General features: G+C 42.9%; 1 protein-coding gene and 1 long non-coding RNA gene across 4 annotated transcripts; one reads left to right on the top strand and one right to left on the bottom strand.

The window, feature by feature from the left end:
• Nucleotides 1-34,843: 34,843 nt before the first annotated feature.
• LOC149975600 (uncharacterized) lies at nucleotides 34,844-69,682 on the bottom strand. 3 transcript variants are annotated; one of them, XR_016488205.1, is made up of 3 exons: nucleotides 67,985-68,830; nucleotides 39,056-39,187; nucleotides 34,844-38,253 (listed from the first exon to the last, which is right to left on the bottom strand). It is a non-coding gene; the product is annotated as an uncharacterized LOC149975600 (long non-coding RNA). The 3 variants fall into 3 exon arrangements; XR_016488206.1 differs by lacking the exons at nucleotides 34,844-38,253; nucleotides 39,056-39,187 and adding exons at nucleotides 42,353-46,146; nucleotides 68,858-69,682 and having other exon boundaries at nucleotides 67,985-68,066; XR_016488204.1 differs by lacking the exons at nucleotides 34,844-38,253; nucleotides 39,056-39,187 and adding an exon at nucleotides 42,353-46,146 and having other exon boundaries at nucleotides 67,985-68,837.
• On the top strand, nucleotides 47,594-58,253 carry LOC110496398 (terminal nucleotidyltransferase 5A). The gene is made up of 2 exons (XM_021572276.3): nucleotides 47,594-47,902; nucleotides 56,387-58,253. Exons 1-2 carry the CDS (start codon nucleotides 47,747-47,749, stop codon nucleotides 57,416-57,418), a joined length of 1,188 nt encoding a protein of 395 aa, XP_021427951.1. The 5' UTR covers nucleotides 47,594-47,746; the 3' UTR covers nucleotides 57,419-58,253.
• Nucleotides 69,683-72,089: the final 2,407 nt, after the last annotated feature.

The raw sequence follows: 72,089 nt of genomic DNA, 5'->3' as shown, positions 1-72,089 counted from the left end.
AGCTCTATAGGAGAAAGCCCTGAAACATAATTTTTTTTTGATAGTAAACACTTGAATAAGGCATACATGTTGCTATAAAACTCAGTGCACACCAGAGCAGTTTCCCCTGCTAACACACAGCTAGAAACGCATGCCATTGGCACTGTTTAAACCAACCGCCTGTCACGGTTTTCTAGGTGTGAAGGAGAGTCGGACCAAAATGCGGCGTGTCTATTGCAATCCATGTTTAATGAAGAAACACACTAAACACAAACACTACCAAAACAATAAACTTAACGAAAACCGAAACAGCCTATACTTGTGTATCCTAACACAGAAACAATGACATCAGGACACTAAGGACAATCACCCACGACAAACTCAAAGAATATGGCTGCCTAAATATGGTTCCCAATCAGAGACAACGATAAACACCTGCCTCTGATTGAGAACCACTTCAGACAGCCATAGACTTAGCTAGAACACCCCACTAGCTACAATCCCCATACATACCACCTACAAAAACCCATGCCACACCCTGGCCTGACCAAATAAATAAAGATAAACACAAAATACTTCGACCAGGGTGTGACACCGCCACCTCTCAGTAAGCCATTTGTATTAACTTGTAATTTTTAAGTTAATTACATTTTTGCCCTTGTCAGCAGAGCTGGATCAGAATAAGTCAGAATTTGAATTGCAGTGTTTAATTATTTGTATTAACACAGTCCTTTCATCAGTGGAAACATAACTCCAAAAAACACTAAATAGGCCAATGTAGTTTTGGCAATTCCAATCTCACTTTTAATCAGCTAGAGCTTAAAAACTTCACGTGTTCATGTCATGTGCACAAATACAGAGACATGCCATTGTTGCAAACTTTTTATTAGAGTGACTGTTTTTGTTAGATGAGCTAGAGGTTTTCATCTCCCGCCATACAATGTTGAGATCATGTGAATGGACCTTATCTATTTCTATTCTCAAACAGGTTTTGTTCTGCTTATCTCAACTCCTCTCACAGTTTCCCCTGTAGGTTGTGTGTGTGTAGGTGGGTGGGTGGATGGGTGGGTGGGTGGATGGGTGGGTGGATGGGTGTGTGGGTGGATGGGTGGGTGGGTGGGTTTTCACACATACAGACAGTGAAAGTAGATTGCTGCAGCTGTTGCTTCTCACCTCTGGGGAAGGCCATTCTGAGCACTATGATTGTGTCCCAAATAGTACCCTATTCCCTAAAGTGCACTGCATTTGACCACTGCTTGTGCACTACTTCTTGTCAAAAGTAATGTAATATGTAGGGAATAAAGCCTGGAATGATGAAATTAGACTGCTATGAGAATGCTGCAGGAAACACTAATGTTATATTGTTATTGTACAGTGTGTGATTGTGAGTCACACCTGCTTCTGGCGTTCGCAAAGGTTTTTATTATATATGACAAACTTCTTGGTTTAGTTTGCTACACTTTGCCATCTGTCTGTGCGTTCTGTGCAATATCAGATCATCTACATTTAAATTCCCGTGAATTTCTGACAGCTTTTTTGGAGGTGTATAAAAAATCCATCCTGTGAAGCTTCATGCAATGTCTGCATCCCAAGTGGCACCCTATTCCCTATATAGTGCACTAATTTTAACCAGGGCCCATAGGTTTGTGGACAAAGTTGAATATTTTTTTTTTGTGGTGTTGCCAGGGTCCATATATTGATTGGTTTGTGTGCCGGTGTTGCAGGGTGTTGATTACCCAGACATGGTATTAGCTGGTGCTATCTGGACAGCTAGCCGACTGGACCAATCTGGCCGACCGACTGGTCCTTTCAGGCCGGTCGATAGAACCAGTCGGCCAGACCAATCTGGCCTGCTCACCGTCACTCCCAAGTGATGGAATGCTCCATTTAAGATTACCTGCTTGGACGTTTCAGAAGGCAGCACAATGTCTGGCCTCAGTGTCGTTGCTGTGATGATGTCTGGGAACTTGCTTTCCCAGGTCAATTTTCAGCTCCCAATCTTCAGCTGCTTTCCCAGGTCGACTGTCAGATCCAGAGAATCCGCTTGCGTCCCACTTGGCCAAAAGCCAGGGAAAATGCACCGTGTCAAATTCAAATAAAATGATATAAAAATCAAACTTTCAGTAAATCACACATGTAAGATACTAAATTAAAGCTACACTCGTTGTAAATCCAGCCAAACTGTCAGATTTTAAAAAGGCTTATTATCTGATGATAGCACAACAGTAAACAAAGAGTAGCATATTATATAATTATATTATTATTATATAACCCTGCAGGCACTACACAAAACGCAGAAATAAAATATAAAAACTGCCTTACCTTTGACAAGCTTCTTTTGTTGACACTCAATATGTCCCATAAACATCACAATTGGTCCTTTTGTTCGATTAATTACGTCCATATATATCCAAAATGTCCATTTATTTGGCGCATTTGATCCAGAAAAAAACAGCTTACTACAAAATATCTCAAATGTTACCTGTAAACTTTGCCAAAACATTTCAAACTACTTTTGTAATACAACTTTAGGTATTTTTAAACGTTAATAATCAATCAAATTGAAGACAGGTCTATCTGTGTTCAATACAGGAAGACAACAAACCAACGCTACTTTTCAAGTCTTGCGCAACTCTCAACAGTGTTACCCAGTTCCTAGATGGCCGTACTACTTCATTGCACAAAGGAATAACCTCAAACAAATTCCAAAGACTGGTGACATCCAGTGGAAGCGGAAGGAACTGCAAACAAGTGCATAAGAAATATTGTTTCCCAATGAGAAATCACTGAACAGACAGAGACCTCAAGAAAAATGAAATCTGAATGGTTAGTCCTCGGGATTTTGCCTGCTACATAAATTCTGTTATAACTCACCACAGACATAATTCGAACAGTTTTAGAAACTTCTGTGTGTTTTCTATCCAAATCTACTAATAATATGCATTTATTATATTCTTGGCATGAGTAGCAGGAAGTTGAAATTGGGCACACTATTTATCCCAAAGTGAAAATGAGCATAGATTTATAGATGACCTGGAGCATGTGGGTCTGGCGAGGAATATGTAGCGAGGGCCAGCCGACTAGAGCATACATTACGCAGTGGTGGGTGGTATAAGGGGCTTTGGTGACAAAACGGATGGCACTGTGATAGACTGCATCCAGTTTGTTGAGTAGGGAATAGGAAGCTATTTTGTAAATGACAACCGAAGTCGAAGATCGGCAGGTTTGTCAGTTTTACAAGGGTATGTTTGCGGCATGAGTGAAGGAGGCTTTGTTGCGAAATAGGAAGCCGATTCTACATTTAATTTTGGATTGGAGATGTTTAATATGAGTCTGGAAGGAAAGTTTACAGTCTAGCCAGACAACTAGGTATTTGTAGTTGTCCACATATTCTAAGTCAGAATACTAGTCGGGCGGGCGGGTGCGGGCAGCGAATGGTTGAAAAGCATGCATTGGATTTTACTAGCGTTTAAGAGCAGTTGGAGGCCACGGAAGGAGTGTTGTATGGCATTGAAGCTCGTTTGGAGGTTAGTTAACACAGTGTCCAAAGAAGGGCCAGAGGTATACAGAATGGTGTTGTCTGCTTATCTACTGGCAAATCCTTTTCAATCCTTGTTATATGAAGATAAATTATAGATAAAACGTATCGGTGCTCATCGGCCATTGGACATAAAGATTACACAACAAGTTGGAAATTGAAAATTCAAGAATTTGTGGTTTGAAAGGAATCAGTGGCTAACTGCAAGCGTTGCGAGGCAATCATTAGCCTGCTATTCAGTGGAGTGGGTGTGTGGTCCAAGTATGAGTTTTAAGGGTATCTTTTTTCCAAGCTTAAAAGGATAAACATTCACATGCAATGGGTCAGAAAAGGTTGAAAACATTGGCTATGCTGTCAAACCAGCATGACTTCTGCCGCGTTCAAAAAAACTGGAAACTGGGAAATCCCAGAAAAATACGAGCTCCAACTGGGAAATCCCAGAAAAATACGAGCTCCAACTGGGAAAATATGTTTGAACAGTTCCAAGTGGGAAACTTTGGCCTCTTTCTAGAGCTCCAACCTTATTTACAAATAAATAGATGCAATTTAAAAAAAATAATATGGGTCAACTATCGCTTTAAAACAGGACTTCCCAAGTGCAAGGGTTTTGAAAATGTTTGTACTATAACAACAAATTTCAAGAAAAATGTAAAGGTGGTTGAGTCTGACTGGTAGTAGACACATCATCGTACAGTAGGCCTACATAGGCAAGATCTTTTGTGTTCATGAGCTATTGAGTGTCCTTACCATCTCTGTTTGTGCACACTACTAAAATGACAAAGTAATTGCAGAGGAAGCATTTCAATATAGCTTATTCTCATTTTACAATCAACATGTCCATGACATAGACTACCTACATTAATGCCTACAAAAACACATAGCCTCTTGTGATTTCCCATGAGTGACGGAACACTGAGCCAATCACAGTGCAACTATTTATGTTTATTTATTTTATTTTTTGTTGAAATGTCTTTATTGTTTTGGAACTTCTGTGAGTGTAATGTTTACTGTTCATTTTTTATTGTTCATCTATTTCACGAGAGAGAGAGAGAGAGAGAGAGAGAGAGAGAGAGAGAGAGAGAGAGAGAGAGAGAGAGAGAGAGTATCCTTGGTATGTACAGTAGCAGATGAAATAAGGGTTAGAATTATGTCTGCCAGTCAGGCCACAGTTCACATCCTAAAAGCTATTTATCTGAAAGCACTTAAAATTCTTGAGGGAATCATTCTCCATGCCTAAATAACCCTAGCTATGACATTCATTTGTTGAAGCATTCCCTGGTTGATTGTCGACCCCCATCGTCGCTTATTCCACCACAATTCTCCAGCTGCTTCTTATTAAACCTCTCTTCCTCATCTTTCTTTTTCTCTCTCTCTCTCTCTCTCTCTCTCTCTCTCTCTCTCTCTCTCTCTCTCTCTCTCTCTCTCTCTCTCTCTCTCTCTCTCTCTCTCTCTCTCTCTCTCTCTCTCTCTCTCTCTCTCTCTATCCCCAGCCACAGATCTAAATCCCACACATGCTGATGAAGTCGCTCTCTGCAAGGCCATGCATGTCGACTGTAGGCTAATTGCTAAAAGCCTTTCAGAGACAGCAGAGCTTAATGGCTGTTTCCCTGAACTATTGAGCTTCTGTAAAGAGCACCAGGCAAGCAGGGGCTGGTAATGGTGTCACTCCCGTCTCATCACATCAGACAAATAGTGGGTTCAAATAGTATTTGTTTTGTTTTTCAAATATTTTAGCTGCGCTTGATTGAGCATGCCAGCCTGGCACAATGGAATGAATATAATAGTGCCAAACATTACCCAAAATGCTCAAGGTATTTAAAAGATGTTAAACACTATTTGACCCCAAGTTTTCTTCACAGCAGATGCCCTGTAAAGGAGGTCCTGGGAAGTTACATTGACCCTGTAAAATCCCAGACATTAAACAAGGACAAGAGCTAAGTTCTGCTTCACAGGGGGAGCAGTGAAAAAAGAGGGTCGCCCTGCCGCCTGGACCCTTGTGTCATGTGGAGCATAAAGCTTCATGCTAATTCATTTAGACCTCAATCACATCAATCAATCAATCAATCTCTCAATCCAGTTCAAAGGGCTTTATTGGCATAGGAAACATGTGATTACATTGCCAAAGCAAGTGAAATAGATTATTTCACTTTTGTTTATTATCAATCCCAAAAAATGAACAGTAAACATTGCACACACAAGTTTCAAAGGAATAGACATGTTTTAAATGTCGCTGTTGCTATGTACAGTGTTATAATGATGTGCAAATAGTTGAAGTACAAAATGGAAAATCGGTTGTATTTACAATTTACATTGGTGTTTGTTCTTCACTGGTTGCCCGTTTGTTGTGGCAACAGGTCACAAGTCTTGCTGCTGTGATGACACACTGTGGTTTGTCAAAATTGGATTTGTTTTGGAATTATTTGTGCATCTGTGGAATCTGAGGGAAATATGTTTCTCTAATATGGTCATACATTTGGCAGGAGGATAGGAAGTGCAGCTCAGTTTCCAACTCATTTTGTAGGCAGTGTGCACATAGCCTGTTATCTCTTGAGAGCCAGTTCTGCTTACTGCGGCCTCTCTCAATAGCAAGGCCATACTCACTGAGTCTGTACATAGTCAAAGCTTTCCTTAATTTTGGGTCAGTCACAGTGGTCAGGTATTATGCCACTGTGTACCCTCTGTTTAGGGCACAAGAGCATTCCAGTTTTCTGTATTTTGGTAAATTATTTCCGTGTCAAGTTACCTTTTTGTTTTCTCATGATTTTGTAATTGTGTTGCTGTTGCTGTCCTATGGTTCTGTGGGGTCTGTGTGTACTTGTGAACAGAGACCAAGGACCAGCTTGCTTAGGGGACTCTTCTCTAGGTTAATCTCTCTGTAGGTGATGCCTTTGTTATGGAAGGTTTGGGAATTGCTTCCTAATAGGTGGTAGTAGAATTTAACGACTCTTTTCGGGATTTTGATAATTAGCGGGTATCAGCCTATTTCTGCTCTGCATGCATTATTTGGTGATTTACATTGAATGCAGAGGAGGTTTTTGCAGAATTCTGCATGCAGTCTGAATTTGATGTTTGTCCCATTTTGTGAATTGTTGGTTGGTGAACGGACCCCAGACCTCACAACCATAAAGGGCTATAGGTTATATAACTGATTCAAGTGTTTTTTTGCCAGATCCTATTTGGGATGTCACATTTATGTTCCTTTTGATGTTGTAGAAGGCCCTTCTTGCCTTGTCCCTCAGATCATTTACAGCTTTGTGGAAGTAACCTGTGGTGCTGTTGTGTGGGCCGAGGTAGGTATAGTTTTTTATGTGCTCTAGGGCAACTGTGTCTAGATATAATTTGTATTTGTGGTCCTGGCAATGGGCCTTTTTTGGAACACCATTATTGTCTCTCTCTCTCGGCCAGTTGAAACAGGTCTCAGGCTCTGTGGCTTTAAGCACTGGATACCTGCACACCAGCAATCACCGGCCTTACATTATCTGTTTGGCAGGGCATGCAGCAATAGAGCAATCTTTATAAATCTCTCCATTGTCGGACTGGATTAATCATGTAGCGTTGGTGTTAGTGCCCATATCTTGTAGAGCTACAGATGGTGTAGAAACGTGTAGCCGGAGCCCTGAATCATCATGGGAGTACTTTAATTCAGCATGTCCATGTTGGTTTAAAGAGATTGGTTTCTGAGCCTCCATTTGACCTCCTAAAGTGTCCTGTTGTCCCCCGTCTCAAATGGTCTACTGGTGTCCTGGAGTCAGGACCAGCTGTGACGCTCCCCCGCAGCTCCTCACCCCTCAGCGATTGGCACTCCCCAATAGAACTGTGTTCCCATGGTGGGGGGCACCGCGCCCCGAGGAGGAGGATGGCTGCAGTACAGTTCACATGAGGGGCATTGAAACAGCACAATAGCCTAGGCTTGTTAAACCAGACTGAATGTTGTGCTCAGGACCAAAGCTTCAGCTATTGGCCTCAGGACTGGGCGGTAGGCTATTCTGCTCACTGGTCTCTGACGCATGGAGCCTTACTCAGCCAAACCAGATCAGTTTATTAATCTGCTATAAGCATTACTCAGGCGTACAGTTTGTTGGAGAGCTGCCCAGTGCCCTTAGATTCAAACAACTAAAAAAAGTGATATGACATGCTATTCTATAAAATAATTTCTCCATAATTAATATTACCTGATTGAGCTAATCATGTACATGTAATTAACTAGAGAGTCGGGGCACCACAAAATAATATTTATAGAGCTGTTAACTCTTAAAGACCTAGTAATATTTTACATCAATAGCAGTCCATATTAATCGTCAACTTAATTCAGTCTCATCTCAAAGTTGTAAATTCTTGGTTATCTTCACGAACCCTGGCTAACAAGTTGAATAGCAATACAAAATTGGGTTTAATTATTTGGGTTTAACTAACTAATCACACAGAATTACACATACACATAATTAATCATAACTTGATTACATATTACGTCATAAAGGAAAACGTCCCTCGTGGGTGGAACAGATATGACAGCTTGTTACACAAAAGAAAAATGGCTGGGTTTGAGTGAAAGAGTGGGAAGACTGAGTAACAAAAGAAGAAGCTGTGCTATCGCAAATACAGTATCTTATGCATTCTTGTCACGAGTACGACCGAGGGTGGCTCCCCTTCCCGGTCGGGTGGCGCCCGGCCCGGCGGTCGTCGTCGCCGGCCTATTAGCTGCCACTGATTGTCTTTCCTCCCCCTACTTGTATGTTTATTGTTAGCACCTGTTAGTGAGTCATTAGTTGGGCTTTATTAGACAGCCAGTCCGCCTGTTTCTTTGTGCGGGATTAATCATTGTGACCTTCGTGTAGGTAGTAGAGGAACGTGTTTGTTCCTGGTCGTGTATTTTCTGCTGTACTCTTTTCGTCCCCCGTGTTTGGGGCATTTGATTTTGAGCACCCCGTGTTGCGTGAGTGCATTAAAAGAGCACAGTATTGCACTCTCTGTTTCCTGCGTCTGACTCCACACCCACGACACCTGGAGTGTTACAATTCTAAATTACCGCCCATTTAGAAAAGGAAAATGCAATAAATATTTACTCTGAGCTGCTCTTCGGTAGGTTGGTGGTAGATGGAAGGGCAAGTTGCCCAACCGAGTCCTTCGTCCTTTGAAGGATGTCTCTGCTGGTAAATTGAATATGTTGTAGAGACTTCGTTGCGTGGTAGAATTGATACTCTGTCTGTTCCTTCCAAACCCTTGTTTGCAGCGGCTGTTGCTAACTCAACAGCTAGGAGGTGTCACTTCTGTAGTGAATAAGAGTTCAAAGTTCATACCATTCGCAACCAAAGCTCACGCTGATGTTGTCTTCATTCTGTAGTTATTATCTGAACCATTCTGACATCGGACCGTCGTCCTCACGTCCCCGGAACAGGAGGTTATATTGTTGTCAAGGGCTTATATAGGAAGGGAGAGGAGGGTGTGTTTGAAAAGTTTTATAGCCCATGTCCCTTCACAGGGGCGGGCCACTGATTGAGCAGAGCCCTAACCTTATGAAAACCCAATTCTCACATTTTAGAAGGTAAAATCACATTTCATCCCATCAAGAATAATTTCATATTCAAACATTTAAATTGAACACTAATTCCATGTGAATCCGATAACTCTGATGTGTAGACTTTCCACTGTAGAGTTTATGTCATCTTATCATTGATGAGAATGTCTCAGATGACAACCGAACTGACATCATATTCATTAAGTACCACCGCATATGTTTAATTGATCGGATTACCAGAATATAGTTAATTTCCCCCCAACTTCTGATGTTGCCAGAATCTCTATGTTAACCAAGGGTTTTGCAAATGTAACATCAGTAGGGTAGAGAGAGGAAAAAGGGGAGAAGAGGTATTTATGACTGTCATAAACCTACCCCCAGGCCAACATCATGACAATACCTAAGATGCATGGACACCTGCCTCCCACAGACCAGTGTCCATGTATCTCATTTAGCTCCAACACTTCAGTCAGAGCCAGAGACTTCTACTGGTCGATTGTTTTGTCACTGTCTATGGGCCTGTGGTGACCAGATATGGGCACTGTCTAGGCCCAGATAAATAAAGTATTTGTATTTCTTTCAAATTCTTTAGCTGCGCTTGATTGAGCTTGCCTGGGCGGCACAATGGAACTAATGGAGCTATCCACAGCCCATCTGACAGACGGGTTCAATCCAATGAACGGTCTGGTCGGTTGTGGTGGTCCTCCCTTCTCAGTGCTACAGGGGGAGGCAGGATCTGAAGGCTGAGTCTCTGAGAGGAGAGAAGTGCGGCTGAACCATCAGGCGTAGTAATGAGAATGAGATTACTTTTAGTTGGTCCTCATTAGACAGCCAGTGTTCTGAAGGACCCTCCAGGGGTCAATGCCAAGACGCACGCACACACACACACACACACACACACACACACACACACACACACACACACACACACACACACATACACATACTAGAGAACTACTGTTCTAAGGGGCCTCCAGAGCCTCATTGCCAGCAGCCTGCTCCAAGACTCTTAGACCTCCTAGACACAGGCCATCCCGTTCTTGCGGGTCCCCCAGTGGAGTGGTTTGCCCTGTTCAGACACCCCCACACCCTGCCTGGGGCGCTGTGCCTCCCCGTCATCGGATTAGGGACCTGGGCTGGCCTGCTGAGGCAGCAGGGTTAGAGAAGTTACTCTCCTTTAGTTGCTGGGAAGAGAGAAACTTTTTTTGCTGCCGTTTTCTCTCTCTCTTCTGTCCTTTTACATTGTATAATTCACATATTTTGGGAGTGGAGCTCAGTATCAGAGTTAGTTCTAGTGGTAGTGGTGCCCACTCTGAACTTCACATGGCCCCTTGTGACAGGGTTTCAAACCCTGGACCAGCCAAATCCCTATCTGTACTCCCCCAGCTCTGTCTCCCGCCTCTAATTTCAACCTGTCTGTCAATAAAATAAAGAACAAAAAGGAGAGTTAAAAAAAACTCAGCTCCTTCAGTACATTTAGATTTTTCCCCCCAGAGACGACCAGCCCCGAAGGCCCCTAGAATAACATGCGGCTAAACTCCTTCCCTTTCACTCTGTTAGTCAGAAGGTAAACAAACCCCAAGGCCTACACACAGTAATGTTCTCCTCAGTGAGTTGGCAATCAAAACCTCCCCTTATCAACCTCCGCTTTGCTACCGTATAACTGAAATGCACGGCCTATTTCCCTGTCCATATCTGTAATATTTTTTTCATTAGACTCAATTGCTTTTTGATGAGGAGAAGCAATTATATCATATGGAGAAGTCTTCCCATGTGAAATATCTGATGAAAGGTAGAGGAGATGAGATGAGACGAAGGAAGGAAGCAATCATAATGAATAAATCGTTTCATGCAATAACTTAAAAAGATGAAGGTTATTTGGAGAACCTCTTCACATGCAGTAATATGGGATGACTGGTGAGTCCATAAGTTCATTAAGTCTGCCCATTTCTGTTAGATATGAGTATAGTCCAATTAATATGATTCATATTCTCTTTTTGTTCAAAGGAATATGATATCCCACTGGGGAAAGATTGACATCTAGTTTTGATTTACATTTGGTTGAGTTGTCAACAAATGTGAATTCAACGTGAAATAAACAAAAACATTTACCATGTCATTGGATTTAGGTAAAAGGTTTGGTGAATAAAATATGATGACTTTCTGAAAATCCAATCAGTTTCCAATGTTGATTCAACGCCATCACATTAACTAGTTGAAATGACATGGAAACAATGTTGATTAAACCGTTTTTTGCACTTTGGGATGTTTCAGAGGAATGATATGGTTAATTTCTTCTGTTTATACAATGAACAAAAATATAAACGTGTCATGCAACAATTTCAAAGATTTTACTGAGTTACAGTTCATATAGGGAAATCAGTCAATTGAAATAAATTCATTTGCCACTAATTTACGGATTTCACATGACGTTGAATAGAGATATGCCTCTGTTGGTCACAGTTTTTTTTAAAGGTAGGGGTGTGGATCAGAAAACCAGTCAGTATCTGGTGTGACCAACATTGGCTTCATGTAGCACGTCACATCTCCTTCACATAGAGTTGATCAGGCTGTTGATTGTGGTCTGTGGAATGTTGTCCCATTCCTCTTCAATGGCTGTGCAAAGTTGCTGGATGTTGGCAGGAACTGGAACAGGCTGTCATACACGTCGATCCAGAGCACCCCAAACATGCTCAAATGGTGACATGTCTGGTGACTATTCAGGCCGTTGAAGAACTGCAACATTTTCAGCTTCCAGGAAATGTGTACAGATCCTTGCGACATAGGGCTGTGCACATTGTTGTTAGCACCGGCCTGCTAACTGTGTGAATCGCCGTGTCCCCAGCCATTCCAACCACTCACTGGACCCATATGTTCACTTGGCTGTGCATGCCTCTCTCTAATATCAATATGCCCCTTCCATTACTGTCCTGGTTAGTGACTACTGTCTTATTTCACTGTAGAGCCTCTAGCCCTGCTCAACATGCCTTAACCAACCATGTTTTTCCACCTCCTACATATGCGATGACATCACCTGGTTTAAACGTCTCTAGAGACTATATCTCTCTCATTATTAATCAATGCCTAGGTTTACCTCCAATGTACTCACATCCTACCTTACCTTTGTCTGTACACTATGCCTAGTCTATGCTATCTTTCCCAGAAACCTGCTCCTTTTGCTCTCTGTTCCGAACGTGCTAGACGGCCAGTTCGTATAGCCTTTAGCCTTAACCTTACCCTGCCTCTCCTATGTTCCTCTGGTGATGTAGAGGTTAATCCAAGTCCTGCAGTGCTTGCGCCACTCCCACTCCCCAGGTGCTCTCATTTGTTGACTTCTGCAACCGTAAATGCCTTGTTTTCATGCATGTTAACATTAGAAGCCTACTCCCTAAGTTTGTTTTACTTACTGCTTTAGCACACTCTGCCAACACAGATGTCTTAGCCATGTCTGAATCCTGGCTTAGGAAATCCAACAAAAACCCTGAAATCTCCATCCCTAACTATAACATTTTCCGCCAAGATAGAACTGCCAAAGGGGCGGTGTTGCAATCTACTGTAGAGATTGCCTGCAGAGTTCTGTCTTACTATCCAGGTCTGTACCCAAACAATTCGAGCTTCTACTTCTAAAAATCCACCTTTCCAGAAACAAGTCTCTCACTGTTGCCGCTTGCTATAGACCACCTTCTTCCCCCAGCTGTGCCCTCGACACTATATGTGAATTGATTGCCCCCCATCTATCTTCTGAGCTCGTGCTAGTGGTGACCTAAACTGGGACATGCGTAACACCCCGTCCATCCTACAATCTAAGGTTGATGCCCTCAATCTCACACAAATTATCAATGAACCTACCAGGTACAACCCCAAATTCGTAAACACGGGCACCGTCATAGATATCATCCAAACTAACTCGCCCTCCAAATACACCTCTGCAGTTTTCAATCAAGATCTCAGCAATCACTGCCTCATTGCCTGCATCTGTAATGGGTCTGTGACCAAACGACCACCCCTCATCACTGTCAAACGCTCCCTAAAACACTTCTGCGAGCAGGCCTTTCTAATAGACCTGGCCGGGGTATCCTGGAATGACATTGACCTCATCCCGTCAGTAGAGGATGTCTGGTTATTCTTTAAAAGTGCCTTGCTCACCATCTTAAATAAGCATGCCCCATTCAAAAATTGTAGAACTAGGAATAGATATAGTCCTTGGTTCACTCCAGACCTGTCTGCCCTTGACGAGCACAAAAACATCCTTTTGCGTTCTGCATTAGCATCGAATAGCCCCCGTGATATGTAACTTTTCAGGGAAGTTAGGATCAAATATACACAGGCAGTGAGGAAAGCTAAGGCTCGCTTTTTCAAACAGAAATTTGCATCCTGTAGCACAAACTCAAAAAAGTTTGAGGACACTGTAAAGTCCATGGAGAATAAGAGCACCCCCTCCCAGCTGGCCGCTGCTCTGAGTCTAGGAAACACTGTCACCACCGATAAATCCACTATAATTTAGAATTTCAATAAGCATTTCTCTACGGCTGGCCATGCTTTCCACCTGGCTACCCCTACCACGGTCAACTGCCAGGCACCCCTCACAGCAACCCGCAAAATCCCCCACCATTTCTCCTTCACCCAAATCCAGATAGCTGATGTTCTGAAAGGACTGCAAAATCTGGACCCCTACAAATCAGCCGGGCTAGACATTCTGGACCGCCTCATTCTAAAATGATCTGCCAAAATTGTTGCAACCCCTAGCCTGTTCAACCTCTCTTTCGTATCGTCTGAGATTCCAAAAGATTGGAAAGCTGCAGCGGTCATCCCCCTCATGAAAGGGGGTGACTTCGAAAGCCAAGTTAACAAACAGATTACCGACCATTTCGAATCCCACCGTACCTTCTCCAATATGCAATCTGGTTTCAGAGCTGGTCATGGGTGCACCTCAGCCACGCTCAAGGTCCTAAACGACATCATAACCTCCATCGATAAGAGACAATACTGTGCAGCCGTATTCATCGACCTGGCAAAGGCTTTCGACTCTGTCAATCACCACATTCTTATTGGCAGACTCGACAGCCTTGGTTTCTCAAATGACTGCCTCGCCTGGTTTACCAACTGCTTCTCTGATGGAATTCAGGGTGTCAAATCGAAGGGCCTGTTGTCCGGACCTCTGGCAGTCTCTATGGGGGTGCCACAGGGTTCAATTCTCGGGCCGACTCTCATCTCTGTATACATCAAATATGTCGCTCTTGCTGCTGGTGATTCTCTGATCCACCTCTACGCAGACGACGCCATTCTGTATACTTCTGGCCCCTCTTTGGACACTGTTTTAACTAACCTCCAGATTAGCTTCAATGCCATACAACTCTCCATGCTATTCAATCGATCACTGCCCACACCTGCCCGCCCGTACAGCATCACTACTCTGGACGGCTCTGACTTAGAATTTGTGGACAACTACAAATACCTAGGTGTCTGGAAAGACTGGAAACTCTCCTTCCAGACTCACATTAAGCATCTCCAATCCAAAATTATATCTAGAATCGGCTTCCTATACCGCAACAAAGCATCCTTCACTCATGCTGCCAAACATATCCTCGTAAAACTGACCGTCCTACCGATCCTTGACTTCGGCGATGTCATCTATAAAATAGCCTCCAACACTCTACTCAACAAATTGGATGCAGTCTATCACAGTGCCATCTGTTTTGTCACCAAAGCCCCTTGTACCACCCACCACTGCGACCTGTATCCTCTAGTTGGCTGGCCCTCGCTACATATTCGTCGCCAGACCCACTGGCTCCAGGTCATCTACAAGTCTATGCTAGGTAAAGCCCCGCCTTATCTCAACTCACTGGTAACCATAACAGCACCCACTCGTAGCACTTATATCTCACTGGTCACCCCCAAAGCCAATTCCTCGTTTGGTCGCCTTTCCTTCCAGTTCTCTGCTGCAAATGACTGGAATGAACTGCAAAAATCACTGAAGCTGGAGACTCATATCTCCCTCACTAGCTTTAAGCACCAGCTGTCTGAGCAGCTCACGGATCACTGCACCTGTACATAGCCCATCTGTAAACAGCCCATCTTTCTACCTCATCCCCATACTGTATTTATTTATTTACCTTGCTCCTTTGCACCCCAGTATCTCTACTTGCACATTCATCTTCTGCACATCTACCATTTCAGTGTTTAATTGCTATATTTGTCACGCCCTGACCTTAGAGAGTCTTTTTATTTCTCTATTTGGTTAGGTCAGGGTGTGATTTGGGTGGGCATTCTAGTTTTCTATTTCTTTGTTGGCCGGGTATTGTTGGCCGAGTATGGTCCCCAATCGTTGTCTCTGATTGGGGTCATACTTAGGCAGCCTTTTTTCCACCTTTAGTTGTGGGAGCTTGTTTGTGTGTAGTTGCGTTCTGCACTGCATGTAGCTTCACGTTCGGATGTAGTTTGTTATTTTTGTTTCGTGTTCATCTAATAAAATGATGTACGCTTACCACGCTGAACCTTGGCCTAATTCTTGCATCAACGAACGTAGCAACATTGTATTTACTTCGCCACCATGGCCTATTTAATGCCTTAACTCCCTTATCTTACCTCATTTGCACTCACTGTATATAGACTTTGTTCTCAACTAGCCTAGCTGATTAAATAAAGGTGAACTAAAATAAATAATAATAAAATAAACAGCTCATCTGTAAATAGCCCACCCAATGTACCTACCTCATCCCCATATTGTTTTTATTTACTTTTCTGCTCTTTTGCATGCCAGTATTTCTACTTGCACATCACCATCTGCTCATCTATCACTCCAGTGTTAATATGCTAAACTGTAATTACTTCGTTACTATGGCCTATTTATTACTTTACCTCCTCACGCCATTTGCACACACTGTATATCAACTTTCTTTTTTTCTATTGTGTTATTGACTGTACACTTGTTTATTCCATGTGAAACTCTGTGTTGTTGTTTGTGTCGCACTGCTTTGCTTTATCTTGGCCAGGTCGCAGTTGTAAATGAGAACTTGTTCTCAACCTGCCTACCTGGTTAAATAAAGGATAAATAAAAATAAAAATGATCATTCTGAAGCATGAGGTGATGGCGGCAGATGAATGGCACGATAATGGGACTCAGGATCTCGTCATGGTTTCTCTGTGCACTCAAATTGCCATCGATAAAATTGTGTTCTTTGTCCGTAGCTTGTGCCTGCTCATACCATAACCCCACCACGGGGCACTCTGTTCACAATATTGAAATCAGCAAACCGCTTGCCGCTACCCGGTACAGTTCTGAGGTGGTTACACGTGGTCTGTGGTTGTGAGGCCGCTTGGACGTACAAATTCTCTAAAATAACGTTAGAGGTGGCTTATGATAGAGAAATTAACATTCAATTACCTGGCAACAGCGCTGTTGGACATTCCTGCAGTCATCATGCCAATTGCACTCTCCCTCAAAAGTTGAGACATCTGTGGCATTGTGTGACAAAACTGCACATTTTAGAGTGGCCTTTTATTGTCCCCAGCACAAGGTGCACCTGTGTAATGATTATGCTGTTTAAGCAGCTTTTTGATATGCCACACTTTTTCGGTGGATGGATTATCTTTGCGAAGGAGAAATGCTAACTGAAAAGGATGTAGACAAATTTGTTTACAAAATTTGAGAGAAATAGTTTTTTGTGTGTATGGAACATTCCTGGGATCTATTATTTAAGTTCATGAAATATGGGACCAACACTTTAAATGTTCCAATTAAATATTTGCTTAGTATAGTCACCTGGACTGTCACACCCTGATCTGGTTCACCTGTCTTTGTGATTGTCCCCTTTCCAGGTGTCGCCCGTCTTCCCCATTATCCCCTGTGTATTTATACCTGTGTTGTCTGTTGCCAGTTCGTTTCGCTTTGTCAAGCCTACCAATGGTTTTCCCTTTGTTCCTGTCTCTCGATTTGTTCCTGTTTTCTAGTATTTCCGGTGTTGACCATTCTGCCTGCCCTGACCCTGTGCCTGCCTGCCATCCTGTACCTTTCCCCCACCTATCTGGATTACTGACCCCTGCCTGCCCTGGACCTGCCTTTTGCCTGCCCCTGTTGGATTAATAAACTGTTGTTAATTCGACGTTGTCTGCATCGTGGTCTTATCTTGAAATGTGATATGGACATTTGGCACGTCCTTACACATTTAGTTGGACATCAGGTGATGTTGAATGTGATTGCTACCTCTCATACTCTAAACCCATTGTTGAGATTGTCCAGAGATCCTTAAACTGCCATGAAATAGTGGACAGCATCTATCTTTTCATTTGGGTAATTATCCAGACTAGACCAGAGGTGAATGCCATCACAATGACCATACAGGAGGATAGGATAGGGATAGCTAGGTTTAGCATTGCCGTCACATCTGTCAGTGTTGAATTACAAGGTAGAGTGTCTGTCCCAGGGTTGTGTACATATTTAGCACACTTGAGAATAGAGAATGAGTGATTAGTAGTAAGATGCCAGCACTTTTACATAATGTATAGGGGGGGGGGGTAAATGGCAATGTTTAAAAAAACATTTGGATGAAGGTCATGCTTAAGCAAATAAACTTTAAAAGGCAAAGAAATGGCTACAGTTTACACTTTTTTAGGTATTTCATGAAATGTTGTTTTTAGAAAACGGATGTTTTTTAAGTACCCCTGGGTACCTGTTACCCGGTAGAAGATTATGACATAGGGTTTTACACAAGTGTGTTAAAAATGTATTTAATCTGTTTACTAACCCATTTGTAAGTAATACTTATGTTTGAATTTTCTAATGTAACCTTTATTTAGCTAGGCAAGTCAGTTAAGAACAAATTCTTATTTACAATGACAGCCGACCCCAGCCAAGCCCTAACCCGGAAGACGCTGGGCCAATTGTGCACCACCCCATGGGACTCCAAATCACAACCGGTTGTGATACAGCCTGGAATTTAACCAGGTCTGTAGTGATGCTACTCGGGAGCCCAACTGCTAAGTCCAGTTGTCTTATTTTTATTATTTTATTTTTCTTGTTTAATCATTTTCAAGTATTTAATTAAAATATGGGGGGAAATGGTGTTGCACATGTCACCATTAATATCCGCACTATGGGGAGATTTTATATAAATTCCCTATTTTTTACAACTTGCACATACACTTTCTTTGTTCTTTCTTTGTTGTTCCTTTTTCATACAATGCATTAGGTACAATTACACTAAATATCATTTGAATACCAGGGGGCTAGTTACCCCCTAGTACCCTATATATTTTTTTGTCAATCAGATCCATGTTTGAAATGGTAGGCTACAGTAATAGCGTCATCTTGTGGCTTGGGTACTTGCTGTGCTGTGCTGGCTCTATGACATTTAGAGCAACAGCAGAGACCATCCATCAAATACATTTATGATTTAAATAAATGTATAAATACTTTACATGATTGAGATTCAAGTTCTAGTTCTGCCCCTAAAGATGGAGATGGGGTGTACCTCAATAGACTAAAGTGGCTTCTTCTCCTCGGCTTCTCTTCAGATGCTGTCCGTCCTGTCAGGAGTGAAAGGGAAGGCGAGGGAGAGGTTTTACACACAACACATTCCCCCCCAGGAGCAGTAGGGGACGCTAATGTTTCATCATGGAATATCTGGCTGAAATAAAGCATGGGAGTGCTAGTAGAGGATGGAAAAATCATAGATTTCTTTACAGCTCGAAAAAATGGGTAAAACTCTCAATGAAATTGTTTTACTCTTTAGCATTTCTTGGAAGTATGTAAAGAAATAATCCTACACGACGGAATACTCAAATAAATCAAGGCAATGATTTTCACGCCCTATTGTGTGGTTTGGTAAGTTAGGGTAGGTAGGTATACTAGTATATATTATATCTCAGAAGTCTTTCACAACAGTAGTATCTTTTTTTCCCATTGTTTACCATTTTATTTGAATAAGATCCTTTTAATGTATGACTTCAACATAGATTTTAATTTGCTATCTTTTTTTAAATGTCTCCTTGTTTTTATTTGTTTGTTAGTACTTTTATTTTATTATGTGAAGAACTTTGTTACTTGTATTGAAAAGCGCTGTACAAATGCAGTTCTTCTTATTATTTTGCAATCCTCTCAAACAGACATATGGTAAATGATTGAATCTTCAGGAATCAGGAACGTTTTCTCTGCTCAGGGATCCAACTGAATTATTGACATGAACCTATTCCAAGTTCCAAGCCATTTTCATGCCACAGACCCTATATCATCGTTCCTATGCTTCTCTTTGTACCCTATTGGATAGGATGTGGTTAAATTCAAATATGCCCTACTAGACACTGGAGTGACATGCATTTGGATGGAAGAAGAATGCTTTGTCCCATGTGGCTCAGTTGGTAGAGCATGGTGCTTGCAATGCCAGGGTTGTGGGTTTGATTCCCACAGGGGACCAGTATGAAAAATGTATCCACTCAGTATTTACTTTAAGTCGCTCTGCTAAATGACTAAAATGTCAAATGCTTTAGGGATGTTTTTTACCTTGTAGCTTCTGGGTAGCAGGAAAGCTGGCTGACTGACTGCTTTTTCCTCAGCTGGCTAACACAACAGGTATTTGAGTCCATGTGACAGTTGACATGGAGAGGCATGACAGGGACGGACCAAGGGTCAGCTGTAGGCCATGGTCGACCATTGTGTTTTGTCTAGAGCCGGTTCTGACCATTCCTGACCTCACCTGGCCCCTTATGTCTTTCTCCTTTAGCAGAAAAAGCTTGGAAAGGAGTTAAATAAGCCTAGTCCTGGACTAAAATGATATTTCAATGCAATTCTAACGGTTTTTAGTCATGCAGCTTCATAGTAGCTGCATCAGCTCATTGAGAAATTATGACGCACTGGTTTGGTGAGTGGTGCCCATACAGTATATCTCACACACCACTGTGACACTCTCTTCCTCCTGCCTGTCTGGTCCTTCAAGGCTGTCAGTCTGTCTGAGAGGAACAGAGTGAGGGACTCTTAGGATCGGACACAATGGCCATGCTGTGCACTCTCTCTATCTATCTCTCTGTCTCGCCTCTCTGTCACTCCTCTCGGCTCACCTAACGGTCTCTCCTCTCGGTCTGTCTCTCTCAATTCAATTCAATTCAGTAGACTTTATTGACATGGCAAGTTAAATTACTTACATTGTCAAAGTGTACACGTATCAAAAATGGTTGGACCAACAGCAATAATAATAGTAGTAGTTAAAATGGGATTCCCATTAACAGCAACCACAACAACAAAATTAATGAGAATAATGATACATTAAAGCAATAGTAGTAGACCAGTCTCAATCTGACTGAGAAGACAAATGACATGGTATGAAAGCCAAACAAAACCAAATGGGAAATATTTCATTGTCCTTTTCATTGGCCGGAGGACACATATTTGGCTGCCAAAACTGCACATTTTGGCTTTTCATCATTATATATTTGATTATTTTTTTCATCTTTTATCGTTTCAAATTCTTCGTAGTGAATGATAATCTTGGGAAATAAATAGTCTCTTAGGTCTGAGTATTTGTCACAGTGTAATAGGAAATGCATCTGTCTCTACTTCTCCCCTGGAACAGAGTGAGCACAGCCTGTCCTCTCTGGGCAGTCAGGTTTGCCTGTGGTGACCGGTCTCTCGCCAGACTGTGCTCACTGAGTCTGTACTTAGTCAGTGTTTTCCTCAATCTGCCACCATGTAATGTCTGTTTAGAGCCAAATAGCATTGAAGTTTACTTAGATTTGTTGTGGTGTCTTTCCAATAGGTGATATATTTTTTATTTTTGCTTTGTGGTGATTTGGTTGGGCCAGATTTTCTGAGTGCTGTCCTGAGGCTCTATGGGGTTGGTTTGGGTTAGTGAACTGAGCCTCAGAACCAGCTGGCTGAGGGGACTCTTCTCTTGTTTAATCTCTTGACATTGTAGGGCTGTGTGATGGGATGTTTTAAGGTCACTTGTTTTCAGATGGTTGTAATTTGATGGCTCTTTTTTCGATATGAAAAAGGAGGGGGTATTGGCCCAATTCTGCTCTACATGCGTTATTTGGAGTTTTTCTTTGCACTTGCAATACAGTCTTGCAAAACTCTGCAAGCAGTATTTCGATTGGAATTCTTTTGCCATTTGGTAAATTCATTATTAGAGAGCAGACCTCATACTTCGCTGCCATTTAGAGCAATTGGTTCTATAATTGATTGCAACATTTCCATTTTAATGTTGCTTTTAATGGCATAGAATGCTCTTCTTGCTTTGTCTCTCAGCTCATTCACAGCCATGTGAAAGCTACCTGTGTTGCTGATATTTAGTCCCGGAAACGTGTAGTGTTTGGTGTGTTCTAATAGAACTGTGTCTAAATTTCGGACCTTTTTTGGGATATCATTATATATATATCTTCTTTTTTTTTAGATGAACCTGTGCAGATGATCTAGGTGCTGCTGTAACTCCTCCTTAGTGGGAGTCAGCAGCACCAGGTCATCTGCGTACAGCAGACACTTGATTTCAGTGTTGTGTAGGGTGAGACCAGGTGCTACAAATTCTTCTAATGTTTTTGCCAATTCACTCCACGTCCCTGAGAGAAGAAGTCTTTTTGCTTGTTGCCAATTTTTAGTGTACATTGATTTAATAACGTATGTTTTCTCTCCAATACCACTTACTATTAGTTTATAAAAAATATATTTTTGCCAAATTGAATCAAATGCTTTCTTGAAGTCTACAAAACAAGAGTAGATGTTGCCTTCGTTTTGGTTTACTTGTTGGTCAATTAGAGTGTGGAGGGTGTAAATGTGGTCTGTTGTACGATATACAATCAAATCCAATCTGGCTTCTCCTCAGGACGTTGTGTTCTTCAATGAAATTACATAGTTTGCTAATTTATGACACTGCAGAGCATTTTCCCCAAGTTGCTGTTAATACAAATTCCTCTGTAATTACTTGGGTCAAATTTGTCTCAAATTCTATAGATTGGTGTGATCAATCCTTGGTTCCAAATAACAGAGAAAATACCTGCAGTGGGGATAATGTTGAATAGTTTGTATAAGCCTATTTGGATTTGTAGTTTGTATATTTGATCATTTAATTTAAAATACGATCAGCACCACAGGCCTTTTTGGGTTGGAGAGTGCATCGTTTTTCCAATAATTATTCTTCTGTAAGTGGGGTATCCACAGGATTCTTTGTAATTTGACTTTTGTTCTTTGTCTTTGACTGCTGATTCAAGGATGTGTAATTTTTCTTGTATATATTTTGGATCTGGGCTCTTTGTTATATTGCTGTAGAGGTTTTGCATAGCCAATTATTCATGAGGTTTGTTTAATTTATTAAAATTCTCCCAGAAGTGGTTTGATTCTATGGATTCCTCAATTCCATCCAGTTGATTTCTAATGTGCTGTTCCTTTTTTGTTCTTAGGGTGTGTTTGTATTGCTTCAGTGTTTCACCATGCTGACTGTGTATATTTTTTGTTGTCTGGTTCTCTGTGTTTTTGATTAAATATATTTCTCAATGACTTTCTTAGATTTTGCAATCATCATCAAACGATTTTTCATGAGTTCATATTTTTGGTTTGCTCTTGTTTCTTTAGATGAGCCAAGGAGGCTTATTTACACCTTCCCTGCTGTAGGAGAATGTTAACCCTTGTGTTGTCTTAAGGGTCAAAAATGACCCGCCACTACGTTTAACAGCAGAGAAAAACGCCTAAATTACATTTTTTCATCTTGAAATTTGGTTACTTTTCCTAGAGTGACCCCAACATTAGAAAAAATGGAAACTTGCCTTTGTTCATATTTCCATGAACGCTGTACACCACCAGGGTACAACGATTGTCTTAGGGTCATTTTTGACCCGGTAGTTATAAAACACAAAAACCACAAAGACACACACACACAATGAGAAATTGAGATTGTGTACTACCGAATGAATTGATCGAACAAAGCTCAAACTTTCTTGTACATGTGCAGCATCTCCCCTCCACGACCCCAGACTTGACTCAAGTTCACAAACAAAATAAACAACATTTCAGACAAAATAAACATGTCCTGAAAGCATTGTTTACTAATGGGGAATGCAGTCAGGGGCTATGAAGGTGCTGCAGATGACAGTCCCCGCAGTTCTCTCTTTGCTGAAGCCATGAGTGCACGTTTCAGTGCCCAACAGGACGTAGATCAGATTTTTTGCTGATGTCCAGGAGGAACAAGAGAACAATGATTTAGAAGGGGAGGAGGTATCTGAAGAAGAAGATGGGGAAGAATACAACCCAGAGCACGATGCATCATCTTCAGATAAATCCCCTAAACTGAAAGAGAGAAATTTTTATCAAACAGCAAAATAACATGGTCCTTGTCGCCATGTGACAACCAGGGCAGAACGGCAGCACAACATATCGTAAGGATGACCCCAGGGCCCACAAGACATGCAGTTGCCCAGGACACCGCCTCAACATTCTACATGTTCATCACACCAGCCATCGAAAGAATTATCCTGGAGATCACAAATTTGGAGGGTTTACGTAAATATGGAGACAACTGGAAAAGGATGGATGACATTGACCTGCGTGCCTACATAGGGCTGCTAATCTTAGCAGGTGTGTTGGTCCCAAGGCGAGGCTACATGTAGTCTCTGGGATGCAGACAGTGGAAGGGCGATTTTCCATGCCACAGTGCCACTGAAAGTCTTTCACACTTTCTCAAGAATGCTACAATTTAATAACCATGAGTCAAGACCTGAAAGATGTGTGAGAGTTAAACTGGTGGCCATAAGAGAGGTCTGGGAGGAGTGGGTGGAGCGTCTGCCGTACCTCTACAACCCTGGGCCTGAAGTAACAGTGGATGAGCAACTGGTTCCATTCAGAGGTACATTTGTATTTTCATATCTGTAATGTAAGTGATTTTCACTGTTAATTTTATTATATATTGTTGTTATATATTGTTGTAACATCATTGATTTATGTGATTGTTTTCTGTCTACACAGGGAAGCCAACCAGTGGAGGCCCAGAGAAAAACCAGGGGATGCGGGTTGTGCTTAATGTGACAGATGTGACTGAGGGGGTACAATGTCACATGTGACAATTTCTTCACCTCTTATGAACTCAGCCAGCAGCTCATGAAGAGGAAGATCACCATAGTTAGAAAGAACAGGCCTGAGATCCTCCCAACAAGGCCTTCTCAGCCTTCACCCCCACCACCACTCTAGTTTCTTACCTCCCAAAGAGAAACAAGAAGGTGGTCCTCCTGAGGACACTGCACAAAATTGCTGAGATCAGTGATTGTGAGGACAGGAAGCCATCAACCTGTTCTAAAACCACAGCTGCAGGAGGATGACTGCCCGCTGGCCCCTGGTCATCTTCCATAATATCATTGATGTGTCCTAATACAATACCTTTGTGATGTGGAACAAGATCAACTCTACCTGGATGCCTGATAAGTGGAACAAGCGGAGGGTGTTCCTGGAGCAGCTGGGAAAGGCACTTGTAACCCCACACATTCAAAGAAGGGAGCGCCTCCCCCACTCAGCAGCCTCTGCAGCGCTTGTGAAAGCTGTTCAGTGGGTTGAATCGTGTCCTGATCCACCTGAGGCTGCAGCTGGGGCAGGCAAGAGGAGGAGATGCCAAATCTGCCCCTCAAAGAAGGACTTTAAAACAAATACTAACTGCACATGTGAGAAATACATCTGCACAGGCCATGCACACTTGCATACGGTCCTACATGTGCTAATTAGAATTGATTGATTTATGTTGTTCACGTTTTTGTTTTGTATCTATCTTATTTTATTCGTGTTTATTGTTGTTGTTTGTACACCTTGTGGGTGGGGGCAATGCTTAAAAAAATGGGAGAAGACTAGTATTTTGTAGTTGAAATCCTCATTGTACAGTATACATGAGTATATCACTATATTGCCAAAAATGTTCAAGACTGTTATTGTTTCCCTTCAATAAAATGCATTCAATACTTTCTGCACATTTCTGCTAGTTTCTTATGCTTTACAAGTGCTAAAAATGTATATTTACACCTATGCAGTACAAAAAATGTATGTTTACACCTATGCAGTACTTTCAGCAAAAATACTAATAATAATTAATAAACCTCTACTTTAGTGAAGAAAACAATTATGACAGATGTGTTGTAATAAAAATGAGTGGTGTCCACTGATTAAATGCAGTCTTTCTGCATTGTGAAGAGGGAAAACCCAGATATTCACAAAGTTTCAATGACAAGTTGTTTCTTCATGCAAATATATTTGAGGTTCAAAATGAAATTAAGCTGCTTTATTTTAGGGGTTTAGTGAAGATGGGTCACTTTTTACCCTTACATGGAACCCAAACCGACTATGCGTGTGCGCCATCGTGCATAAATGTATTTTGTCCCCCCACACCAAACGCAATCACGACACGCAGGTTAAAATATCAAAACTAACTCTGAACCAATTATATTAATTTTGGGACAGGTCAAAAAGCATTAAACATTTCTGGCAATTTAGCTAGCTTGCACTTGCTGGCTAATTTGTCCTATTTAGCTAGCTTGCTGTTGCTAGCTAATTTGTCCTTGTATATAAACATTGAGTTGTTATTTTACCTGAAATGCACAAGGTCCTCTACTCTGCCAATGAATCCACACATAAAACGGTCAACCGAATCGTTTCTAGTCATCTCTCCTCCTTCCAGGCTTTTTCATCTCTTGACTTTATATTGCGATTGGCAACTTTCATAAAATAGGTGCATTTCCGCCACTGACCTCGTTCGTCTTTCAGTCACCCACGTGGGTATAACCAATGAGGAGATGGCACGCGGGTATCTGCTTCTATAAACCAATGAGGAGGTGGGAGAGGCAGGACTTGCAGCGTGATCTGCGTCACAAATAGAACTGACTTCTATTTTAGCCCTTGGCAACGCAGACGCTCGTTGGCGTGCGCGAGCAGTGTGGGTGCAATAATTGAATAATATAGATTTCTAAATGTATTTTGCAATGCGATGCGCATGCGATGCGAACGTGTAGTCAGCCTGTTAGGACAAGGGGTGTATACAAAATGTTAAGACTACTGGCTTTTTTATTGGCTGTTTAGAACCATGTAATTTATTGGGCCTGACTGTGAAAGCTCTCAGAGAGTCTGGGTTGAGGTCGGTGATAAAGGAGTCTACAGTACTGCTACCAAGGGATGAGCTGTAGGTGTACCTACCTAAAGACTCTCCTCTTAGCCTACCATTGACTATGTACAGAACCAGTGTTCGACAGAGCTCCAGGAGCTGTGCTCCATTTTTGTTTTCCACTTTGTCATAGTTGTTTCTGGGGAGGTATGTGGGGAGGGAAAGGTTGTTGCTTCCTAGTAGGTGTTTGGCCCCATGACTGTTAATAGTGTCTAGTTCTTCTGGTGTTCTACCATTCAGGTCTCCACAGACCAGTACGTTGCCTTGGGCCTGAAAGTGGAGAAACTCTCTTCATTGAAGTAGGGTGACTCTGAGGGGGGAATGTGTGGCACAGATAAATAAAATAAAAATATTTTAAGATAACCTTGTTGATCTTTAACCAGATAAATAATTATCCTGTTTTGATCAATTCGATTGAATGAGTTCAGATTTAGTTCAGATTTATAACATATTAGCATTCCCCCTGAGTCTCTGCCATTTGTGATTCCTTTTAATTTGGTGTATGGTACGATTATCTCCCTATAACCTAGCGGACAGCCAGTGGAAACATAACCTCTCCACCATGTTTCCTGTAGTACTACAATATCAACATCAACCATTTCTTTCAGGAAGTCTGGGTTTCTGCTCTTTAGGCCAAAAGCAGAGGACTTCATTCCTTGCAAAATTCCAACATGCAACGTAAAAATATTTCATAACTGTTTGTTCTTTACTTTCAAAATGAGAAACACTCACAATCCAACAATAACTATTCAAATATGATTTTTCTATTAACATAAACTTGTATTATGCAAATGTGATGCGTTCACAATTTACTCTCAGCAGCCAGGTGGACCCACCAACAGCCTATTTCACTTTGCAGATGGTGTAATTGTTTGCTTTGAGCCATGTCTATGAATTCATTTGTGTCAATGTTCCAGGGGGCTGAGAGCATGAGAAACATACTTTACTTTACACCTTTTTCCATTCATGTTCTGAGGTTGGACTTCAGCACATATAGCTTGTTAACATGTAGGGCGCACCGATTGGTGTCACCTCGTTAGTCACTTTGTCTTACACCTGTGCTGGTTACCGTCTCGTTAGTGAGAAGGTGTTTCACCTGTCCTGGCCCAGGTGATATTTAAGAGTGGCTGGCCCAGTGCTCCAGTTGTTTTGATAGATGCGAAGGGTTAATGCCTTTAGTTTTTGATTTCTCGACGAACAATCTTTTATCTGATTTTTGCTCCACCTTTTTGGTTTGCTTCTGGTCTGCAAGTTTAGTGTGGGTTTTTCTGTTGTTTCCCTCCAGGGCAAATTTAGTGGGTGCTCATGGTGAGTGTCTTTTAGGTTCCAGCTTTTTTTGCTAGTCAACTTTCAGTGGGCACCCCATGAGTGTCTTTCAGAATCCCTCCTAAAACCCCACCTGTTTCGTTTTGGTGGTTGGTCAGTGACTATTTGTTTCCTGTCACATCTGCTCCGGCGCTTGACATCACCGGTCTACTAACCACCGGTCCTGGCAACCCATCTATGTGCACACCTGGCAACCATCATTACACACACCTGCGTCTCATCAGTCACACCTGGACTTCATTACTCCCTTGATTACCAACCCTTTAAGTAGCACTCTTTTGTGATCAGTCAGCAGGTAGTATTGTTCGTTTCAATGTCAGATGCTTCTCTTCTTTTGCATCGTTCCACGTTTTTTGTGAAATGTTTGACATTTCTGGTTTCGGAACGTGATAAGTCACAGACTCAAAGCCACGAGGGTAGAACATATTTCAAACGTTGCTTGTTAGGGGGAGGTAGTTGCAGAAACATTTGCTGTTTTTTCACTATTTCGCTCTAACTTGTTTGGAGTGTTAACAGTACAAGTGAACAGTCAATTGAGGGTCCAATGTGAGAGAAGCCACAGCTGTTCATTGTCTCCTACACATTTCTCACTGTGGAAGAGTGTCCATGCTTGTGTGTTCATCGAAGACAGAACTGTGTTTGTCCAGAGGGAACTTCATTTAAAAATGTGTAGGATGCGTTTGTGTGGCTTCTTCCCTGTCTTTATGTCCCTCTGCATTTCTCTAGTGGTAGAGGACTTCCTCATCTAAGTGCTTCCAGGTCAGTGTCATGTTACTTAGTGCAGTGAGTGACTTAGAGGATAAAACACACACACGCACACGCACACACACGCACGCGCTAACAAACCCCTTTAGTCAGCTATATCAGTCTGTGGGAGATAGTTGTACTAGCATGTGTCCGCTGGTGTCCAGACACACACAGATGTGGTCAGTGGAGAGTGTGTATCCCCAACCACCTCACACACTCTGCAATGAATTATACCAAATCACATCTCCTCTCATTCCCTCTGTAATTCTCCCTCCCCCCTGCTTCACTGAATTTAAAACCGATAAGTGGTTGGTTTTCCTGTCACTTCTTTTCCTGAAAAATATTCAGCAGCAGCCTCAGTCGGACAGTTTGCAGATGGAAATAATGATTCTTGGAGACTGTGTGTGGTTTTGAGTTGGGGGAGTCATTTACTGGTAGCGCTGCAAAAGTAGGCCTATGAAGTGAATGTGCAGTAGTGAGCACAGAGTGAGTGATTCTCCTCTTGGATGAAGAGATTCATTAAAGTGATGCATACAAAGGGAGATTGTTTTATAAAAAGAGACACAAGATACAGATTCTCCCTAGTCTGAAATTTTCAGCCCCCCTCCACACACACACACACACACACACACACACACACACACACACAGCCCCCCAACCCTCCCCAATACCTTGTCCCAATCTGTGTGTCAGGTTTTCTGTGGTGTAATTAGCCTTTATAACCTGAACCTGCACATTTACGTTGTGCTGCTCAGGGGGTCCGGGCTGGCACAGCTCTCGACACCCCCTCACACACACACCGCTACCAATGCCCTCTCTCACCCCACAACCACATGGCTTCCGAAGCTGTGTGGGGCCTGCCAGCATGGGGTAGCTGGAGCACAGGACTGCATGTCGTTAATGAAGGTGTAATAGAGGTGGTCCAGGCTGGGGTCTAATCCAGTCGGTTACAGGGGCTAGGTAAATGCAGTTAATATCTCTCTTGAGGCGATGCATTGTATGCTGAACTTGGCCTTCGTAAAGATCTTTTCTATTTTGGGGCCATATTCTGACTTGAACTTCAACTCCAAGCTAAGTCAGGCTGTGACCCTGGGTTTCAAATGTATTCACAAAGCATTTTTTTTAACTCAGACATCACAGCTCATTGAGAGCACTGCAGTCTCTAACTAAATGTTTGCCACATTCTCTTTGTTGCGCAAGGCACCGCAAGCATGAACAAAATTCAGCTCCGTGGTGCCGGAGTGGAAACTATCCAAGACACATTTTTCCCAACAACTCCTCAGAGCTAGAACCAAATGGCTCCATGTGCCAGCTGGCTTTCAGACCCTGACCCCAGCTCTGTGGTGCTCTCGCTGGGGAATCCCACCTACCCACTCCCCTGGCTCTGTGGACCCGCCAGGCCTCTGCTCCCTGACAGGCAGTTCTGGGAAAACACTCTGTTTAATCTGTTCCCTGTAGTCCTCTTCTGTTAGATCAATTTAGGAGAGCCAATAGGGCTTTGCTGTATTTCCACTAAAATTGAATAATAGTGTAGTGTACTTAAACATACAGTTCAAAGATGAATTAGCCTTAAATGAATTAATAATCACTTTATCTCTATTTTATCCCTTGTTCTACATACTTGTCTACAATCAACCAATTCCATGTATTTATTTGTACAATAACAGCTGTAGGGGAGATCGAGAGCTAATTTTGGAGCCATTGTTGCCTCTCTGTCCCTATATTATGTGCTGCTGCAGCGGGAACAATAACGGTAGCCTTCATGTGGTTGTGTGATCCTCATTAAGAGGGTAGCTAAGTGCGTGGGCTATGTAGCCTGATGGTTTCTTAGAATTGACTGCAGAACAAGTGAGTCACCCTGCAGTATCAGATAGAAGTGCTTCCCTGCCTGAACCTGAGGAGTTAAGCAGTGTGCTGCCCATTACTCTACAGAGGATACATGTACAGAACACCCACATGTGTTTTCTTCCAGTGTATGGTGTTGTTTATGTATGTCTGACTGTGTGTGTGTGTGTGTGTGTGTGTGTGTGTGTGTGTGTGTGTGTGTGTGTGTGTGTGTGTGTGTGTGTGTGTGTGTTTTACCAACTGGGGTCATTTTGTTAGTCCCCACAAGATCAAATGCTATTTCTTGGGGGTTTAGAGTTAAGGTTAGAATTAAGTTTAGGGTTAGGGTTAAGGTTAGGGTTGTGTTTAGGTAAAATATAATTTTGAATGAGATTGAATTGTGTGCCTCACAAGGTTAGTTATCCTCTACAGGATTGGTGCTCCCCCCTGCACGGGACGGTTGGGTTGAGCTAATGTGATTAGCATGAGGTTGTAAGTAACAAGAACATTTCCCAGGACATAGACATATCTGATATGGGTAAAAAGCTTAAATTCTTGTTAATCTAACTGTACTGTTCAATTTACAGTAGCATTTACAGTGAAATATCATGCTACTGTTTAAGGAGAGTGCACAGTTATGAACTTGAGAATGTATCAATAAACCAATTTGGTACATTTGGGCAGACTTGATACACCATTTTGAACAGAAATGCAATGGTTCATTGGACCAGTCTAAAACGTTGCTGCCATCTAGTGGCCAAAATCGAATTTGCACCTAACCTGGAATAATACATTGACCTTTCTCTTGCATTTTAGATGGAAAATGCATGTTATTTTCTTTGTGTTATCTTTTACCAGATCTAATGTGTCATTCTCCTACATTCATTACACATTTCCACAAACTTCAAAGTGTTTCCTTTCAAATGGTATCAAGAATATGCTTATCCTTGCTTCAGGTCCTGAGCTACAGGCAGTTAGATGTGGATATGTCATTTTAGGCAAAAATTTAAAAATAGGGTCCGATCCATAAGAGGATTTATATAAGACTGTGTGTGTGTGTGTGTGTGAGTGAGTGCATGTGTGTGCGTGTGAGTGCGTGCGTGTGTGCGTGCGTGTGAGTGCGTGCATGCGTGCGTGTGTGCTTGTGGGCGTCTGAGAGTATATGTGTGTACTGAGCCTTCTCAAACCCATCAACCACACCACAGGATCTGTTGGCAGCATGGTCCTATAGAAGACCTGCTGAGCATAGACCACCCCTGGAAGAACGTATGACAGTAGGCTACAGTTTCAATAGGCAATAAAACACACAAAGGTGTATTGTGTTGCCAAGCACTGGTTACAAAAGAGATTATGATCTAGCACATTATGTACCTTTGCTTGCTAATAATACAGATTGCCCTATTTCATGCTAATATTGGTGTGTTTGGATTTTTCCACACATGGTAATATGCATTTTGAATGTTTACACCTGTCAACGTATAGTGTTGTTTTGATGCCAATGCATTGCCTACATTTTGGGGGAATAATGGAATATTTTAGATAAAGGGGCTCTTCCTTTAGTATTGTTTGGTCTAGCCATTCATTTTGGAGAACATTTATAAGAAATGGCAAGTGAAATGACAAGGTATTTAGCCTAAGTAGTCTAAAGTCAATGTTAATGAGAATAATATGTATATTTCAGAAACATGTCCTCTATCAAAACATCGACAGAAGACTCAACAGACGAGACATACATCAAAAGGATACCGGGATGACTTTATCATCCTACATATCCCCTTATAGATATCAGGATCCCTAACTTCAAAGGCTTCTCTAACCAGACCATCCCATGATGCATGCTTCTCTCCCCTACATCATACACTCCAGCTGCAATAAATTTGTGGCTATAAAAGTTGATTTCTGAGCCAAGTCCAAACTGTTTGACATCTGTGCTCAATCTTTACCATGGCGTGTAATGGATTCTCACAGAACCTTTGTTCTCTCTTAAGAGAAGAGGGAAGGTAGGAGGAGAGGGGGAGCTAGGTAGGGGGCCTCACGAAGGAACGCGGGGCTCCTGGAAAACATCAGGGTAAGACTAGGTGAGACCGGGGGTCAGTTACTGTTAAACCAGGATCAGAGGAAAAAGCTTAGATCATAGTAGAATGTATGGAATGGGATACTGCGCACACAGAGGCTACCCCTTGAAGAAACAGGGCATCCACAAACATATTGAGTTATACACAGAACACAAATACGTTTTGGGCCAGAGAGTACATCTTAGATGTTGGTACAGAGCATCAATATCAACAAGCTCAGGGTTAGCTGGTAAACCTTTGGCCCTAAGTTTAAAAATGGCTAGAACATAGAACCTGGTACCGAAACGTATAGGTACATTCAGGATTCAAATTAGAGATTTGATCACAAGTTTCACATGTGAGCTCACGATCCACCTTGGCTCACTCAGATGCAGTTTTACACATAAACTTGGGGTCTCCTGGCAACACTTCTCACCAAAGGGCACTGGTCACTTGGGTCAGCAAAACAGCCTCTGAACTACACTGCCCTCTGTAGTTTGAAATACCCTGCCCTCAGTCAGGCCTCAGCTGGTTCTGTGTGTGTGCAATGTCATCTGTTATGTAGCCTGAACCTTTCTGACCTCATTGATGAGATAAGTCACCCATGTTCCCATAGAAAGGTTTGTCATGAAGCAGCTGAGAACCTGATCACTGAACTGTCCCTCGCATGTACCCTTCCAACCCAGAAATGTAGGAGTGAAGTTGTCTTTAAGTATGTTGTGACTGCGTGTCACTGGTCTTCCCTACATGGCAGATAGATGATACAGGAGCTATCTTTATGTGCCACATGGGGCCTAAATGTCAGAGGTTTCCCTCTTTGATCCGTTTTGACACAAAATCCTGTGATGGTTAGTAAACAGAGCTAGATAATACACTGTATTGTCTCATTGCTGGGCAAGTTGATTACAGCTGTATGAGAAGCTAACTTACAGATAATTAAACAGATGGACAGCACATCAATACGCATAAGATTATATGGCACACCTTCACAGCTGGTAGTGAGAAGAGTCCTCCCCTTGAGGCCGTGTACAGTACCTTCCCCAACAGATGTGTGATCCAGGTTGGATCAAAGACCGCAGCAGGTGTGGACGTGTGTCAGCCTCTGGGATCTTCAACTTCCCCTGGGCTGGTCCCTGTTATGGAGCTTACAGCTGGAGGGGCTTCAGGTCTGGCTGAGCCTGAGTGTATAGGACCTACATCAGAGAGATGTTACGTAGTGGAATATAGCGTCTTGGATGGAGAATCGTCCCTCTGACTTTACAACCACCACTATATCTTCTAAAACGTGTTTGGAGCTGCAGTGTTCGTGGAGTGAATTCCAATTAGAAGCAATAATGTTATTCTGAATTGCACTTTAGACAATTGCAGCCTGCTGTGTGTGGTTCAGATTAGAGGAAAGCACTTGTGTTAATGTCATGATCCATTTTAAACGTCAGTGACTCAGTGGCGGTGTGAAGGTTTGCAATGTTCATCGCGTCACTTATATACTCATGCACTTTTGAACCAGGATAGTCACAATGTACCTCTCACATACAGATGTAGGCTCTTAGTTTGAGCTAGGTTTCTACATCAGTGAGGAAAAATCAAGTCGAAAATGTCTAAGTAGAAGTAAAAAAACTTCAGAGGCCTTTTTTAACCTCAAATACATTGCATGTTTTTCCATTCCTACATGGCAGGAAAGTTCTCCTGCAGCAGGGTGATCAAAATAAGATTCTACATCTGTATAGGCTCCTCACTAATTACTATTTAGCATTTCCCACAGTTGTGGATGGGATGTCAGGTCCTCTAGGTGGTTGTGACAGTGAGGGCTGTATCTGCTACAGTTCGGGGTGTTATTGTGGTGCGATTCACTTTTCCTTGGCTGAGCTCCAGCTAGCACTGACCAATGCAATTCACAATGGCTCAACTTCTTCAAGCACTGACTCACCATTGGCTACATGTTGATGTACAACACACACATCGAGGTTGATAGCTGTAGACAGGGTATTGATTCATTTAGGTTTGGTCATTGTTGTTGTCTTTTCTTATCCAGTCTTTGATTATTATCAGTCAATGGATTACTTCTTCCTCTCTGTAGCATCAGTACACTGCCATCAGTACACTGCCATCAGTACGCTGCCATCAGTACACTGCCGTCAGTACGCTGCCATCAGTACACTACCATCAGCACACTGCCATCAGTACATTACCATCAGTACGCTGCCATCAGTACACTGCCATCAGTACGCTACCATCAGTACGCTGCCATCAGTACGCTGCCATCAGTACACTATCATCAGTACGCTGCCATCAGTACACTGCCATCAGTACACTACCATCAGTACACTACCATCAGTACACTGCCATCAGTACACTACCATCAGTGCGCTGCCATCAGTACGCTGCCATCAGTATGCTGCCATCAGTACGCTACCATCAGTACGCTGCCATCAGTACGCTGCCATCAGTACGCTGCCATCAGTACGCTGCCATCAGTACGCTACCATCAGTACGCTGCCATCAGTACGCTGCCATCAGTACGCTGCCATCAGTACGCTACCATCAGTACACTACCCTCAGTACACTGCCATCAGTACTCTGCCATCAGTACGCTGCCATCAGTATGCTGCCATCAGTACGCTGCCATCAGTACACTACCATCAGTACACTACCATCAGTACGCTGCCATCAGTACGCTGCCATCAGTACGCTGCCATCAGTACACTACCATCAGTACACTACCATCAGTACGCTGCCATCAGTACGCTGCCATCAGTACACAGCCATCCTGTAGCCTGCCTTCAGAAAGTATTCATACCCCTTGACTTATTTCACATTTTGTTGTTTACAGCCGGAATTCAAAATTGCTTGAATAGATTTTTTTCCTCACCCATCTACACACAACACCCCGTAATGTCAAATCAAATGAAATCATATTTTATTGGTCACATACACGTGTTTAGCAGATGTTATTGCAGGTGTAGCGAAATGCGTGTGCTTCTTGTTCTGACAGTGGAGCAATATCTAACATGTAATCTAACAATTTCACAACATATACCCAATACACACAAATCTAAGTAAAGGAATGGAATAATTAAGAATATATAAATATATGGATGTGTAATGTCAGAGCGGCATAGACTAAGATACAGTTGAATGGTATAGAATACAGTATATACATATGAGATTAGTGCAAGATATGCAAGATAGGTAAACATTAATAAAGTTACATTATTAAAGTGACTAGTGTTCCATTTATTAAAGTGGCCAATGATTTCAAGTCTGTACGTAGGCAGCAGCTCTAATGTGCTAGTGATGGCTATTTAACAGTCTGATGGCCTTGAGAAACATTTTTTTGCATCTTTGGCAGTGTTTACAGCTGGGTAAGTCCCTACAATCTGGCACACCTGTAGTGTATAATATTTATTATTCATAAATTCTTCAAGCTCTGTCAAGCCATTTTTAAGTCTTGTCAGATTTTTAAGCCGATTTAAGTAAAAACTGTAACTACAACACTCAGGAACATTCAACGTTGTCTTGGTAAGCAACTCCAATGCAGATTTAGCCAGATTGTTTTAGGTTATTGTCCTGTTGAAAGGTAGATTTGTCTCCCAGTGTCTGTTGGAAAGCAGACTAAACCAGGTTTTCCGATTAGGAATTTGCATGTGCTTAGTTCTATTCCATTTCTTTGTATCCTTAAAAACACCCTAGTCCTTGACGATGACAAGCATACCGATAACATGATGCAGCCACCAGCATGCTTTAAAAAAAGATGGATTTGCTCCGAACATAACGCTTTGTATTCAGTACATGTTTTGCAGTTTTACTTTATTGCAAACAGGATGCATGTTTTGGAATATTTTTTATTCTGTACAGGCTTCATTCTTTTCGCTCTGTCATTTAGGTTAGTATTGTGGAATAACTACAATGTTGTTGCTCCATCCTCAGTTTTCTCCCATCACAGCCATTAAACTCTGTAACTGTTTTAAAGTCACCATTGTACTCATGGTGAAATCCCTTCCTCTCTGGCAACTGAGTTAGGAAGGACGCCTGTATGTTTGTGGTGACTGGGTGTATTGATACGCCATCCAAAGCCTAATTCATAACTTCACCATGCTCAGTGGGAAATTCAATGTCTGCTTTATTTTGACCAATAGGTGCCCTTCTTTGGGAGGCATTGGAAAACCTCCCTGGTCTTTGTGGTTGAATCTGTGTTTGAAATTCACTGCTCGACTGAGGGACCTTACAGATAATTGTATGTTTACAGAGATGTAGTCATTCAAAAAGTATGTTAAACACTATTTTTCACACAGAGTGAGTCCATGCAACATATTATGTGACTTGTTGAGCACCTTTTTACTCCTGAACTTATTTAGGTTTGTCATAACAAAGGGTTTGAATACTTACTGACTCAAGACATTTCACCTTTTCATTTTTTATGAATTTGTCAACATTTCTTTGACATTATGGGGTATTGTGTGTAGGCCAGTGACACAAAATCCCATTTTAAATTCTGGCTTTAACAACAACATTTTGAAAAAGTAAATGAGTGTGAATACTTTCTGTTTCATTTGTCTAGCTTTCAATCGATGCCAATATGTTTCCTTGAATTTCTCCAAATGATTTCCTATAAATAGCACAATTTGAAAGTATGCTAGCAGTACCAATTAGAAGGCACAGTACTAATTGGTACTGTGCATTCTGTGCTTTCCCTGATTAATGAAAGAGAAATGTGTCCTTTTCATTTGAAACTAAAGACGTCACTTGGTCTGTTGTTCTCATGAACCAGCCAACAAGGAAATGTATTAAGGAAATGTTCATAGAGTTCTTTGCATTTGCTGTTCCTTTTGTGCAACAAGTAACGCCCACATATTTCCTCACTGTTGTTTGCTGACCGTACTGTGGATTGTTCTGGTTGAAGACATTTGAAAGCATTATGTAATTGGAAACCATACAGAAAACATGATGTACATCAAGGATCAGTGTGATTTATAGCTATGTTTTCACATGTTGCAAGATGGTGAAAAGCGTGCGACGGAAAGTGTACAAACCAAACACACGACAATGCAATATAATGCTCATCTTTGCCCTGTAGCCTACTACTGTACCTAAACAGCATAGCCTTTGGCACAGTGCAGCAGAAAAACAAGTGTTATTCACTCCATATTCAGATGTGTAGTGTACATAAAGATCTACATGGTTAATAATACTATTGCATATAACAGTTAATGGTAATATTGGTACGTGCAGGTTGCTATACCGTATTCAAGGTCAAGGTACATTATTGGGGTGCGAAAGGCCAAATCATTCTGTTATTAAATGTGACGCTAAACATCATGGCTGTGTCTTGAAGACCAATTTCAGTTGAATGCATTCAGTTGTACAGCTGACTCGGTTAGTGACTTTTTTGCCATATTAGCATTGACATGAAATCAGTCAAAACACCTCAAAACAAGACATGGTATCAAGAACAAGATAAAACTAGCTGAAAACTAGATTCCCATGGCAGCTTCTTGTCATTGTTGCTTGCTGTCTGACCGTTCAAAATCATAACAACATGCAGCGTCCGGCACCATTTTCATGACGTTGTCAGCCAACCCATCTTTAGAAAAATGTTTGAAACGTTTTAGAATTTCTCTATTTATCTAATGAACACCAACATGGATTGTTGTCAACACCCACATTACGCTGAAGTAGTATTTCTGGTCAGGCTTGCATACGAGCCAGACAGGGCTGTGGTGGTGACTGTTATTGTTGATACCCACTCATTCTCTCTCTCTCTCTCTCTCTCTCTCTCTCTCTCTCTCTCTCTCTCTCTCTCTCTCCCTCTCTCAGGTAATAGCTGTGTGTAATAGGATCTTCTACAGTGCCACAGGGTGCTACTAAAGCCTCGATAAACAGCAGGCCCCTCAGCCATTTAATAATAAATGCATTAACACTCTTCTCAGAACTCATATCTCCACGAATGGAGGGGAGGGGCGTATACAGGAGGATAGGGCAGATGAGAGGTGAGGTGCTCTATGCCCCGGGTGAAGAGTGCTGTATGGGCATGTCTTCCATCACCGCCCCCCTGAGTGTTGGATCTCTGGATCTCTGTGTAAATGACTCTTCTAATAAGATGTGTTCACCTACATGCTACAGCTCCAGGACATCAGAGGTGAGGGAGGAAGTACTGACTATCTGTGAAAACAAACAGAACAAGACAGACAAGAGAGAGAGGAGGACGAAACAGAAGAGAGAGAGAGTGTGAACGGGTGGGGATGTTACTCTCTCACAGAAGGATAGCTCAGTGTCTTTAAAGTCGATCGGTGTACAGGTTTTGGTTTGCTCCTTTCTGCTCCTATCCTGTGTCATATTCTAACGTCCTTCACTGATGCTCATACTATTCCTCGTTCCTGTTGGATCTCTTTTTTATTGTAGCTGATCTCCATAGGATAAAGTATGATGTATCTATAAAGACTTAATTAGTTAAATAAAGTTTAACATTTATCATTTAATTGTTTATTTTTTGTATAAATAAATAACACATATATGACATCCCATACATAATAATGTTTAGGCTCACTCAGATAACCTTGGTGTTCTGAGGATTCCCGATCAAGTGACTGAGTGGAGTTTCTATGTCATAACCAGTTTTGCTCCATTCCTAATCAGCACAGTGTCTGGGAACAGGACCACTGATGATTATCATAACAGGTGTGTGTGTGTGTGTGTGTGTGTGTGTGTGTGTGTGTGTGTGTGTGTGTGTGTGTGTGTGTGTGTGTGTGTGTGTGTGTGTGTGAGTGTGTGAGTTGTGAGTGTGTGAGTGTGTGAGTGAGTGAGTGTGTGAGTGAGTGTGTGAGTGAGTGAGTGAGTGAGTGAGTGAGTGAGTGAGTGAGTGAGTGAGTGGAAGCCAGGTGCATATAGAGTAGAGATCAGAAATCAGCCTTAGCTCAGGGCTGAATGGAAAGGAATGACCTTAACCCCACCGGCGCAACACTACCATGTTAGTCTCAGGCAGACAAAGTAGATGACTCCACCAGAGGCTTGTATACTACAGTAACTCCATTCAGCTCTGTCACAACAGCTTGGTCAGTTCAGCACCTTGGCAGCCGGTCTGTGGCTTGTGTTTGACCTGTGAGGAGGAGAGAAGAGACATGTGGCGTTTCTGTCCCTTTGATACTCAATGTCCTGTTCTATTCTGTTCTGTTCTGCAGCCGAACCTTGATGATGATGATAATATCTTTCTGTGAGGAGGAGGGTTCGATAGACAGCTGGTCTCCCTGGATACTGAATGTACAGTACAGTATGTAAACATCCCCATAAGCCTGAGCTCTGGCTGCTGTCTGGGGTCTGTTCAGAAGGATGCCACGTTACACAACGTTGAGCAGTCGGATGGCGTTGTCTCTTGATGCTTAATGTTCTGTTCTACAGCCCAACCCCAGGATGATGACTGAACATCCTCCAGCGCATGAGCTCTGCACTCTTCCAAGAAGTCTGACAGTCTTCTTTGAAAGAGTGAAAACAGGCCCACTGTCTTACTCTCCACGTGGGAGCTCACTCTCAGTGCCTCTGGACCCCATCAGCTCCAGTCACGAGTCACACGTATAGCCATATTGAATTCTTTAGCGATATGACATTTTAGGATTCCTGTTTAATGAGCATATTTTATTCCCGTCATGATGTTTTCAGGGGGCGTTTCACTGTTCACCCATCCTCACATTATAGTACCTCCGTATTATAACCATATAGCCATTCTAAATGAAAACATATTTACCCACATCTTGCCATATTTTCATTGACTATTCACATTTGCATTATTCAAAGCAGTCAATGGTTGTAAACAGACATGACTACATACAGTACATATGGCTATATTTCCACTGTTCACCCAAACAGTATACAGTAACAGTATTATAAATTCTATAAAATATCTCATGTAGACAGACATACACGTACGGCTGGCCATATATTTACGCACGTATGGCTGGCCATATATTTTCGCTCCTACTGTCTAATCCAGTGGTTTCCCTGCCTACGTTAGTACACAGTGTGTTAGGTTACGTAAATGCAGACGTAAGTATTGAAAGCAGGACTGGGTGGACTAGACCAGACCAGCTGGCAGTCGGTGGAAGGGGAGCCTAAAGTACAGTTGTGACATAACACTGTAAAAGGTTTGACTCCTGACAGAAGACAGCAGGGCTCTCCAACCCTGTTCCTGGAGAGCTACAGTGCCCTCCTGTAGGTTATTGCTGCAACCGCAGAAGAGACAAATTCTGTCCAAGTGGGAATACAGCAATTCAGCCTAAGCAGACCCTTTGGGACAATGACTCCCATTGTTATGGCGGAGACAAGACCATCTCGTCATTATATACAGTTTCTCTGATTCAGCTAATCAACCAGCTAATTATTAGAATCAATTGTGCGATATTAGGGTTGGAGTGAAAACCTACAGGAAGGTAGCTCTCCAGGAACAGGGTTGGAGTGAAAACCTGCAGGAGGGTAAGCTCTCCAGGAACAGGGTTGGAGTGAAAACCTACAGGAGGGTAAGCTCTCCAGGAACAGGGTTGGAGTGAAAACCTGCAGGAGGGTAGCTCTCCAGGAACAGGGTTGGAGTGAAAACCTACAGGACGGTAGTTCTCCAGGAACAAGGTTGGAGTGAAAACCTACAGGAAGGTAGTTCTCCAGGAACAGGGTTGGAGTGAAAACCTACAGAATGTTAGCTCTCTAGGAACAGGGTTGGAGTGAAAACCTACAGGAAGGTAGCTCTCCAGGAAAAGGGTTGGAGTGAAAACCTACAGGAAGGTAGCTCTCCAGGAAAAGGGTTGGAGTGAAAACCTACAGGAAGGTACTGTAGCTCTCCAGGAAAAGGGTTGGAATGAAAACCTACAGGACAGTAGCTCTCCAGGAAAAGGGTTGGACAGCCCTGGTATACAGTATATGTATATGTTTATTTGTATTTATTTTGAACTTTCTTGGTGTTTTTAATGTAAAAGCTCTGGTAGAGGAATATTTCCATGTATTACTACCATGAAACTTGAAATTGATTTGATCAGAACTTTCTATAATTTAGCTTAATCTGAATATGTCCTTGACCGTCTCTCAAAAGACTTAACATCCTGTACTTGTCAGACCAGACCAATGGGACCAGGCCAATAGAGAGGTGTTAATTCCAGTGAGAAACAACCACGGTCAAACTAAATGTCACTTGATGTCCAGACAGAAGATAACAGGAAATGATTTTATTTGTATCCTGAAGCAGATACGGTAAATCCCTAGCAAACAACCATATTGATTTTATGATGCTATAAATAGACCCAGGACAAAATACATGTGAAACTTGTCTGGTTACACTCAGTACTTTTTGTGATGCAAGCTCTCATTACCTGTTATTGTATCCACTGTGTTCCTTGGAGGAATAAGGAAGTGTTGTCCATGCTCTGTTTGTCTTGAGGCCTAATCTGAGAGAGGATGTTGTTCCTCAGTTGACAACCTCCTTGTTTCACCTGTCAACACTGGAGCCCTACCAACATCTGTTTGTGGCGCGGCTCCATGTCGGTGTGTGCGAGTGAGTACGTAAGTGTGTGCATGTGTCTGTGTGTTTTCGTTTTTGCGTGTGCATCCTTGTGTGTGTGTGAATGGCGTTAGCGTGCTGTTCACATTCCTCCCTTGCCTTGAGGGGAACGACTGGAGCAGGACATCAGTACAGAAGAATATTACTAAAAGAAATCCATCCATCATCCTTTCTCCTCATCTACCCTTTGGTTAAATAAAACTTGGTCTTGGTTTGCTTGATCCTTAGCTCTCTGGGCAACATCTTCTCTCAGATGAGGCCCTCAAGCCAAACCGAGCATAGACAGCGCCTCCTTATTCCTTCAACACCCAGCACTGCTGTACATTATCATCCCAAAGGCTCTGTCCTTCCAGGTTGTGTGTGTGTTTTACCACCATCGCATCCTGTAGTGCAACATGAAGCTAATGTGGCAATCACTAATCCTAGGTAAACACAACTGTGTATCTGTGACGTATCTGTGGGGGCAAATGAAGTTAGTTGACTAAAGATGGGTGTGTTTGATCAGGAATATGATGACTGGTGTCTGGTTTATAAGGAACAATTTCATCTCATCAATCCAACTCTACCAACCCACCAACCCACAGAGATGTGCACGCACACACGCACACACACACGCACACACGCACGCACACGGCATACAGACTCTCAGAATGGACAGCATATCAGAATGAATATACAGTATAATGGCTTTGCCATACATTAGGTAAGAGATCAATGGAATGCCGATTGATGGTGATGATAATACAATGTATTGGGAATGACATCCATACAAGCATTATACTCAGATTTATACCCCCCAACACAGGGAGAAATACACGCATAAACAATATTCTAATTGTAGGCTGATTATGATGGCCGACAATGAGGAGATTCTGGATCTATCTCCCACGGGGGGATGAGTGTGTGGCGTTTACATGGTTCTGGTGGAACTGTTGCCTAATCCATTAAGATTGTTCGCCCCACTATGATCCTCTCCCCTGTGGTATCGTCCAAACTTTACGTTTCAATAAAAATGATATTCTTCTTCATTGATGGAAAATGTTTACAACTGCGTGGTAGGTTTCTGAGGTCTAAAGATGTGTCCTTCCTTTCTGATGATGTTTTTCCTGTTCCAGCTCTTTGAGAGGAGCCGGCTTGGACAGCAGACATAGACCCGTCCTCCAGCCTCTAGTGTTGGCACCATGCCACCAGGCAGCCGATAATTAACTGTATGAATAGAAGTGCCACTCCCCTGCATGCCTGCGTGGTGGTACTGCTCTTTATCCTGATGCCTGTGTAAAACCCGTTTACCAATTGACAATAACTAACACGGCCTGAGGTATCTGTAACTATGACCTACGGTCACTTCCTCATTCAAAACACACACACACCTGTTTGCGCTTTAGACACATGGGCCAAGCACGTGTTTGCCTTTAACTCAACAACAATATGGGACACGGATATTAACCAGCTCTTTTACTCCTATACCCGCCCAGAAACTCACTGTCACGACAGAATGTCAAGTGATTCCCGTTCGCACGCCGCTACGGGGGATTCTTTAGAAATTGAGAGAGGACGAGGGTGAGGAGAGAGGGAGGAGAGGTAAGGAGAGAGGGAGGAGAGGTGAGGAAAGAGGGAGCAGAGGGGAGGAGAGACAATGCAGAGAGGCCCTCCTGCCCCTGGTTCTGGGGTATTATTAGCCTACTGACGCAGGTGCCTTCCCCACGTCACGTCTGTCCTGTCAGTCACACCAAGCCCAGCACTGACTGACTAGGAGAGGCTGTTACCATGGAAATCGTGACTATGTTAACAATAAGCTGCTCAGGTCAATGATACCCGTGATGACGCCACTCTCTCCTCTTGTTGGCTCAACTTAACTAGTCTCATCAGGGCCCCTCATATTCATAAACTGGTAGAGGGAGACTGGTAGAGGGAGTCTGGTAGAGGGAGACTAGTCAGGGAGACTGTTAGAGGGAGACTGGTAGAGGAAGACTGATAGAGGGAGACTAGTCAGGGAGACTGTTAGAGGGAGACTGGTAGAGGGAGACTGGTAGAGGGAGACTAGTCAGGGAGACTAATAGAGGGAGACTAGTCAGGGAGAATGTTAGAGGGAGACTAGTCAGGGAGACTGATAGAGGGAGACTAGTCAGGGAGACTGGTAGAGGGAGACTGGTAGAGGGAGACTAGTCAGGGAGACTGATAGAGGGAGACTAGTCAGGCTGTTACCATGGAAATCGTGACTATGTTAACAATAAGCTGCTCAGGTCAATGATACCCGTGATGACGCCACTCTCTCCTCTTGTTGGCTCAACTTAACTAGTCTCATCAAGGCCCCTCATATTCATAAACTGGTAGAGGGAGACTGGTAGAGGGAGTCTGGTAGAGGGAGACTAGTCAGGGAGACTGTTAGAGGGAGACTGGTAGAGGGAGACTGATAGAGGGAGACTAGTCAGGGAGACTGTTAGAGGGAGACTGGTAGAGGGAGACTGGTAGAGGGAGACTAGTCAGGGAGACTGGTAGAGGGAGACTAGTCAGGGAGAATGTTAGAGGGAGACTAGTCAGGGAGACTGATAGAGGGAGACTAGTCAGGGAGACTGGTAGAGGGAGACTGGTAGAGGGAGACTAGTCAGGGAGACTGATAGAGGGAGACTAGTCAGGGAGACTCTTCAGGGGGACTGGTCAAGGAGACTGTTAGAGGGAGACTCATAGTGGGAGACTAGTCAGGGAGGCTGGTAGAGGGAGACTAGTCAGGGAGACTGGTCAAGGAGACTGTTAGAGGGAGACTGTTAGAGGGAGACTAGTCAGGGAGGCTGGTAGCGGGAGACTGATAGAGGGAGACTGATAGAGGGAGACTAGTCAGGGAGGCTGATAGAGGGAGACTGAGTAACAGGCTGACACCTTCCACAAACAAGCAAGCATGCTCACACTGAGACAAGTCATTATAGCAGGCGTTATCAAGGTGGGGTCCGTAGACAGGAGGGAGTCCACGGGCAGCAGGTGTTATCAAGGTGGGGTCTGTAGACAGGAGGGAGTCCGCGGGCAGCAGGTGTTATCAAGGTGGGGTCCGTAGACAGGAGGGAGTCCACGGGCAGCAGGTGTTATCAAGGTGGGGTCCGTAGACAGGAGGGAGTCCACGGGCAGCAGGGGTTATCAAGGTGGGGTCCGTAGACAGGAGGGAGTCCACGGGCGGCAGGGGTTATCAAGGTGGGGTCCGTAGACAGGAGGGAGTCCACGGGCAGCAGGTGTTATCAAGGTGGGGTCCGTAGACAGGAGGGAGTCCACGGGCAGCAGGTGTTATCAAGGTGGGGTCCGTAGACAGGAGGGAGTCCACGGGCGGCAGGGGTTATCAAGGTGGGGTCCGTAGACAGGAGGGAGTCCACGGGCAGCAGGGGTTATCAAGGTGGGGTCCGTAGACAGGAGGGAGTCCACGGGCAGCAGGGGTTATCAAGGTGGGGTCCGTAGACTGGAGGGAGTCCACGGGCAGCAGGGGATATCAAGGTGGGGTCCGTAGACTGGAGGGAGTCCACGGGCAGCAGGGGTTATCAAGGTGGGGTCCGTAGACTGGAGGGAGTCCACGGGCAGCAGGGGATATCAAGGTGGGGTCCGTAGACTGGAGGGAGTCCACGGGCAGCAGGGGATATCAAGGTGGGGTCCGTAGACTGGAGGGAGTCCACGGGCAGCAGGGGTTATCAAGGTGGGGTCCGTAGACTGGAGGGAGTCCACGGGCAGCAGGGGATATCAAGGTGAGGTCCGTAGACTGGAGGGAGTCCACGGGCAGCAGGGGTTATCAAGGTGGGGTCCGTAGACTGGAGGGAGTCCACGGGCAGCAGGGGATATCAAGGTGGGGTCCGTAGACTGGAGGGAGTCCACGGGCAGCAGGGGATATCAAGGTGGGGTCCGTAGACTGGAGGGAGTCCACGGGCAGCAGGTGTTATCAAGGTGGGGTCCGTAGACAGGAGGGAGTCCGCGGGCAGCAGGTGTTATCAAGGTGGGGTCCGTAGACTGGAGGGAGTCCACGGGCAGCAGGGGATATCAAGGTGGGGTCCGTAGACAGGAGGGAGTCCACGGGCAGCAGGTGTTATCAAGGTGGGGTCCGTAGACTGGAGGGAGTCCACGGGCAGCAGGGGTTATCAAGGTGGGGTCCGTAGACAGGAGGGAGTCCGCGGGCGGCAGGGGTTATCAAGGTGGGGTCCGTAGACAGGAGGGAGTCCACGGGCAGCAGGTGTTATCAAGGTGGGGTCCGTAGACAGGAGGGAGTCCGCGGGCAGCAGGGGTTATCAAGGTGGGGTCCGTAGACTGGAGGGAGTCCACGGGCAGCAGGGGTTATCAAGGTGGGGTCCGTAGACAGGAGGGAGTCCACGGGCAGCAGGGGTTATCAAGGTGGGGTCCGTAGACAGGAGGGAGTCCACGGGCAGCAGGGGTTATCAAGGTGGGGTCCGTAGACAGGAGGGAGTCCGCGGGCAGCAGGGGTTATCAAGGTGGGGTCCGTAGACAGGAGGGAGTCCACGGGCAGCAGGTGTTCCACGGGCTGTGGAATAGTACTAACAACAACAGATTCAATTCATTTTTTAATAAGGTGCAATACAATGTAATATTATGAATCTATTAATTGATATTCTTGACCCTGAGAAACCTGGGCCTTGGGGCTTACTCGAGTATTGTATCCATAGAACTCCACCAATTATACATTTCTCAACTCAATACCAAAATGTTTTTTTCTTCTTTTTACCTAAAGGCACTGTAATTGAAGGTTTAAAACTGCAAAGGTTTTTCTCTGCCTCATGGAAAAATGTTTAGATGTTTTAGATTTCAGCTTTAATTAAAGCTGTAACAACAAAAAATAATAATTCTGCCCCATGACAAAATGTGTAGAATTGCAAGACATTTGCTTGAAAACTGCTAAATGTTTTTTCCGATGCCAAGAGGCGGGCCTTTAAAATGTTCCTTTCCAGAGCCCGAGACTTGGTTCATCCGGCCATGCACTGCCGAAGTCATAGTAAAATGCCATTTTTATTTTATCCAACTCGTGTTCTGATGAGGGTGTCCCTGAATAGTTTGCAATCAAAATGGGGCCCCGTACCCAAAGAGTTTGAGAACCAGTGTATTATAGAGAGTGAGGTTGCTGGCTGGTCAGGCCAGTTTGGAAAAGTGTGAATGACCAGTTGTCGATAAAGACAGGATTGAGATACAGACTGGTTTAAATTATACTGTAACAGAAACAAATGTTTTCCCCTACTTATGTGGAAAAAATACAGGCTTATAATTCACAATAACCAGAGTAAAGGCTCTCGTCAAGCTGCATCACTAAAGAGTTAATTATTGCGCTAGAAAATGTAAGGTAGTATAATTTCCGTTTGAGCCAATATACGGTATGTAGTGTTAACCGGAATGCAGTCTCCACAACTGCTGGAACATTGTCTTTAATTGTCAATCGCGCTATAAAGCGGATCTTCAGCGCTACTGACTGAATAGACCCCTAACTCTATCATTCTAGAGTAGACAGTTAAATAAAATGTTGTTCTTATGATTCAATTGTTGTTGTTGTTATTATTATTATTATCAGTCTATTACATGTCTACTCACTCTACAGAACAGAAGATGTGTTTAGCCAATAGACCGTGTAAATAGCCCTCTAATGCGTATACTAAATGTGACTGAAGTATCCAATGACAGCAACAGACTGGTCTCTGCTGACGCAAGGGAAGTGGGTATGTGCGCATGGCCGCTTGTAGTCTTCTGTGTCTTGAGGTAGGTCTTCATAAACCGGCTGAACAGCCAATCAGGACGTTTATGTTAATCCCATATTCTTAAAACCCGTCAATATGCCTCTAGCTGGATTACAGCTAGAAGTGTGTCACAGCGCAGGAGAATATTGGAGATGCCACACCGTTCAGTTTACGGGTCTATGATTTGCATGTGCAGAACTCTCTCGGATCTTCAGCCTAGATTGTTTAGAAACTTCTGTTCTAAGCGAATCTGAGAAGCGCAACAGGAGCGATTTTGTTTGATTTCTCGTCGATTTCAAGTTTCATTCCAACTTCAAAAGAAACACTTATTTGGGGAATTGCTTTGGTACTGTCCATAATAGCCTACATCAACTAAACTACCAAAGAATTGACTACTTTTCCAAATCCCATCGTCATGTCCTCCGGGGATGAGTCGGAGCAGAGTCGGCGGTTCTGTGTGTTGTCTTGGGAGCAGGTGCAGAGGTTGGACTCTATTCTCGGAGAGAGCGTCCCTATTCACGGACGCGGAAACTTCCCGACGCTCTCTGTACAGCCTCGGCAGATAGTGCAGGTGAGATAACGGCTTTGGTCTGGGGAGTTCTGGAGCGCATGCAGCCCGATATTGGGAAACGATACTTTTGTCTAGCCAAACTCATCTCATATGGCTGTTATTTTACATTATTTTAAATAGTTCAATATTTATCTAATTCAGTCTGATCATGAAGCGCTTTAGTGAATGAATAGCCAACTCAGGAATGTGCATGACATTTATTTTTTTAAGCGCACGAACGCTTGCACACTTTTACTCAGGTAGGCTACACACGCACACGCACAGTACATTGAAGTCGAATTTGATAGGTAGGCTAAGAAAAGTGTAAGGAAAGCAGTGTATTTTGGGAGCATTCCAATGCTAACCATGTCATCTTTGTGTAATATCATGATCTAGACCAGTCTCATTTCTCAGCACTGTGGCTGAGGATAAAAAGCTCCAATATTCTTCAATATCAGGTCAGATAACATCTGTGAATATGATTATTGGCCAGTCGTGTTGGCATGCTCATATACTGAATTTTTGCAATAGCCTACTCAAGGTATTGGAAATATACTGGGGTGCCTTGGTAGCCTACATTTGAACATCCACCCATTGCAGTGAATCATGACTTATGAATCCTCATGAGTGACAGTAATGTTATTTACATTCACTTCCACAGACAGGAGGAGATCTCAAGGAGCAGATGATCTAATGACTTAACTGACATTTTCCACTTTCTCATTCCAATGCTTCTGCCACCAGAAATGTCATTGGTCAAGGAAACCATACAACTTGTACACAGGGAGAGACAGTAAAGTACATTGAATTATAATTGGTGGAGTGCAGAGACTTTGAGAATGTAAAAGATTCCTCTCCAGTCTCTTTTCATTGATGAAACGAATGCTTGTGATCTGTATTAATAGAACAGACCTATGTGAAGGATGTATGCTCTATCCATGTTGTTCATCAGAGAAAATCCCCTGGCTGGAAAGGTCTACAGTGGGCTCTGGCTGGCCATGCAGCTCCATACCATCGGCAGTAAGCATTAGTGCATATCTCCAGTAACATGTTCCCTTCCTCTCTCTCCCCTACCTGGAAAACCAACTGATCCAACCCAGGGCCTAAATAAGAAATGTCTTCATACAACCAGAAATGTGTTCTTCCAGGTGTTCCACAGGGCTCTCAATAGGGGCCTGTTCACTGAAACGCTGTCATCTAGATAACATCTGTTTATTGTGCGGCTCCATATTGTTGTGTGTGTGTCTGTGTGTGTCCGTGTGTGTCTGTGTGTGTCTGTGTGTGTCCGTGTGTGTCCGTGTGTGTCCGTGTGTGTCTGTGTGTGTCTGAGCAGTGGGAGGTATCAAAGAAAAGTCTCACTGTTGGTGATTTAGTGCACACGAGAAGTCTCACACTTCATTTAGGGCAGTGGATTGTGGGTAGTTAAGCCAACATTGGGTTGACAGCTCTGAGGAACTATACAATAGGCTACACACACACACACACACACACACACACACACACACATGCACACACACATGCACACATGCACACGCACATGCACACACATGCAGACACACGCACACGCACACACACACACACACACACACCACAGGGGGTTGGTGACACCTTAATTGGGGAGGACAGATTTGTGGTAATGGTTGGTGCAGAAGGTGGAATGGTATCAAATGCATCAAACAAATGGTTTCCATTTGCTCCGTTTTCGGACATTATTATGAGCCGCAGCCTCCTGTGACACACACACACTAGCCAGTAGGCCTACCCAGTGGTTTTATACAGCTGAGATTACATATCCAGACATTGAATGTGTTTTAGTGTGTCAGATCAGATATTACTTCATGTTAACAGTAGGGTGGTAGAGGTAGAGCTAGGGGGCTAACCTGTTTTACTTGGCTTGGCCACCCAAGCAAAGGGAACACACTTTTTCCAGGTTTGCTCGAATCTAATTCAGGGTGTAGATTCTAGAATAGAGTAGAATACAATAGAGACTGACTGAGTGCACAGTAGGGCAAAGCCTGAGTAAGATCTGGTTTCGTTTTTGTTTGTTGTTTCTTCATCCCTGCTCTTGTTTCACCATTGTGAGTTTACTGGAAGTGAGCTCTACTTTCCTGGGTGGCGTCGATGGCTTCCATTTCTGGGGCAGGATGGGGAAACTGGATTAGTTAGTCAGTCACTCGAGTAACAGGGGCCTTAGAGGGTCAGGACTCTTGACAAGGTTGACATGGTATGAGTAGACCCTAAACACTCACATACTCACACACTCACACACCACAATACTAGCCCAGTCACCTGGTTCTGTTGTGGGCCCTGCCAGATTGTAAACCAACTCCTCTGTCGGTCTATTGTTGGTGAGACTCAACGACATTATGACACCACACGTCTCCACAGATAGAGTAACAGGAAAGGAACATATTTTGGGCTTACACTACAGTGTATAGCTCTGTTAGTCTTCTACATATAGGTGTGTGCATTCCTGTTGCTGGCTTTCAAGGAGGCCATTGCGGGGAAATGCCAGCTGAACTCAACATTCTCTCTCTCTATGAGGTAGAATCTTTTTTTATATTTAACTAGGCAAGACAGTTAATAATACATTTTTATTTACAATGACGGCCTATTAACAGTGGGTTAACTGCCTTGTTCAGGGGCAGAACAACAGATTTTTATCTTGTCAGTTCGGGAATTTGATCCAGCAAACTTTCAGTTACTGGCCCAACGCTCTAACCACTAGGCTACCTGCATCCCCAGTAAATGCTTTATCACCAGTCTAGTGTTATTAATGAGTACTCTATCACCAGTCTAGTTTTATTAATGAGTACTGTATCACCAGTCTAGTGTTATTAATGAGTACTGTATCACCAGTCTAGTTTTATAAATTAATGCTGGTTCAGGTGCCGTGACCACCCACAGCAAGGCAACAAATTCAGCTCTGAGGAAAACCCCATCATCTGTTCCTGCTAGCCTACTGACAGTACCCTGAGTATAGTGTGACTGGGCTGGGCTGCCTCTGCTTGCCTTCTGGGCTGACTTGACCGGATGCCAGGGTCATAGACTACTGAACATCTCATTCATTTACTGATGCCATTTACTTGGCTTGGCTGGGTCTTTCTGTGACTCTCTGTCCAGGCCAGGCAGTGCTCTAACTGGTGTCTAGGGGACCATGGGGTTTAGCTGGCTAATGGCTGTTTTTGACTCTGTTTTCCCACTAAAATAATAAAACACATTCAGGCTGCACTCAGACTGAAGTTAAGTTCCAAATGGCAGCCTATTCCCTATATAGTGCACTACGTATGGAATAGGGTGCTATTTAGGAGACACACAGACTGAGGTAAATGGACTACTAGAGGAAACCCGCCAGACTGGAGTAGAAATGCAAAGAGTCTGTACATAACGTGTCGCCAAGACATTGTCAACACCACACCGTCTGGTCAGTTTGTGGCTTTTTTTATACGTCTCTAGCTTCTCGTGGTCGACTTCGAGAGGAAGTGTCTCCCCTTAGCTCAACTTCACCCGGTGCTTGTTGCGTAACACGGGAATGGAATGGCTTGCTTTTGGAGAGGTAGAAGAAAGGGCGTTACTTCTTACTTTTGGAGACCCTTTTGTGTTATGAGACATTATCAGTGGGTCGTACGTGCTTAATGTAAGTCTTACAAGTCATTATAACCATGTAATGCATTACACCTGGAGGCATTCAGGTTGACCTATTCCATTCAGGTTGACCTATTCCATTCAGTTAGACCTATTCCATTCAGTTAGAACTATTCCATTCAGGTTGACCTGTTCCATTCAGTTAGACCTATTCCATTCAGTTAGAACTATTCCATTCAGGTTGACCTATTCCATTCAGTTAGACCTATTCCATTCAGGTTGACCTGTTCCATTCAGTTAGACCTACTCTATTCAGGTTGACCTATTCCATTCAGTTAGACCTATTCCATTCAGTTAGACCTATTCCATTCAGATTGACCTATTCCATTCAGTTAGACCTACTCCATTCAGTTAGACCTACTCCATTCAGGTTGACCTATTCCATTCAGTTAGACCTATTCCATTCAGTTAGACCTATTCCATTCAGGTTGACCTATTCCATTCAGTTAGACCTGTTCCATTCAGTTAGAACTATTCCATTCAGGTTGACCTATTCCATTCAGTTAGACCTATTCCATTCAGTTAGACCTATTCCATTCAGGTTGACCTATTCCATTCAGTTAGACCTATTCCATTCAGTTAGACCTATTCCATTCAGTTAGACCTATTCCATTCAGTTAGACCTATTCCATTCAGATTGACCTATTCCATTCAGTTAGACATATTCCATTCAGTTAGACCTATTCCATTCAGTTAGACCTATTCCATTCAGTTAGACCTATTCCATTCAGGTTGACCTATTCCATTCAGTTAGACCTACTCCATTCAGTTAGACCTATTCCATTCAGTTAGACCTATTCCATTCAGTTAGACCTATTCCATTCAGTTAGACCTATTCCATTCAGTTAGACCTATTCCATTCAGTTAGACCTATTCCATTCAGGTTGACCTATTCCATTCAGTTAGACCTATTCCATTCAGTTAGACCTATTCCATTCAGTTAGACCTATTCCATTCAGGTTGACCTATTCCATTCAGTTAGACCTATTCCATTCAGTTAGACCTATTCCATTCAGTTAGACCTATTCCATTCAGTTAGACCTATTCCATTCAGGTTGACCTATTCCATTCAGGTTGACCTATTCCATTCAGGTTGACCTATTCCATTCAGTTAGACCTATTCCATTCCGGTTGAACTATTCCATTCAGGTTGACCTATTCCATTCAGTTAGACCTATTCCATTCCGGTTGAACTATTCCATTCAGTTAGACCTATTCCATTCAGGTTGACCTATTCCATTCAGTTAGACCTATTCCATTCAGTTAGACCTATTCCATTCAGTTAGACCTATTCCATTCAGGATGACCTATTCCATTCAGTTAGACCTATTCCATTCAGGTTGACCTATTCCATTCAGGTTGACCTATTCCATTCAGTTAGACCTATTCCATTCAGTTGGACCTATTCCATTCAGTTAGACCTACTTGTCATTGGACGCAGTAACATATCACACAGCCCATATTAAAGGACAATTATTTCCTCATTGTTTGTTTCAGGCTAGCAGTATGTATAACTATCTTAATGGTATCATCATGGGTTGATACCTGATACCCTATGTTTGGTAAGGCAGTTATTACTGTTCATTATCGTGAATACTGCTTTTAGCTTAGTCAAACCTAATTCCAATATACGTACATGTGCATCTGGGTTCATTGAAGCATATATTCCAGTTTCTATGAATCATTGATTATTCCACGAGGACTCTGGGAAATGATTCATATATATTCTGGTGTTTGTTTCCACAGAAAGAAGGAAGAAGCCTTTAATATTCTGGATGTTTTTATTAGTGACCATCTGTCCGGAGGTCGGGTTACCAATAGAAACAGATTGCTTTGCTCACTGGAACACAGTAGGGTTCCATAAACTGCTTTTATTGCTTACTCAATTCTCTGTTAATTCCGCCCCTTAAAAGGATTGGCTTTGAAACTCAACATTCATTATTTCTTAACCTTTAGTTTACATTTTGAACCTTTTCCTCAATAGACCTTTTTATGGTGGTGTCATTTTTCATTGTGAGTACCACTACCCCTTCCCTTGGAACCCCTGTCAGTAGCCATGGACCATATTAATATTCTTCAATCACACCACTGTGTGTTTCTGGGTCTGGGTAAAGGAGGCTACAATTAAAGGACAGGAAGGATTTTGCAAGAGTTTTGTCAGAGAGGGAGACAACACATATTATGCATGTCTCAATTTGCCTGTTTTTTTGGTCTGTCTTTGTTTTTAGGTTGGTAGAGAGGAGGCCGTAACCTAAATTCATGAATGGGGGATCTAGCTATGTTAGGTCAAAGACTCGGCAGGACACTCCTTTCCTGGTATGGTGGTGAAGCCAACAAAATCTAATTCCTCAGGCACAACTTTGTTTGCATGTGTGTTCCCGAAACAAATGTATAGGCTCCCCCCTTGGCACAGACGTCAATCCAACATCTATTCATTGAAATTACGTGGAAACAACATTGATTCAAGCAGTGTGAATCAGGCAGCATAGTACCTTTATTTAACTAGTCAAGTCAGTTAAGAACAAATTCTTATTTTCAATAACAGCGGGTTAACTGCCTGTTCAGGGGCAGAACGACAGATTTGTACCTTGTCAGCTCGGGGATATGAACTTGCAACCTTTCGGTAACTAGTCCAACGCTCTAACCACTAGGCTACCCTGCCTCCCCATCTTGAACTGGTTAAAACCATATTTCATTGTGGGTGGTGACTGATACAGATATCCACTTTGTAATGAAATGGTGGCACTGTAACAACTGCATAAAATAGGCATTTTGATAGTAAAGAGAGTGGGTAGCTTATGTTGTTATGTCTATCTTATGCTTAAATGGTAAACTTGATCCGACCTGGAAATGGAAATAGATTGTATGTGGACTAGATACAGATACCTGGTTAGATACTTGGATCAGTGTCTGGATAAAGAGACCAAGTGTGTGTACTTGGTAACCCTGGTCAGGCCTGTTAAGTATTGTCCCAGGTTCTTGTTTTCCTCGTTGGAGTGTTGTGACAGTCAGTCCCCGCTGCCTTTAGCTTCCCTTAACTCCAGGATCCACCCCAGATGGTTCTGTTCTGTGACGCAATAAGCTCATGAACCATTTCTTTACCAAGTACAGTATGCTGTTTATATTACCAAATAGGGAAAATATGTTTTCGGTATGGCGCAATCATACCAGAGTTTATAAGTTCACAAGCCAACCCCATTTGTCTACGTCTCACAGATGTGTAATGTTTCTTTTCGATAACCTCCAGGTCAGTTGGGTTTCCTCCAGAAGTTAGAGACAAAAGACATGCACTGGCTTGCTGTGTTCCACAGAAAAATCTCTGATTCTCCATGCATTACAATCAGAGGCTGTATCTCTCTGCGTGAGGAAAAAGACAGACATCTTTGTCTTTTAAGAATGGCATTAGGAGTATATGAACTAATTAAAAGGCTGTGCATTGCAAAAAAAACTGAAACTCTTCTCACAATCTTTTGATAGTAATGATAACATTTGCTATTTCACGTTGTTGCTTGTCATTATTTTGGTCGTTCCACTAATTCAGTGCCTTTTTAGAAGTGTAACTTGATTTCACCTAATTGTAATATTCTGTCATAAAGAGCTCATGTTCAACTTAATAAAAAACATGCTTTCCCATCTCAAGAGTTCAAATGTAAAAAATACTATAGCAAAGTGACAGAGTTGACAATTTCATCTTAAATCAGCCTTAAATCCCTCAAATGCTAAAATATTTCTAGCCCGTGTATCTATGGGTAACAGGGTTGACATGTTACGCTCAACCTGCTCAGTTTTCCACCACAAAACACTAGAAAAGGGGACAAAAGAGTAGAACCAGCTCACCTGCTTTTACACTGTGACTTGACTATTATATGTTCAATGTTTCTTTTGAAGAAATAATAATTAAAAAGGAATAGTTTCACCATATTAAAATGAGAGTTCAGTTCACATAACAGGGTTGACCTTAAAATGAGGGACAGACATAAATGAATCACTAATCACATGAAATAAATAATCATCTTCAGACATTACTTTTTCAAGCAACAAAATATATTTTTTTGGGGGGGGGGTTAGTGGATTGAAATCTTCCTAGAAGTGACACAGAGGTGATGGAGGGACATGTCAAAATGCTGCATTTTGGCCCTTTAGGAAGCCTTTATTCATATAAAAAATCAGATTTATTGACTTCTCAATGTGGTCTCTATTAAAAAGGAACTTCGTTTATTATAACAGGCTTTTAAAATGCAATGTTGGTGCACAATATCTACTTAAAATATCAAAGGGACGCAAAAGGAACTATTTTCGTGGAACGGACCCATTAACTGTTTGGTTCCTCTTTACGCCCCCCTGAGTTGCTCTCTATTCTCATCCACACAACCAAATTATTGGATGCTAGTATTTTATCTTTACTGTTATGAGCATAAGCTGAAAGCAAGGTGAACCATTCCTTGATTGAAATGTAAATATTACACATTTTTAAAAAGTGGCAGTGACCATGAAAGCTATGTTTCAACTTGCAGTGGCATGCATTTTCAGTGCATAGTTCTTTGAATGAATCACCCTAGTTTGTATGGATATCTCTCTCTTAGATCACGAACATATCTCGGCCGCAGATCACTCATAGATATCGCTTTAGGTGTCAAACTCATTCCATGGAGGGCCATGTGTCTGCAGGTTTTCACTCCACCCTTGATCAGTTAAGGTCACTGATTAGGTAGGAACTGAGTTTAACACCCCTGCTCTATCAGATCACTTGAAAGCAACAACAAAAAATACGTATTTGATCGGAAAAGAAAATTGACAATAAAGTGTACTAATAATACCTCTCAGATCACTCACCCATGTTTCTCTCTCTCTTCTGTTCAGGTGGTTCGGGCACGTCTGCAGGAGCGTGGTGTGGTGGTCCGGGATGTGAAGCTGAACGGTTCAGCAGCCAGCTATGTGCTCCACCAGGACACCGGCCTGGGCTACAAGGACCTAGACCTTATCTTTGGCCTAAACCTGACTGATGACAAGACCTTTCGTGTGGTCAAAGATGTGGTCCTGGACAGCCTGGTGGACTTCCTACCTCCGGGGCTCAGCCGTGTCTCGCCTATGACCCTCAAAGAGGCCTACGTCCAGAAGCTGGTGAAGGTGTGCAACGACACAGACCGCTGGAGCCTGATCTCCCTCTCCAACAACACAGGGAAGAACGTGGAGCTGAAGTTTGTGGACTCTCTGCGGAGGCAGTTTGAGTTCAGCGTGGACTCGTTCCAGATCGGTCTGGACTCACTGCTGCTGTTCGACCGCTGCTCAGAGACGGCCATGTCCATGTCTGAGAGCTTCCACCCCACCGTGGTCGGAGAGAGCATGTACGGGGACTTCCAGGAGGCCCTGGGACACCTCCGCACCAGGACCATAGCCACGCACAGCCCTGAGGAGATCCGGGGCGGAGGACTGCTGAAGTACTGCCACCTGCTAGTGCGGGGGTTTAAACCGGACTCAGAGGCTCATATGAAGCTGCTGCAACGCTACATGTGCTCTCGTTTCTTCATCGACTTCCCGGACATTGGCGAGCAGCAGCGTAAGCTGGAAGCGTATCTCCAGAACCACTTCAACGGCATGGAGGACAAGCGCTATGACTGCCTGGTGACGCTGCGGCATGTGGTGGACGAGAGCACCGTGTGCCTGATGGGCCATGAGCGCCGCCAGACGCTGGCACTGATCTCGGCGCTGGCGCTACGGGCCATGGCAGAGCAGAACGCCATCCCGGCCCTGGCTAACATCACCTGTTACTACCAGCCGGCGCCTTACGTCAGGGACGTCAACTTCAGTAACTACTACATAGCGCGGGTCCAGTCGCCCATGAGTAACTCTTATAGTAACTCTTACCACAGAACATGGCTCCCTTGCAGCTGAGTGATGTGGATCTGTGTAAGAGGACTGTGTTGTATGTTGTGTTTTTTACGCTTCTAGTTTCTCTGTTTTAGTCTCAAATGGTACCCTATTCCCTATATAGTGCAGTACTTTACATGACCAGGAAACTATATAGGGAATAGGGTGCCATTTGAGACACACCTCTGTCTCATGGTAACGTGAGCTGAGCAGTTTGATAGAGTGCTTTGCTCAGTCCACCTGTAGCAAAATGGCTTCTTGTGGGAGACTTGAGGACAACGTCCACTGAGGACCAAAAAAAAGGAAACATTTGTATTGAATTGTATCTTTTTGCCAAATCTTCAACTGCAACCATTCCCACTAAGTTATATCAATGAATACTGCTGTAAATCTGATTTGAGACGTTGTTATGATGTTTTGTTAGCTTTTTTTTCTGAAGCTTCTTTGTTATAGGTATGGTGAAGACTGGTGGTCTATTTTGATGTGTGGAAAACGGTTGAAATGTGATGGAATAACTTTTCAGCATCCCAGTCGCGATGAGGGACTTTAAGTGTATTTGGATCCATAAAAGGAAATATAAGAAACCAGAAATCTGAATTATGTTCTGACTGTGGTTTCAACTGATCTTTTCATTTGAAGATGTAAGGACCGAATAATAAAAATTTTGTGTAGCGTGAAGAAAACAAAACAGACTTTTGTGATTCTAAGTGCCTGAAATACCAACCGACATCTTAAAGTAGTTTACTTTGTAAATGAAATAACTGTTTTTGGATCTTTTTCACCCAGGTTACTGTACATTTCTCAATCCAGGGTCAGGGTACTTCATTTTCAAATAATAAAAAAAGATACAAAATGGAAACATTGGTGTTATCTCCTTCTTCCTCTATCGACACATTCATAATGGTTTCAGACATATGCTGTATATGTGATGGATGTATAAAACATAAGTATCTAATAGGTTACAGATCGTCCCTTTCGAATGAGAAGACAGACACAGACATGCAGGGCAAGCAGGTGGAAGGGTCTCTGTACGACTTAGCAGAGGCATGAAAGGTGCAATCTGCTAAATGTATAGCTGTTTAATTGTCATTTCAATTAATGGTATACCCACTGACATACCCCATCCCCCAGTTTAAAATAATTTGAGGGTTGCTGTTTGTTGAAACACAAATTAGCTGTGGCTTTAATCTGCTTCAGTCTCCTCTCTCTCCTACTGTATCATGCACTGTGGGCGTCCCTTCAAAATAAATATAATCTATTCTTTCCATTTCTATGATCTCATCAGTCTGACACCAAGGCCCTAAGACACACAAACACTTCCTTGTTCTGTTCTGTTCCCACCCCCTCAACGTTAACATGGGACACTGAATCCCCTCTGCCCTCGTAGCCATCCATACATTAGTTACGCCTCCATGTCGTCCATAGTGTCTCATGAGGGGTTTCCTGTATCATTGGAAAGAGGAGTGAAAAGAGATGGCTGTTGCCTGTCTTGTATGAATTGTATTCTGTGTGTTTTGGCTGAGCAGGCAGCTGAGGGCGGGCTGTCAGATTGAGAAGTTTGAGGTATTATTGTATTGCATTGCATGCCTTTTGGGGACTAGGCTCGTTTATCTTACAGGATTGTTATGCATTACCCCACGCTCGTCACTGAATACTCTTACCATGTCTCCCTGGTCCTACATATGTTTGTTCTGTCTTGCCATTGGCCAGAAAGGAGTTGGCTATACAACACAAACAGATCTGGGAACAGGATCGGGCTCTATTCAATCCACATCACGGAAGTTCAGTTTTACAGCATGATTTCAATTTAAAGACAATGCTCTGATATATCGGAGACTGCATTCACGTTAAACACGGCAAATGTCTGATCGATCGGAAATTACGTAACATTTCTATCGCGGAGTCTGTAACGCTTCAGCCCTAGTCTTTCTCTGAACTTTGACCCTGGTGTGTTCTGCATGTCTGAGCCCTGGGAATTTGCAACATCAGGCAGTGGAGTGTAGAACAGACACCCCTGATAGAAATTGAACACAGGGAATTTGGCCTGTTATTATAATAGTTAACTGAGAAAAACACCGCAAGTGACAAATGAGTTCTTTATAAAAGTTCATTTGAGAGGAAAAGAGTCTGTCGTCGGGATGAAAATGTGAGGAGGAAACTCTCCCTCTCTGGAATAGAGCTGTCAGAGCTGTTGGTTCGTTTATCCCGTACAGAGAAGGCAGGAGAAAGAGAACATGGAGACAAGTAGGAACACCCTTGGAACTTTCCCCTGGAGGAACACACACACTCCTGCACTGAGACACTGACACACGGGTTGTCGTCGTCTCACTGCTTTTTTAACTAACTAACCATTTCTTCTGTGCTTGGTACACCAGACCTCATGACTCACCCACAGAGCTGGGTGTGTGTGTGTGCATTAGTATTGGTATTTTATTAGGATCTATTATAGGACTGTAATATAAAGGGTGGACTATATAGTGCTTTTGGAACTTTTGGGGTGTCATTTGGGACATAGCCAGAGTCCCCAGTAGTCTTGAACATCTCTACCTCAGCAGGAACAGCTTCTGCTCATCTCCTCCTGTCTTCTGTGGGCTGCGTGGGTGGGCTGCCCTCTATTACACACAGCCATGAGGGTAGGCACGTTTCTCTGTCTCCCACCACAGACTGTACAGCCTAATTTGACCCACTATCATATTTTCCTCACTGAGTCATCTGCTGTGGATGCCAAGCCCACTGTCCTCACTGTGTGTGTGTGGTGTGCATGTGTGCGTGTGTCTGTTTTTCTGTCTGGGTCAGGCTGATAGGATCGTAGAAATATTGGTATAGAACTTCTTCTGTCTGTGTGTGTATGTGTGTGTGTGTGTGTGTGTGTGTGTGTGTGTGTGTGTGTGTGTGTGTGTGTGTGTGTGTGTGTGTGTCTGATTGTCTGATTGTCTGTCTGGGTCAGGCTGATAGGATCTTAGGAATATTTGCTGGCTGTTTAGAGCCTCTTCAGTGTGTGTGTGAGGGTGTGTGCACATGTTTTTGAGCTGGGGTAGGGAAGAGGTCCATCAGAGGTGCCCCAGAGGATAAACACTGTCTCCACGGTAACAGGCCTCACATCACCACACCAACCCCCAACTGTCCTGCACTGGTGGTCGCTGCGGAAACCAGGATATACATAAATAAACAACACATTTCTAAATAAAGTGGCTGAATTTGGTCTGAAGAGGACCAAAAATAATCTTGTGATACACTGAGGGCCAAGGACAAAATTAGTTAGTAGTCTATTAGCCTGGAATCCAAACTAACTATCATTCTCTTTCAGTATTGTTTCAGAGAAATGTACAGTTTGGACTCCAGACTAGTAATGTATATATGGGATTTTTCTTTATCATGACATACTTGAGATATAATGTTTATTTCCTGAGATATATCTTTCCTGATGAGTCCTAGAAGAAACCAAAGCCTGGAGTAGTGAAGGGTATGGAGATTCCACCATCCACACACCTTGACAAGCAGCATGGTGAGCTAGAAAGAAGAAAAGTAAAATAGGGTGAAGGCGGAAAAGAGAAGGAATGGAGAAGTGATTACAATGTGAGGAGGGATATTGGCAAATTAGAAGGCAAGCCAAAGACAGCTGTGCTTTTATATCAAGATTGGTAACCAACATCATGTACATGAAATACAAACAGTGTCGTAAAAGAACTAAGTATAACAAAAATGTCCCAATCAAGAAGTTATCAAAACAAATAAATACCCTAATTCAAGATGCAGTGAATTAATGGGTGCAAGCAGATTGATAGTTATTTCAATCTTTATGGTGTAGAATGGAGGAAGTGGTGCTGGAGGTTCTCCTATAAACTCTGTTATTTACACTGCATGGCCTGGATCCCAAATGGCACCCTATTCTCTATTTAAGTGCACTACTTTTGACCATGGCCCATAGGGCATAGGTTGCCATTTGGGATGCAAACATGGTGATGCTCCATCATCATGGAAGCTGTTGGCAGGCAGATTACAGGAGCTGCAGAGCAGAACTTCTATTTGTAGACACTGGGGCATTCATAGTGGCTGCTGCCTTGTTGATGGTGTTTATTGGTTGCCTTGAGAGGCACTGCTAGGACTGGTCCCAGATCTGTTTGTGCTGTATCAGTAGCGGTGTGTGGGGAAGCCAAATCAGGGGAAAAAAGACATATTACAACCTACATGTGATGATAATTGTGTTGTTTGCACTATAACCTGTTAGTTCATATGCCTTGACACCGTGATACATAGGTCAAAGGCCGAGACAATAAGAAGACACCGTGTCAGAATAAATTCAACCACCTTTGTTTAATCACAAAACCAGAGAGCAACATCTGTCCGGTGAAGTCCACAAATCATATTGCACGTGTGGTCAAGCAAGTTAATGTTTCCAACATTTTCGGACTAGTCAACAAATATTGATTTATAACCACAGAAAGTTACCCCAAGTCACAGACAAAACAGGAGCTGCCTCCACTATTCCAGCACCATTTACACTTCAACATTTCAACATCATCAAATCACCTCTGCTTAGTCTAGTACAGTGACAACTAAAAGATATCAAAAATGTAGTCCTATGTATGTATATATGATGTGGCTGTCCATGTTACTGATTTGTGTGCATGCGTTTGTGTGTGCAAGTAGATCAAGCATGTTGACTTACCCTACTTGCCATCCTGCTCTTTCATGTTGCTTAAACAATCTATGAATCTGTCATACAATACACGCTTTCAGTCTGTCCTAGGCCACCTGGCTAAAATGCTTTCTCGCTAGCCTTAGCCTTAACTTCCTTTCATGGGCAACACCATTATAATCATTGGCCAGAATGGAGAATTAAGTAAAACTACAAGTCCAAATCCCTATCTCCATTCATTGTTAATTTAGGAAATCGCTAGCTAGTGTCACGTCTTTGGCTATACTGGTTTAAGTGATATGACATGCTATTCTATAAAATAATTTCTCTGTAATTAATATTACCCGACTAAGCTAATCATGTGTCCACGAAAGGATGTTCATAGAGCTGTCATCTTCCGAATAAACTCCTAGAGACCTGGTAATCTTTTACCTCAATAGCAGTCAATATTTAATCGTCACCTTATTCAGTCTCATCTGAAAGTTGTAAATTCTTCTTGGCTAACAAGTTGAATTAGCAATACAAAATTTGGTTTAATTATTTATTTACTAAATACCTAAATAATCACACAGAATTACATCTACACAGAATGGATCATACATTGATTACAAATGATGTCATCAAGGAAAATGTCCCTAGCGGACGGAACAGATGTGACGGCTGGTTACACAAAGAAAGGGGGTTGGCTTTTGAATAAAAGAGCGGGAAGACTGAGGAACAAAAATATTTTGCGTCATAGGCAGCTATGCTATCGTAAATACAGTATCTTATGCATTCTAAATTACCACCCATTTGAAAAAGGAAAATGAAATAAATATTTACTCTGAGCTGCGCTTCTGTACATTGGTCGTAGATAGAAGGCTGGGTTGTCCAGCATGGATCTCTTGTCCTCTGAAGAATGTCTAGTGGTGAACTGGAGCATGGTAGAATGTATACTCTGTCCATCCTCTCCTAGCCATCGTTTACAGCTGCTGTTGCTAACGCAATGGCTAGGAGATATCACTTCTTTAGTGAATAAGAGTTCAAAGTTCATACCAAGTTGCCATACTTCAAGCTCATGCTATATATTCTGGCTGGTATAGTCGAAATTCATCCTTTCAGCGGGTTGATCGTCATCTTCACATTGAAATTCGATGCTAATTTCGTTAGGTTCTTGTCGTTCAACCAGAGCTCACGCCGATGTTGGCTTAGTTTTGTATTAGATCTTTGTCCTTTCAACGTGGGGACCGCAAGTCCTCACATCCTTGGAACAGAAAGTTGGATTTTCGTCAACGGGCTTATATCGGGGTGAAGAGAAGGCCGTGTTTCATAGTTTACAACCAATGTCTGTTCACTTGGGCGGGGCCTCTGAGTGAGCAGAGTTTCTCTATACCAAACCGTGCCCTCATTTAAGAAGCTAAAATTACATTTAATCTTTTCACAAATATTTTCATATTTAAACATTTAAATAACACAACAATTCCATGAGAATCTGATTCAAACTGAACCAAGATTCAGTTTATGGCATCCTGTCATTAGTAGTAATGTCTCAGACAACAACTGATCTGATCATATTCATTAAGTACCAACGCATATTTTCAATTGGTTGGATTATCGAAATATGGTTCCGTTTCCAACCTTTTGATGTTACCAGACTCTCTATGTTTCAAAGGCTTTACAAGAGTCAACTCTATAAAGTAGAGAGAGCGAAAAGGGGAAAGGTATTTATGGGGGTCATAAACCTCCCCCAACAGACCAACGTCATGACACTCGCCACCGGAGGACAACGACACAACGAGATGCAACAATTCAACTTTTTTCTGTCAATGATGTTTGACTTTTGATGTGATGGGATTAATGTAAAACCAAATACAAACTTCCCTTGACACTATCATGGCAGGCCAAATGCTCGCTGGCTTCCATTGCATTCAATGCTATGGCTGGCAACAATGTCACTGTTCTTTTGACCAGACAGCATCACATAGATGGGTTACACATAAGTGAGATACATTCAGCTTCTTGCAAACTGAAGGAAATGTATGGAACACAGAGATGAAAGATACAAAATAATGTATGTTTTTTTCTTGGTCCATTTTTGGGGGAAGCATGTCTTCCCTTGGCATCCATGAATACACGTCACTGTGCTGTATAGCTAATACGCAAGCATAGGTGTTGGCAGACAGTACAAACAGATCTGGGACCAGGTTAGGTTGCCTCCATAAATTGGATGAAATCCTTACTTAGCCAACATATGGTTCGCTGTGACCACACTCTATGAAGGAGTCAAGTTTGTCACCACTCTAGTTAAACTCTCTTTCATTCAAATAGCCTATTGGGTCCAATGTGTGTGTAGTCATTAGACATTTCCCAGAGAGAACTTTTTCAACCTCTGACCTTCTTCACTATGTCCTTGGCTGAACATGCTGTACGACCGGTTTATCCATATTTTGCTCTTCGGGGGAGACGTTAGCTAACCTGCATATTATGACTGGCATCATAGATACTCCACAGAGCCCTTCTCTGTGTTCTCATGACCAATATGGGTGGAAATGGAACGTTCCCTGAATCTTATCCTGTTGAAACATTCCCAGACTGAAAAATAATGAACACAGTTTTTAGGAGAGACAACCAGACCATACGACAGGGTGGAGTCTGTAAACAAAGAACGAAGCACATTCGGGGTGTGTCAGACAACGTCCAAAATGGCACCCTATTCCCAACATAGTGCACTACCTTTGACCAGAGTACTATGGGCTCTGGTCAAAATAAGTGCATTATGTAGGGAATAGAGTTCCATTTTGGATTTATCCACAGACAATTTTAGAAATGTCCACCGTAAATGGAAATGTCTTGAAATGTACAAAAGGTATTTTTATATTGGCTGGTGAGAGGTGGAGGTGAAACACTCATACAGATACACAGGCACGTGACACACAAATAGCACTGTTACCGTGTGATGTCATCACAGCATCAAAAGGCTAAAACTAATGTTATTACAACAACCATTGAAGAACATCGGCTTGGGCCCAAACACCAGCTTGCTTTCATTTAGTTTTGAGATGGGATAGGCGAGGGGGGAAGGTGAGGCGGGTTAGAGGAGCAGTCCACAAGGAGAGGGGTCTCTGCCCCATCCAGCCTGCTTCCTGTCAGCCACAGTAAACACTGGCCTTCTGAAAGGTGGCACTGTTTGTCCCCCCTGAAACCCCGTCCTCATCAATATTAATGTCCACTGTAGTGAATGGCGCCACCGACTGTTAACAGGCTTCTCCCTCTCAACAGGGCAAGATACTCCACCACCCCTGGCAGAGCGCGTGCAGGCACACACACACACACACACACACACACACACACACAGGAAAGGAAATCAGACTGATCTTTGGGAACTCTTCTGCCCTGATACTGTGGATCTGCCTGGGCATGTGGAGTTCCTTACTCTAGGCCTGCTGTGCATATGGATCGGTTTAGACTTATGGAGCCAGACGGCTGGCTGGCTGGCAAACAGAATGTCTTATAGCTCAAGGGAGCGCTTAGGGTGGCTTGGCTTCCATTTATGCTTTATCACTACAGGTAAATTATAAAAGGAGCAGATGTTTAATCACCTTCTACATGAGGTGTGAATGTACAGTTGAAGTTGGAAGTTTACATACACTTAGGTTGGAGTAACTAAAAATCCCTTTTCAATCATTCCACAAATGTCTTGTTAACAAACTATAATTTTGGCAAGTCGGTTTGGACATCTAATTTGTGCATGACACATGTAATTTGTTTACAGACAGATTATTTCACTTAAATTTCACTGTATCACAATTTTAGTGGGTCAGAAGTTTACATACATTAAGTTGACTGTGCATTTAAACAGCTTGGAAAATTCCAGAAAATTATGTCATGGCATTAGAAGCTTCTGGTAGGCTAATTTACATAATTTGAGTCAATTGGAGGTGTACCTGTGGATGTATTTCAAGGCCTACCTTCAAACTCAGAATATCTTTGCTTGACATCATGGGAAAATCAAAAGAAATCAGCCAAGACCTACACAAGTCTGGTTCATCCTTGGGGGCAATATTCAAATGCCTGAAGGTACCACGTTCATCTGTAAAAACAATAGTACGCAAGTATAAACATCATGGGACTACGCAGCCGTCATATTGCTCAGAAAGGAGACACGTTCTGTCTCCTAGAGATGAATGTACTTTGGTTCGAAAAGGGCAAATCAACACCAGAACAACAACAAAGGACCTTGTGAAGATGCTGGAGGAAACAGGTACAAAAGTATCTATATCCACAGTACAACGAGTCCCGTATCGACAAAACCTGAAAGGCCGCTCAAGCAAGGAAGAAGCCACTGCTCCAAAACCACCATAAAAAAGCCAGACTACGGTTTGCAACTGCACATGGGGACAAAGATCGTACTTTTTGGAGAAATGTCCTCTGATCTGATGAAACAAAAATAGAACTGTTTGGCAATAATGACCATCGTTATGTTTAGAGGAAAAAGGGGGAGGCTTGCAATCCGAAGAACACCATCCCAACCGTGAAGCACGGGGGTGGCAGCATCATGTTGTGGGGGTGCTTTGCTGCAGGAGGGACTGGTGCACTTGACAAAATTGATTGCATCATGAGGCAGGAAAATTATGTGGATATATTGAAGCAACATCAGTCAGGAAGTTAAAGCTTGGTCGTAAATGGGTCTTCCAAATGGACAATGACCCCAAGCATACTTCCAAAGTTGTGGCAAAATGGCTTAAGGACAACAAAGTCAAGGTATTGGAATGGCCATCAAAAAGCCCTGACCTCAATCCTATAGAAAATTTGTGGGCAGAACTGAAAAAGCGTGTGGAGCAAGGAGTTCCAGAAACCTGACTCAGTTACAGCAGCTCTGTCAGGAGGAATGGGCCAAAATTCACCCAACTTATTGTGGGAAACTTGTGGAAGGCTACCTGAAACGTTTGACCAAAGTTAAACAATTTAAAGGCAACGCTACCAAATACTCATTGAGTGTATGTAAACTTCTGACCCACTGGGAATGTGATGAAAGAAATACGATCTGATAAAAATAATCTAATATTCTGACATTTCACATTCTTAAAAATAAAGTGGTTATCCTAACTGACCTAAAAACTGAATTTTTACTAGGATTAAATGTCAAGAATTGTCAAAAACTGAATTTAAATGTAGTTGGCTAAGGTGTCTGTAAACTTCCGACTTCAACTGTAGCACTTGAAAAATCTGCACCCGTAAAACTTTTACCTAAAGTATATCATAATTGATTGATTGCAAACTTTATCATTCCTCCTCCACCTGGTCATCCCCTGCTTGACAAATTAAACAGGCTGTGTTATGTAACATAATTATCTAAAAGCATAACATATAGGATATGACTTCTCCCTCCCCTGCCCTCCTTGCAGGCCCTTATTCCAGGAGGCCTATCTTATACATCTCCCTCCCCTCCCCTCCCCTGCCCTGCCCTATCGTACACAGTAGAAAAAATATCTATCCTATACCTCTGAATAAATCCTCCACAGTCATCTGCACATCTGCTGGAGGCGTGAACAAACTATCCCACATCTGGAAGCCACAATGTGAGAGCTGGATAGGCTGGCCCGGAGCTGGGCAGGGTTGGACGGTGAGGAGCATACTTCTTTGTTCCAAGAAGACCATAGGTCAGTAAGTCAACTAAATATATATGGAACATATTTGGGAGAACTAATGTTAAACATAACTTTCCACATTTTGGTATAAAAGGTTTTCACCCTCTCCTTTACATAGCTACAGGTGGTTGGAAATTAAAAATGTTGTCTTTTGGGTCATACAGTGCATTCGGAAAATATTCAGACCGCTTCCCTTTTTCCACATTTTGTAATGTTACAGCCATTCTTCTAATTAAAACACACAGCAATCTACCCCATAATTACAAAGTGAAAACAGGTTTTTAGAAATGTTTGCAAATGTATTAAAAATAAATTCAGAAATACCTTAACTTCTTGTGACTCTCAAAATTGATCCCAGGTGCATCCTGTTTCCATGAGATGTTTCTACAACTTGATTGGAGTCCACCTGTGGTAAATTCAATTGATTGGACATGATTTGGGAAGGCAAACAATTGACAGTGCACGTCAGAGCAAAAACCAAGTCATGAGGTCGAAGGAATTGTCCATACAGCTCAGAGACAGTTGAGGCACAGATCTGGGGAAGGGTACCAAAACATGTCTGCAGCATTGAAGATCCCCAAGAACAGAGTGGCCTCCATCATTCTTAAATGGAAGAAGTTTGGAACCACTAAGACTCTTCCTGGAGCTGGCCACCCGGCCAAACTGAGCAATCGAGGGAAAAGGGTCTTGGTCAGGGAGGTGACCCAAGAACCCAATGGTCACTCTGACAGAACCCTAGAGTTCCTCTGTGGAGATGAGAGAACCTTCCAGAAGGACAGCCAATCACTCCACCGATCAGGCCTTTGTTAGAGTGGCCAGACAGAAGCCACTCCTCAGTAAAAGTCACATGACAGCCCTCTTGGAGTGCCTAAAGACTCTCAGACCATGAGAAACACGATTCTCTGGTGTGATGAAACAAAGTTTGAACTCTTTGGCCTGAGTGTGAGACATGGTGAGGTTGAACCTTGTTACAGAGAAGAGACCAGACAAGGAATCAGCGGTTAAGGATAAACATAATACTTTACTGAGAAACGGTAACGGAAGGATCACAGTAACACTGGGAAAACAACAAACATTAAGTCTCGAAAACTCACTCAGGAGACAAATGCACAAGGCACATAATTCAAGCTTCAGCAAAGGACAACAGAAAACACACCACTTTTAACAGGGAAATCATAATGAGTAAATAGAACACACCTGAATGTCGTTAATGTCTCTAGGACGGTCTCTGCCACCATCTGGTGACAGTTGAAACCCTGACAGAATGGCAAGTCTCATGTCTGGAAACCTGGCACCATCCCTATGGTGAAGGCAGCATCATGCTGTGGGGATGTTTTTCAGCGGGAGGGACTGGGAGACTCATCAGGATCGAGGCAAAGATGAACAGAGCAAATTACAGAGAGATCCTTAATGAAAACCTGCTCCAGAGCACTCAGGACCTCAGACTGGGGTGAAGTTTCACAATGACCCACAGCCTAGACAAGCAGGAGTGGCTTCGGGACTCTCTCATATCATACTTACCCGTTTGGAAACATTACCAAACTTTACCTAAATGGCCTGGATTTAATCCTGGATTACTTGACTAAATCATTTTGGGAAAAACAAATCGGTTTCCAATGTCATGACACAAGTGTATTATTATTGCATTCATACCCCCTACAACAGCCTACCTGTAAGGGAGAGTGGTGTATGTTGAGTAATGTTTTACATTCAGCAACACTATGGGAAATACAGTATTATTTCTAACAAAGATATCTACATATACTTCAGGATGTTGTATATCCCTTGAAATATTCAGAATTCATGTAAACATTACAGTTTTGAAAACATAACTTGTTCAAAAAAGTGGTCTCTTGGCACAACTTACCCCAAACGTCTGTACTGAATGAAATAGTAACAATACTTTTAAAACCATAGCTAGATTTCCATGCAATTGGTGACAGACTTTCATGCAAATATTCTAAAATCCACATAAAGAAAATATGCCTTTTCCTCGTTTTCCTTGTTAAAAAATCTAAAGTTCAATGTGTTTCCATCGCATTTTTTTAACTCTGATAGATTTGTCACAATAACTGTGGCTTTAAAGAGCAAATGGGGAGGTTGAAGCTCATTTACTGCATTTCTATACAATTAAAATGTTTTAATTTGGGCAAGGCGTCCCGCTAGCAGGACAACTTCTGGTGAAACTGGAGGGCACGCAATTCAAATAAATAATCATAAAAATTATGGATATTAAACATTTAGGTACATACAACAGTCTTATATCAGTTGAAAGCTTAAATTATTGTTAATCTAGTTGCACTGTCCGATTTACAGTTGCCATTACAGAGAAAGAATGCTATGCAATTGTTTCAGGTCGGCGCCCCACATCAAAATATTTTCCCACCGGCACAGGTTTCATAAATTCACAAATAGTGATTAAATATTCACTTACTTTTTGAAAATCTTCCTCTGATTTGTCATCCAAAGGGTCCCAGCTATAACATGTAGTGTAATTTTGTTAGATAAAATCCTTCTTTATATCCCAAAAAGTCTGTTTAGTTGGTGCCATCAATTTGAGTAATCCACTTGTTCAACATGCAGAGAAAGGGATCCGAAAATCTACCGCTAAATTTTGTTTCAACAAGTCAAAATACGTTTCTATTGACTACTCAGATACCCTAAAATATAATCTAACTATAATATTTCTTAAGGAAAGTTATTTTAGCAGGTGTGTTTTGTCTTCATCGCGTGCCCAAACACGAATTTCCAAGACTGTGTCCTTCTACTAAAACTCATATTTCTTATTAATTTTGGAAGTTACAAGCCTGAAACCTTGACCATAGACTGCTGACACCCAGTGGAAGCCATAGGAATTTCATCCTGGGAGCTAGAATTGAGTATGCCTTCATACTTGCCATTGGAAGAGCATGGTCTCTCAAAACAAAAGATTCTGGTTGGTTTTTCTTTGGATTTTCTCCTACCATATCTATTGTGTTATAGGCTCCTACATTATTTTAACATTTCTACAAACTTCAAAGTGTTTCTTTCCCAATGGTACCAATTATATGCATATCCTGGCTTCAGGGCCTGAGTAATAGGCAATTTACTTTGGGCACGTCAGTCAGAAGGAAATTGAGAAACAGGACCCGAGGCCTAAGTTAAAATGCTATTTGGATAACAGCAAAAACAAGCAAAAATTACACCAACCATTATCACCTTGGCTGCTGTAGGTTTACTCACCTCAGTCGATCTACAAACTCATAGCACATTAGCTATACAATTGTAACGTTACACCCCTGTAATTGTTTTTGTCTTCATATGTAGTTACGGCCACACACACAGCTACAGGGATGCGCTTTCATGCTTTGTTTAGGACCTCATGTTGAAGCTATAGAGACCCCAATAATGAATTGTGTGTATGGTTTCCTAGAAACAAGGGTTGCTCAATTGACCATTTTGGCTCAACATACCCCTTTGGCTCAACTTACCCTACTCTCCCCTACACCAGCACAATGTGACTCATTTCTCTTCTAGGATGATAGGATCTCCCTGGACTGTGTGATGGCTGGGGTGGAGAAGTAGAGATCATGTGGCCACATGGCAGAGGTTTCAGCCTGGCTTGGTTTCAGGGGGAAATGACATTCAGTCATTCTCCAACATGGAGAGGAGAGGAGTATGCTCTGAGTGTGCAGTCTGAGGGCTCGGGTGCTAGTGGCTGGGGGGGCAAAGAAACAGTGGGCTGAAGAAAAAAAGGTGCTTCTCTTCTAAATTCCCTACATTTATCTCTCACACACACACACACACACACACACACACACACACACACACACACACACACACACACATACACACACACACACACACACACACACACTGTCTTTACAGCTAAGTGATTGCATGAGCATTTGTCAAGCCTTCTTTTGTTACCCCTGTTTGAATTCCAGAGTAGTGCTTCTTCCCTGGGTGTGAAGCAATACGCAGCAGCAGTAGCTGTCTGGAATAATCTGTTTGAGAGGAGTGAGGAGTTATTGTCCAAAGGATCTGCAGACAGACAGGCTGTACTGCCATATCAGAGCAGACATTCCAGTGGAAGGGTGAGGCAGGGTGAGGAGGAGAGGAGGTAGGAAGAGGAGGTGAGGTAGGAATCGGAGGTGAGGGAGGGTAAGATGGAGGGGAGAAGAGGTAGGAAGAGGAGGGGAGGGAGGGTGAGGAGGAGGGGAGGGAGGAATATGAGGTGAGGGAGGGTGAGATGGAGGGGAGAAGAGGAGGTGAGGGAGATGGGGAGGAGGGGAGGTAAGAAGACGAGGGGAGGTAGGAAAAGAGGTGAGGGAGTGTGAGGAGGAGGGGAGAGGAGGTAGGAAGAGGAGGTGAGGGAGGGTGAGGAGGAGGGGAGGGAGGGAGGAATAGGGGGTGAGGGAGGGTAAGGAGGAGGGGAGGGAGGGAGGAA

The sequence above is a fragment of the Oncorhynchus mykiss genome, chromosome 18 (genome assembly GCF_057628025.1).
Source record: "Oncorhynchus mykiss isolate SJ-2025 chromosome 18, ASM5762802v1, whole genome shotgun sequence".
NCBI classification, from domain to species: Eukaryota; Metazoa; Chordata; class Actinopteri; order Salmoniformes; family Salmonidae; genus Oncorhynchus; species Oncorhynchus mykiss.
Note: the sequence above shows the minus strand (reverse complement) of the source record. Positions and strands in the feature narration are given on the sequence as shown.

Bases quoted from the DNA above. Each gene is read 5' to 3' on its own strand.
- LOC110496398 (XM_021572276.3), top strand. From the start codon at position 47,747: ATGTCCTCCGGGGATGAGTCGGAGCAGAGTCGGCGGTTCTGTGTGTTG. The intron at 47,903-56,386 runs GTGAGATAACGG...TCTTCTGTTCAG, and splicing joins AGCCTCGGCAGATAGTGCAG to GTGGTTCGGGCACGTCTGCA.